Source organism: Rattus norvegicus, chromosome 1 (genome assembly GCF_036323735.1).
Source record: "Rattus norvegicus strain BN/NHsdMcwi chromosome 1, GRCr8, whole genome shotgun sequence".
NCBI classification, from domain to species: domain Eukaryota; kingdom Metazoa; phylum Chordata; class Mammalia; order Rodentia; family Muridae; genus Rattus; species Rattus norvegicus.
The window spans coordinates 88913554-88983896 of record NC_086019.1 but is presented as its reverse complement, the minus strand read 5'-3'; the positions used below and the strand labels follow the sequence as shown (position 1 = coordinate 88983896).

Genomic DNA, 70343 nt, shown 5'->3' with positions numbered 1-70343 from the left:
TATTTTTTGCGACCTGAATGTGTGTACGGACGTACGTCAGAGGTCAACCCCGGGTTCGGGTAAGGGTGGAGCAAGCGAGTTGTGGTTTGGATGTAGAGATTAGAAGATCACGTTGGAGAGATGCTGCCCACCTTCCACCATGTGGATCCTGAGGACCAAACTCAGTCAGGCTTGGTGCTAAACGCCTTTACCCACCACATCCCCTCTGTGGACTTAGAGCTTGCCTGCTTAGGTGTGGCAGGCTGACGCAGAGGCAGGCAAGATAATACGTTGTCTGCCTTCCCAGCACTGGCATTACAGATGTGTGCCACTGGCATGCAGCCCCCAGTCCCCCCCTCCAGCTTTCCTTGAGAGGGAGCGCAGCTCCTCCCACTTGCCTCTTCACCAGCTAAGCCATCCCCTCAGTCCCTAGTATTAGAGTTTTAAAAAAGTTGTTTTCACCAATTCTGTTTTTTCCAAATAACTTTTTTTTTTTACATTATAGACATGGAGATTTCCAAAATGACAGGATCGTGTTTTTAAAAAAAATTGTTAGTACTTTAGCACGCAAATGGAACAGTGGTTCTTTTAGCGTGGTTCTGAGTACGGTTCTGTCAGGTTTTCTGGGTAAGTTTTTGTTAAATGGCAGCTGTGTGCCTTGGGACTGACTGTTCCCTGCAACCATTTAGAAACTCACCATGGGGCTGGAGAGATGGCTCAGCGGTTAAAGGCACTGGCTGCTCTTCCAGAGGTCCTGAGTTCAAATCCCAGCAACCAGATGGTGGCTCACAACCATCTGTAATGGGATCTGATGCCCTCTTCTGGTGTGTCTGAAGACAGTGACAGTGTACTTGGATTAAATAAATAAATAGATAAATCTTAAAAAATAAACAAACAAACAAAAATCAAAACAAAACTTTAGAAACATGAACCAGCAGAGAGAATTTTCTCTCCTGGGGATGTTGCCAAGGCTTAAACTCCACCCAGAATCAAGCCCTGCCCATCTAGCAAAATTTCTGCAGACACACCCCAGAAATCGGCATTCTAAGGAGAACCGGGTGACTCCCACACAGGTCCAGTGTAAATTGTTCATGGAGGTGTCTCATCTGAAGATTCAGGCCTACCAGGTTCGCTGTGCCACCTGACCCAGATAAAATGGAGCAGGGTACCCTGTAATCACAGCATTGTGATTCACACCCCCTCCCATGCTTAATGAATATTGTCAACAGTCACACCTGCTAAAAGTCCCAAGCAACGTGAGGCAGTGCTGTGTGCAGAGCCAAATCAGGATTCACGATGCGTCCCCTGTGGGCTCCAGGGAGGGATTTACTGCCTGCCTTGTGCTAGAGAACTTCCACCAGGAGAGGGACGCCGAGTACCAGTTACAGTGAATTAGCGTTAGATGCTGTTTCCACGTTTACCATCCTCACTGCCAACACTACCGATTACTGAAAGTTTCCTTAGAATTTAAAACCTAGAGAAAATCGCAAAAAATTAGTACAAGGAAATCTCATATGTTGTGGTTGGGCACAGTGTTCCGTGATTACTTCTGAATGGAATTGACATCATACGTGGTATCATTGTCATCCTCTGACCGTAGGCTACAAGGAACACAGACCTGACTATCTGACAAGGACTGGCCGTGTGGTCAGTGGTACCGTTGGGTCGTCTCTCTCTTTCGATTTCTGCCTTTTTCAGCTCTGCATCTCCCGGAAGGAAGGGTAAAAATGAGTGCGCCCATGGTAAGTAGAGCTCACCGTCCTCCCTGTCAGAATGTAATGGTTCTTCTCAAGCTAGAGGATTTTTCTCTTGTTAGGAGACTCAAAGCATTTGCAAGCAGACAAGATGGCTCAGGGGTTAAGGTCTATGCCTCCAGGCCGGATGACCTAAGTTTGATCCCCAAGATCTACATGGTGGAAGGAGAGAACCAGTTTCCACAAGTAGTCATCTGTCTTTCACACAGTACTATCATACACACACACACACACACACACACACACACACACACACACACACAACACACACACACACAATGAGTAAATGTAATTTTAAAACTAGAATGTGTAAAAGTACGTGAGGTCTTTAGGCTCTGCCAGGTGCTTGTTTGTCACTGTAAGTTTAACTGTCCCAGAGCTATTGCGCCTGTAAGCAGGTATTGTTGTTGATCCTTCTCTTAGGGAGACAGAGACAGACATCTGTTTACCCCAAGTAGGGAATCCACAACAGACTCAAGTAACAATATGACCCAAGTCCAAGTTGAGGAATTGGTGAGTTTATTGGGGTTACTCCCGGGAACAGAATGACTCCAAGGTATCTGCATCATGGAAAGGTTTCCCTAGAATTTTATGCACGACTTGCAGACATCTCAATAGGTAGGAGAGGCTGTTCTAGGAAACTCTGTTGACCGGAGTCCCCTCAGCAGTTCCTATTGCTCATATAACTCTATGGCCAGAGGGACCTTGGACATTGGTCAGTTTCAGGGAGTTCCCGTGACTTATGAGTTGTATAATTCCATAATCTCAAGGAACCTCCTTTTAGAACTTCTGAGTCTTTATAAGCTTCCTCCCCCTCGTCCCCAAGACTATTTTAAGTCTGACAGTGTCACTAACAGTAGTTATTTATAAGATTGAGGTCATATGTGCTTGTTGTAGGAGGCAGTAACATTCAAGGATGTGGCTGTGATCTTCACTAAGGAGGAGTTCAGGCTGCTGGACTCCACCCAGAGGAAGCTGTACCAAGATGTGATGGTGGAGAATTTTCGGAACCTGCTCTCAGTGGGTGAGGACAGGTGCCCTCTGGCACATACCTTGGAGTTGGAACATTTCTTGTCTTTTATGAACAGGATATTTCAGGACATTTTGTTTGTTTGTTTATATGTCTGTATAGGAGTATATTGCCTGGTACCTATTGAGGCCAGTGGAAGGTGTTAGATCCCTTGAAACTCAAGTTACAGATGGTTGTGAGCCATCCTAGTACTCAGGAGGCAGGTGAATCTCTGTGAGTGTGAAGCCAGCCTGGACTACAGGGCTACACAGCGAAACCTTGCCTTGAAAAACAAACAAACAAAAAACCCCGCAAAATCATATCTTATTTGGGGTATGTGTGTGTATGTGTGTGTAAACACACACACGTAGGTATGTGTACCCTCTGAGGCTAGAATTAGAGGAATTACAGATGGTCGTGAGCCACAGGATGTGGGTACTAGGGACTGAACTTGGGGTCCTGTGGAAGAGCAGCAAGCACTCTTAACCACTGGCCCATCTCTTTAGCCCCATACTGGTCATTTTTAAAAGATATTTATTTTTATTATTTTTATGCGTGTTGTGTGAGTGAGACACACCTTTGTGTAGGAGCCCTCAGAGGCCAGAGAAGGACATTGGACCCCCTGAAGCTGGGGCTAGGTGGTTGTAGGTGCTGGACACAGAATTCTGTTTGGGAGAGCAGCAAGTGATCTAAACCACTGGGCCGTCTCTCAACGCCTCTGCTGGCAATGTCTCCTGAAACACAATGGAGTGGAAAACACCAGATTCCTTAGAGAAAATAACCATGTTGTAGGAAAAGGAATGAGTGGATGCTGAGCGAGGGAGGATAGATCTGAAGACTGCAGGCGTGAACTCAAAGTGGGTCGCTCAGATTGTTTCTGACACGCGCATGTGTGTGGTAGAAGGGTCGCATCATAAACGGTGTGTCTTCCCTGGGCTACGTGTGTGCAAGCTCGATCACACTGTTTTGGTTGCGTTGGTGATGATCTCCGTGACATCCCCAGTGCATTTTCGCCCTTTGACATTTGTGATTCTTGCCTGTTCATAGAGTATCAACTTTTCAAACAAGAGAAACCACAGCTAGAAAGAGAAGAGAAGCCTAGGGAGCAAGGTTCAGGTGAGTCTTCCGTTATTCGTCCCTAGGACTTGCCATCCACGGTCCCTGTGGCCAGCACTGTGTGGGCCAAACAGCATGCTTTGAGCACTTGCAGCGTGTTATGCTGGACTGCGTGTCAGGCACCGTTCTGGGTAGCTGCGGGAAAGCTGAGCACCATAAAATGTTTCTTCCTGTGGACACCGTCCTGTGGTAGGAAAGATCCATAATTTCAAAAAGAAAAAAAAATCAATCAGTACTCGCTTTTAAGTGGCTTCATTGGTTCTGTCTTTAAATTTTTTCATAATTATTTTATGTGTATGGTGACTGCCTGCGTGTGTTTATGTGCACCACATGTGTGCCTGGGGGTCCACGGAGGCCAGAAGAGGGCGTCGGATTCCCCGGGAGTGGAGTTACAGCTGTGAGATGCTGTGAATGAACCCAGGTCCTCTAGAAGGGCGGCCAGTGCTCTTGACTGCTGAGCCATTTATCCAACCCTTATTGGTTCCTAACAGTCGGGACCTCAGTGGACTTTACAGTGGTTTCCGTTAGCAGTTACACCCGAAAGTTTCATCAATAGTGAAAAGGAATCATCTTGATTTGCATTCAAATCTGGTATTGTGAGCTAAGTGTGAAATCCAAGTGTAAACGCTTTTCACTTGTTCTTACCTCTGTCTCCATAGGAATGAACAACCAGAGTGAGAGAGGAGCTGTCCAAGGTGGAAGGTCACCGGAAGCCCTTTCCTGCTGGCAAATCTGGCAGTGGGTCACGGACGACTTAACCACATGTCGGGACTCTGTGGTAAATGCTCCTCAGTTACAGGACGATTCTCCCTGCTGGGTCAGGCTAAGGTCATCTCCTGACGTTTCTGAAGATGAGAACTATATAAAGAGTCATAAAGTAAACGTTCCCATCCATACGGGAAGGCTCCCGCTTTCCCAGAAAACTTTACTGACTGAGCCGCAGACTCGTAAGGAGCGATACCAGCAAGTCTCCAAGAGAGATGACCAGGGTCAGAGTAAACCGGATATACACTCTACAAGTAGGAGTTCACATCCCCACCCCGATCGTAGAGGACACAAGAGTAAACAGTCGTATAGCCCCGGCGATCGCGGGAGAGACAGTACAGAGGTGGCGCCATTTGACCAGAATGGAGTGAGTCACACTAGACAGAAAAGCTCCCCATACAAAGAAGCTGTTTCCGATCTCTGCAGCTCTGCTCCTCACCAAGTGTTGGACTCGGGAGAGAGGTCTCGTGCGTGTGCTGAATGTGGGAGAGGCTTCCCCTGTGGCACAGACGGCTGCGCTCATGAAGATCGCACAGGAGAAAAGCGTAAGGAGTCCGGTCATAATCTCCCCATCCACCAGGGGGACCAGACAGTAGCGAAACCACACACATGTGGGCAGTGCTGGAAAACCTTCAATTGCAGGTCCGCCCTTAACATCCATCTGAAGGTGCACACCAGGGAGAGACCTTACAACTGTGAGGCATGCGGGAGTGCCTTCAGTCAGGCCTCCCACCTCCAGGACCACCAGAGACTCCACACCGGGGAGAAACCGTTCAAGTGTGATGCCTGCGGCAAGAGTTTCAGTCGCAACTCCCACCTGCGGTCCCACCAGAGGGTCCACACGGGAGAGAAACCATACAAGTGCCAGGAGTGTGGGAAAAGCTTCATTTGTAGCTCAAATCTCTACATTCATCAGAGAGTCCACACGGGAGAGAAACCCTATAAATGCGTGGACTGCGGGAAAGAATTTAGTCGCCCTTCGAGTCTTCAGGCCCATCAGGGCATACACACCGGAGAGAAATCGTACGTGTGTACTGTGTGTGGTAAGGGCTACACTCTGAACTCGAACCTCCAGGTCCATTTGCGAGTCCACACTGGAGAGAAGCCGTACAGTTGCGATGCGTGCGGGAAAGGCTTCAGTCGCTCGTCACAGCTGCAGTCCCACCAGAGAGTCCACACGGGGGAGAAGCCCTACAAGTGTGAAGTTTGTGGTAAGAGCTTCGGTTGGCGGTCAAATCTTATAATTCACCACAGAATCCACAGCAGCGGTAAACCTTACAAGAGCAAGAGAGACAGTAAAAGCACTGGGGAACCCGTTCAGGAAAAATGTTCTATAAAATAGTGCTTGAACTGACTCGTGTCGTGTGAATTCTTTTTTTTTTCCCCTTTCGCTTCATTACATTTTTTTTTTTTTTGGTTCTTTTTTTCGGAGCTGGGGACCGAACCCAGGGCCTTGCGCTTCCTAGGTAAGCACTCTACCACTGAGCTAAATCCCCAGCCCTGCTTCATTACATTTTAAAACACTTTAGTATGGGGGCTGCAGGAGCGGCTTGGCAGTTAAGAGTAGAGAACCTGGGGTTGGGGATTTAGCTCAGTGGTAGAGCGCTTGCCTAGCAAGCGCAAGGCCCTGGGTTTGGTCCCCAGCTCCGAAAAAAAAAAAAAAGAGTAAAGAACCTAATAACCCATAACCTTGCGTTTCAGAAGATCCAGTATATGGCACTCATGCATGAATGTGGGCAAAACATTCACACACAGAACGTAAACGATCTTTTAAGAATATGACTTAGTGTATGTGGAGCACACACGTACTCGTGCAGACATATCATAGCATGTGTGTGGAGATCAGTGGGTACCTTTTGGGAGGCAGTTCCCTCTTTCTACCTTATGAGGAGCCAGGGATCAAACTGAGGCTGTCAGGCTTGGTGGCAGCACCTTTACCCACTGAGCATCTCACCGGCATGCTCCGTGAATTCTTTTAATCATTTTTCAAAAGAAAGATTATCTCGTTAAGGTCAGTGTTTCTGGTCCTCGTATTGCAGTGTTTCCGGGCACCATTAATTTCAAGGAAACTGTAGTTGCAACCGTGACCTTTTTCAAGTGTCACAAGGAGAACTGTGGGAAGGGTGCCTCATCGGGGCTTTTTGGAAGTTCTTTATAAAGGAAAGGCACTGCTGAACTGACATAATCCTAGTACCAAGCACTTAAAAGATAGTATTTGTTACTAAAACGCGGGCATGTACTTTTGAAACTGTTGAGCTGTAAGTTCCTGTTACAGGAACCACAATAGCCTTAGTAAGAACTCAGAAGCAACCGAAATATAAAAACTCACTTTCAACCTGGGGATGTAGCACAGTGTTAGAATAGTTTATCACGCACAGATCCTGGGTCCAGTCCCCAGAATAGACAAAACAGAAAGCCACTCGTTACTGTCATCTGCAGTATCAACATGGTATTGTCTTTTTATGATGAATATCTGTCCTTTGCCCCAACCTTCGTTGTCCACTGGGTCCTATCTTCTTGGGTTTTTGTCTCGTGTTTTGTAGAATCAATTATCCTTTCTGACCATATCGGCTGAAAACGGGTTTTGTAAGTCTGGCAGTAACAAGATAATACTCCACACCATGGATTCTTTGGCATTGTATGGGCTAGATGGGAAATGCCCCCAAGCCCCCGAGATTTGAAGACTTGACCCTCGATCGAGTTACTAAAACTTTGGAAATGGGGCCTCGAGGGACAGACCTTTGCTTTTGGTTCTGTCATGCCTTCTCTGCTTTTTGGACCAGCCACCAGATGTGAAACTGAATTTCTTTACTCCCAAGCCAGAGCCACCAGGCCTTTCCAGCTATGATGTACTGAAATCCCTTTAAAACTGGGCCGAAGAAAACTTTCAGGTTCTTTCTGTCTGGTATTTTCCCCCTAGTAACCCCAAAAGCAATAAAAGGAACTTAACACTCCAGGAATTAACAACCTAAGGACGCACGGACTCATTTTGTGAACTGGATGGAGTGGCCGGAAGAAGAAGGCGCTTCTGGAAGTTGTAGTTCGGAAGCTCACAGACTGCCCCTCCCCCCCCCCCCCCCCCCCCCCCCATCTATGGGTCAGGATTTGGTTCTTCCAGTAGTGAGAATTCTGGGAAGTGTATTCCAAGACTATCCGGAGGGCGGGCGCTCCCGATGGCTTCTGGGAAGTGTAGTTCAGGAGCTAGAGCAAGCTAAGCTGCTCCCGCCCTCTGAAGAACTAAGCTGCCATCCTCTTTCGGATCAGGGAGTTGAGTCCACCCCACATCTGCCTGAGTCCCTTTCAGTCTTTTTATCCTGTCAGACGGTCGCTCCCAGAGACAGGACGTGAGGGCACAGGACCTCTAAGACCGGAGGTTCACAACCCCTAAACTTCAGCTCCGGTTTCCTCAGTCGGAAGTTGGCAGTAGCTGGGATGGTCCTCAGTTAAAAAGCAACGGGTGGGGATTTAGCTCAGTGGTAGAGCGCTTACCTAGGAAGCACAAGGCCCTGGGTTCGGTCCCCAGCTCCGAAAAAAAGAACCAAAAAAAAAAAAAAAAAAAAAAAAAAAAAAAAAGCAACGGGTGATGGTGACAGCATAACTGGACGCCTTCTGCTGTGGGCCGATCCTATTCTCAGGCGTCTTTTTCCTTCCTGGAAGCCAGCCCCGGCTCTAGGAGAATGCTGGGCCCTTTCCCTCACATCCCTCAGGAAACAGTCTGCCCTCATTCTTGCTTTCAGTGTTCCCAAATCAGCAGGAAGGAGGGATGAAGCCCCAGGTACTGCATTCAAAGGTGCTTTCTTGTTGGGGTGTTCCTTCATATCACTGCAGCCCCTTGATCCCGGAAATTAGCCACCAGAAACATGATATCATTTTATCTGCTTTTAAAAAAAATCTTTTTTTTTAGTGTGTGTGTGTGTGTGTGTTTGTTTGTGTGTGTGTGTGAGAGAGAGAGAGAGAGACAGAGACAGAGAGAGAGAGAGAGTGTGTTTAGTGGAATGTTCACGTGTGCAAGAGAGAGGGAAAGGGAGGCAACGTGCACTTGTGTGTGGAGTGCCTGAGGAGGCCAGTTTAAGTCATCAGATCCCCTGGAGCATGGGTTCCAGGAGGTTGAGGGTCATCTGACATGGGTGCTGAGAGCTGAACTAGCTCCTCTGGAAGCTCTGCAAGTGCTCTTAATGGCTTGAGGCATCTCTCCACCTCCTCCTCCTCCCCCTCTTCCCCATCCTCCTCCTCCTCCTCCTTCTCTGCCTTCTCCTTCTCCTCCTCCTCCTTCTCCTCCTCCTCTGCCTTCTCCTTCTCCTCCTCCTCCTTCTCCTCCTCCTCCTTCATTTTTAATGGTACAGGGTCTAATATAGCCCAGGGTGGCCTCAAACTTACTGTGCAAAGATGACTTCTTACTCCCAATCTCTCTGCCTATACCTCCCAAGTGCTAGGATTACAACTGAGGGTCTCCACACCACATTTCACAGTATCTTGTGCCATTAGACTACAGTTGGAATTTTTGAATTTTTTTTATGTGGTCAGTCTGCTTGTTAATATGTATGCATATGGGAATTATTTGAGTTCAAGTACAATGACAGTTCCCAAATCTAATGACTAGGAAAATAACTCCCCTTTCTATATTACATATATCTCTTTTTATATACATGTATGTAAATGTGTGTGTGTGTGTGTGTGTGTGTGTGTGTGTGTGTGTTTAACTTAATGGCTCCTGCTGGGAGATTCCCAGCCTCAAGCAGATTGAAACTAGACAGAGTAGGACTCTAGTGTAGGTTTAAAGACTAAGGGTCTCTGGACATTCTAGCTCTCTAACTATATTGAATGCTGATGATAACATCAAAAAAGTCCTAAAAACTTTCTTGCTAATTTTGAGGGTTAAAAGCCACTGGCTGAGGCGATTAACATCTGTAGCCTAACCGAAAGGGATTAGTAAAGGATTGAGTTCTAGAGCCTTTTCCCCTTTATCCAGATGCCTCTCACTTGTCAGACTAGGGAGAAGTTTGGAGCAATAAATTTCTACTGAACCAGAAGAAGAAAATCACCCTTGCAGATGGAAAAACCTTTACATAAACAAGTATACATAAACTCACATAAATTCACATACAGATTCATGCATGCATGTTTATACATTTCCATTTAAACCAATTGGACTAAGCTTTCATACATTCTCACAATTACACACACACACACACACACACACACACACACAGAATGTTTGAGGGTGGTTGTGGGAAGGTGTTGAATGAACTCTATGAGTCTGTAACACCCGTGTGTCTGGGTCTGCAGTGCTGCCCCTCTTCCAAGGGAGCTGAATTTCTAGAGTGAAGACAGTTGCTGCAAAATAATAATTTATCATCCAGAGTGTCTATAATGCTGTCAGAGAGTTTCACATGAACTGAAAATGGGCAGCTTAACTTCAGTTCTTGGGATTTTGCTAAGACTAGAACCCCAGGCCTTGGGTATGCTAAGCAGGTGTCTACTGTGGAACTATGTTCCAACCCTTCTCTCAAGGATTCTAGGCAGGGGCTCTACCACTGAGCCACACCCCCAGCCCCTCACTGGGGGATTCTAGGCAGGGGCTCTACCACTGAGCCACGCCCCCAGCCCCTCACTGGGGGATTCTAGGAAGGGGCTCAGCCCCTCAGTCGGGGATTCTAGGCAGGGGCACTGAGCCACGTCCCTGAAAGATCCCACGCAGAGAGACCCTTACTCAAGTCTTGGGAAATCTCGGACCCCAGACACAGAGAGACCATTTTGGATGTAATAAGCAAAGGCGAGGTTTATTACAGAGACCTATTACAGAGATCTCCGGGCCGACACATATCCCACGCAGGAGACAGAGGTGTCGACCACGAAACTCAAAAGTCAGAGGGTTATATAGAGAAAGCTAGGGGGTTTTGGCGTGGTTACATACAATTGGCTCATTCAAACATAGCAGTGAGAACAAAGCAGAAAGAGTATGTGCTAGAAGTCAGGGGCTTATCAGGGGCCGGAGGACACCTAGTTGAAATATGGCCCTGAGTGAGCTAGGGGGAGATGTCTTCCTGCCAGACGTCCCATGAATCAGTCCCATTAACTCAGGCTGGTTCCTGCATTCCTTTTCCTTATCTTTATGGCTTGCCAGTCCTGCCTGGACAGTGTTTCCTGTGCTCCTTTATCTTTATGGCCTGCTAGTCCTGGCTGCAGGGCTTAGCCCTGCGTCTGTGGCCTTTTGGGGTTTATTCTTTTAATTTTGTATCTCTAAACCTAGAATTCGTATGATTCTCCTTTCAGTCCCCAGCCCTGTACTTTTGCCTTTCTAATTATGCTTATGACCTACAAATAGGTCAAGAAACAAACTTGATGCTCTGTAGTAATATTTTCTTTTGAGACAGGGTTTCTCTGTGTGGCCCTGACTGACCTGGAACTCTCTCTATAGACCAGGCTGACCCCACACTCACAGAGATCTACCTGCCTCTGCCTCCTGAGTGCTGGGATTAAAGGTGTGTATTCTGCCACTGCCTGGTGTAGTATTTTCTTCACAATAAAATAGATGAGGATGGGATGTGAGAACCCAGCTCAGCCGAGCTTGATGGTGGTTAGCGGAGGTGTGAGAGACAGGGAGAAAACATAGAAACAGCCCTGTCCTGCATGTGCAGCTGTCCCCTTGGCTTCTTCTATCTTACTTGTAGGCTTACATTGTTTCCAAACTTGTTTTTAATAAGGGTTCTTAAATGCTTTAACCTCCCTCTCTAGCCCACCACCCACCACAGGTAGTGGAAAGGAACAAAAGGAGACCGCGGAGCTGTTTAGAAATAGTTCTTTGGAAAGAGTCCAGTCTGCATTGTCTGGACATCAGCAGTTCAGTTCATAAGAATCGGCAAAGCAGCTCGATCCAGAAGAACATTCAAGGCTCTGGCAGTTGGCTCAATTCACCAGAAGTGGCAAGAAGCCACTAGAAATTCTTTGGTGGCTTTTCTCTCCGTGAGGTCACGGCCAATGATGACCGGCAGAGTGGCAAGGCGAACCAATGCCACAGCATCGTCACTGTCTGTTGAGTTATCCTTAGACCCTTTCCATGCATCACGCATTCTCATGCATCTGCTCCAGCAAAGCACCACGTGCCCTTTGCCAGGCGGCTTCCAGAAAAACACCATGTGTCTGATCTCCCCAAAACATCCTCCCAGCCTGCAAAAACATCCGCTCATGAGAGAGTTTCATCAGGCATCTTCCTTTATCATTATCTGTCTGCCTTGTTTCGTTGAAGCACAGTCCCTTCCCGGACATGTGGTTGGTAGCCAGCAAGCCCTAGTGATAAACCTGTTTTTCCCACAGCACTGGAGTGAGACCGTGCCTGGTGTGTTACATAGGTGCAGGGATTCAATCCCTGTCCTCGTGACTGTGTAGCACACACCAGTCACCACCAAGCTGTCCCCCCAGCCCCTTGACTTTTCAGTGCAATTCACGATCAATTCATGCCACAGGTTCTGAGGATTATGTAATTCAGGCAAAAAAAATGTGCTTTATCTTGCGTTTATCTTAAATGCATGTGCCTTGTCTTTTCTTAGGTTGCCTTCCCCTCAAAGCAAATACTGAGTCCTTATTGGAAGCAGAAGAAAGGCTTTGGCTGTAGGAAACAGAGGTCCAGAGAAGTAGGTATCATGGCACAGTCCACTCAGCAGTACATCCATGGTTGCTACTCCTCCCACTGACTTAGCTAAGCTTGAAGCTTTTCTAACTGAAATCCCATTTGCCATAAGTACTGAGGGAAAAAAATGACTATGTTCTTAATTGATGTTATTATGTGTTAGAGCATGGATAGTCATCGAGCCACCAGATCTCATGGTTGCTTTGTTTGGTCCATTGGTTTTGGTTTTTCAAGGCAGGGTTTCTCTGTGTAGCCCTGGAACTTGCTCAGTAGACTATGGTGGCCTTGAACCCAAAGATCCTCCCTCTTATACCTCCTGAGTGCTGGGATTAAAGGTGTGTGTTAGGGGTTGGGGATTTAGCTCAGTGGTAGAGCGCTTACCTAGGAAGCACAAGGCCCTGGGTTCGGTCCCCAGCTCCGAAAAAAGAAAAAAGAAAAAAAAGAAAAGGTGTGTGATACCACTGCCCAGCTGGTTTTTCATTTTTAAATTTAAAAGTGTGTGTGTGTGTGTGTGTGTGTGTGTGTGTGTGTGTGTGTGTGTGTGTGCAGGCCATATGTGTGTGGGCATTCACTGAGTTAAAGACCTGTAGCTGGAGTTAGAGGGAGTTGTAAAACCTTTGCAAGTGTTTTTAACCACTGAGCCATCTCTCCAGGCCCCATAGCACTCCCGGTATCCATTAGATACATGCCTGTACACTTGGGAGTCAGGAACCTGCTGACCTCCACCTCAATGAAAACCTGATAATATGATAAACAATGTAAGGCCTGGTGACCTATATACTGGCTTGATTAGGTCTCACCCCATGTCCTTAGTGTGGAGTTTCCTCATTACCTGTGTTTCATAACACATGGGTACGTGCTGGGTCATGAGGGCAGAGATGGGGAGGGTTGCGGAAAAGGACATAAAAGGGAAAGAGAGAAAGAGACCGGCAAGGAACACGTGGGAACAGGTGGAAACAGCGCGTGTGCAGTGGCGGGCAGTACAGCAGCGATGGCGCCGGGTGATGACGTCAGCTGTTGCTAGGTCCCTGGCAGGACCCTGGTGGAGTCACCTGTACACTCACATTCTACCTCTTTTCTCACTACGGCTCACTACGGGGAACAAATGAGATGGCGACTCGTGGGAGATTTGCACTAAGGTACCTTTCCCAGGAGGAGCTGTCTTGCTGGCAAATCTGGAGACAGTCTGCCTGGGAATAGACCAGGTATCTTCCAAGGAAGGGTTTTCAACTGCTGCAAGATGATTGCATCTGGGTTTCTGAAAATGGGAGCAATGCAAAGAATCACAAAGGAGACAGCTCCAGCCACATCGAACACGAAGACTTTTTAATCTCAGAATTATTGTCAAAATAGGCGCCTGTAAGAGTCACACATCCAGAGCAGAAACAAGCCAGCCGATGAGAAACATGACCTGTGTGCGTTTGTAGGTTCAACGAGGAAAGCATCGTTAAAACTTACAAAGAGCAGAAACCCCACCGGCGTGATGAATGTGACAGGTGCATCAATGGCGCTGTTGGCCAGGGATTGCCTGGAGGACAGAGACTGCAGCTGCACAGCCTGTGGCTCAGGGTTTCCCATTCACCACACCGCCTACCCAGCAGAGGGCTGCTTTAGTCAGCTTTCACATCCAGGGGAGGAACTGGAGAAGTGAGACCAATCCAGTGACCACTTCAACAAGAGTCCCTTTGACTATCAGACCAGTGACACAGAGGGCAAGTCCTACAGCCGTGACAGTTGTGGGAAGAGCCATTGCCTGTGACAACAGGACTCACACCAGAGAGAAACTTTATAGATAGATGTGAAGAGTGTGGCAAACGCTTTAGTCAGAGCTCAAATTTCCAGTGCTACCAGAGGGCGCGTACACTGGGTCCATCCGAGGGTCCACAGGAGTAAAGTCCTCCATAAATGTGAAGAATGTGGTAAGGGCTTCAGTCAGGCCACGCATGTTCACATACCTCAGAGGATCCACACTGGGGAGAAACCCCACAAGTGTGATGTGTGTGGCAAGGGCTTCAGCCATAATTCACCATGAACATGCCACCCAAGAGTCCCCACTGGAGAGAGACCATATACATGTGAGGTATGCAGGAAAGGCTTTTCCAAAGTACAGATGTTCACACGGGGGAGAATCCCTATACATGTGAAGAATACGGGACAGGTTGCAGTCAAGCTTCCAACCTTCAAGTACTTCTGAGTGTCCATACTGGAGAGAAGCGATTCATGTGTGAAATGTGGGAAGGGCTACAGTCACTCCTCACATCTTCAAGCCCAACGGAGAGTCCATACTGGAGAGAGACCATACAAATGTGATGTGTGGGAAGGGCTTCAGTTTGGGGTCAGATCTTCATGCTCATCAGAGTCCTCTCAGGAGAGAAACCTACAAGTGTGAAGGGAGTGACAAGAGCGCTAGTCAGCCCATTGACTATCGGGTGTGTCAGCAAGTTCACACTGGAGAAAAGCCATACGAGTGTGATGCGTGTGGGAAAGGCTTCTCACCCAGGCCTCTGACTGCCATTCCCATCAAGAGTCCATGCTGGGGAGAAACCATACATGTGTGGGGGAAGAGCTTTATGTACTGTTCTCAGTTTGTCATCAGAGAGGCCACACTGGAGAGAAACTTTACAGATATTCGGAATCTTTGGCAGGGGCCTAGACCTTCCCTACCATCAGAGGGTCCACATGGGAGAGAGACCTCACAAGGGTGAGGAGTGTGGAAAGTCCTTCAGTCTCCCCTTTAACCTGAGTGTATCTGAATATTCACAGCAGAGTGAAACTCTTCAAGTGTGAGGAGTGTGGGAAGGGTTTCAGTCAGAACTCACGTCTTCAAGCTCACCAGAGTTCATACTGGAGAAAAACCATATGTGATGTGTGTCGTGAGGGCTTTAGTCACCATTCCCATCTTCCACACCTCATGAAAATCCATACCCAAAATAACACCAGAGTGGGTATGGTGGCATTTGTCTGTAATCCCAGCATTCGGAAGGCTGAAGTTGGAAGATCATAGGTTTATGGTCAGCCTTGGCTCCAAAGCACGATACTCTCTCTTGTGAAGATGTCCGCCTTCAAGTTTTCAAAGAGTTCATCCTGGTGCTAAACCCTATAAAACCACTACAAGTGGTACCAGACTTCTTCAGACTCAAGATCTAGTGCACCCTTTAAAATCACAATATACTGGGGTTGGGGATTTAGCTCAGTGGTAGAGCGCTTGCCTAGCAAGCGCAAGGCCCTGGGTTCGGTCCCCAGCTCTGAAAAAAAGAACCAAAAAAAAAATCACAATATACTGGGGTTGGGGATTTAGCTCAGTGGTAGAGCGCTTGCCTAGCAAGCACAAGGTCCTGGATTCGGTCCCCAGCTCCGAAAAAAAGAAAAAAAAATCACAATATACCAGAGTGGCAGAGCTAGAATGTTTTTAAGGAAGCAGTACAGGCTGTGGTCCTCTTGGCAAGATAGTATCTGCAGTCATGGACTATAATGGCGGAAAGTGACAGGTGAACAGGTGCTGACCATCTGAAAACTAGTTGTATGTGCTTATCTTTCTCTTTATACGTAACAGTGGCCACTATTCTTAGTAAAGCCCAAAGCTATGGAAAATAGAAGTGCTGACTAAAATGTTCTGGTAACCAAGGACCGATACTGTGCTTCTTTAGTGTCTTGGAGGGTTGCAGTGAAAGGTTGTACCCACAATGCATCTCTGACTGTCAAAGGTAAGTTTGGGTCAGCTGTAACTGTGTAAAAGGCTGTCCACTGCACCTTTGTTTATAGTTGGTTGGTTCACCAAGGAGCTCTCTGCTCTGCAGCCCAATGTCTCTGCAAGCATCCGGTGAGAAGCGGTGGCATTAGCTCCAGTGACTGAGAGATGCGCAGAGTACATTAACCTGGAAAGCCACACAATGTAAAAGTTAGATGCATTGTTAAGAGAGATAAACGGGGCTGGAGAAGATGGCTCAGTGGGTGAGAGCACCTAACAAGGGAATCTGAGTTTGAATCCCTAATAGCCATGTAAAAAGCTGGGTGTGACCAGATCTATAATCCTACTGCTGGGGTTGGGGATTTAGCCCAGTGGTAGAGCGCTTGCCTAGCAAGCGCAAGGCCCTGGGTTCGGTCCCCAGCTCCGGAAAAAAAAAAAAAAAAGAAAGAAAGAAAGAAAAAAAAATCCTACTGCTGTGGCTGCAGAGAGAGTCCAATCCTTGGGACTTGCTGACAGCCTATGTTTCCAGACAACAGGGGAGTGTGACAGAGCAAAACCCTTAAATCATCCTTTGGTCTCCAAACACATGCACATGGCATACATACCTGACCATGTATGCAAAAACTGTAGCATACACAATATACACAAAATACTGTTGTGGGGGTGGAAAGACTGCTCAGGAGTTAAAGAGTGTGTGCTCTTCTAGGGAACCTGAGTTTTGTTAACCTGTACCCACATCTGATGGCTCACAATCTGATGGCTGTGAAAGGGCCATCAGAATTGTTTTCAACATTCCTTCACCGTTTTTTACAGTCCGTCATCTCTAAGGGAGAGTGTCCCTCTGTTCTTCTGTTCATGTGCCTTTCACAGGTTAACATTGCCTCACTTGGGCATATTGTGGGATTTCGAACACATTTTGTGCTCTCTCTCTTCCTCTCCGTTTCTCCCTCAGAAGAGAGCCATGGTGTGGCATGGGTATGCTGGGTTGTCTGTCTGTGGGTGACTGCTGAGGTATTGTGGTTGTCTGTCTGTCTGTGGATGACTGCTGAGGTATTGTGGTTGTCTGTCTGTCTGTGGGTGACTGCTGAGGTATTGTGGTTGTCTATCTATCTGTGGGTGACTGCTGAGGGACCTCGGTTGTCTGTCTGTCTGTGGGTGACTGCTGATGTGTGTGCTCTCCAGAAAGCCTCTGGGCAGACAGGACATTCTCAGACTGCAGCTGGGAAGAATTGAATCTGGCTCCAGGGCTACTCATGGCTCCACCCTTGCCTTAGCCTCCACATACTGGGACTATAGGTGGATTCCATCACACCTGTCTTTCCCTACCGATTCATTTGCCTGTCTGTGCTGGGGCAGGGGTAAGCTTGTGGAGATCAGAGCACCGGTTTGCAACATGGACTCCTGGGATTGAGCTCAGGCCAGCAGGTTTGCAGAGCAAGTACCTCGCCTGCCCGAGCCCTTCATTGGCCTCTCAGTCCTCTCTCATGGCTTTCACTCTTGTTATGTTCTTCCAGACAGGGTTTCTCGGTATAGTCCTGGCTGTCATGGAACTCAGTGGGTTTCTCTCTGTAGGGTGTCACAGAACTTGATCTGTAGAGCAGGCTGGCCTTGAACTCACAGAGATCTGCCTGCTTCTGCCTCTTAAGTGCTGGGGTTAAAGGAGTGCACCGCCTCTGGTGTGGTAACAATGTTTCAGTCTAAACTTTAGATTTAGTGATTTCTATCACACTGTTTGGTAGTTCATCTGTTTTTCTCTTCCATTGCCAATACATTGTTGAGCACACTTAGTGTTTAACTTTTTTCAGTTATTGTAATGTTTAGCTCTAGAATTTCCATCAAAAGATACTGACCTCCCACCCACAGCTACAGAGAGTCATTCTGTTTCTAAAACTCAGACTTTAACTTACAACCTCCCTAAGGCCAGTAGAAACCAAGGGAGATTTTTATTTTTTTTCTCTTTTTCCTTTTTCTTTTTTTCGGAGCTGGGGACTGAACCGAGGGCCTTGCGCTTGCTAGGCAACTGCTCTACCACTGAGCTAAATCCCCAACCCCGAGATTTTTATTTTTAAAGATGTACTTTCATGCAGTACCTTCACAGGCCAGAAGGGGGAGAGGATCCTGGAACTGGACATAGGGGTGGTTGTGAGCCACTCATTGTGGGCCCCTTGGAACCCAACCTGGGTCCTCTGTGAGAGCAGCAAGAACTCTTAACCACTAAGCCTTCTCTCGAGTCCTAGAACTTTCTTTTTGAGATGATGTTGGCTTTGAACCCAGAGCCTTTCAGATGTTAGACACGCCCCCAGCCATCCCTGGTGGACTCTAAGTAAGGACCCTATCATTGAGCCCTGTGCCCTGTTCAAGGGTGTGTTCCTAAACATGTGAGATCCATCCATGAAATAAAAATAAACCCTGTGGACCAGCCATGGTGATGCACGCCTTGATCCCGGAATTCAGGAGGTGGAGTTAGGTACATCTGTGATTTTAGGTCAGGTTGTCTACACAGCAAGGTCCAGGACAGAAGGCTGCACAGTGAGACCTGACTGTACCAAACAGAACAGAAGCACCCTCAGGGAGGTCAGGGATAGATAAACCTCATCCAGAAATCAGTCCTGCAGTGAAGTGAACTCTCGTAGCACTGGTGTGGCGTTAACAGCTGAAACCGGGAGGGGCTTTGAAAATACATTGGCAAGATAATAAATAAGAAACTAGGATGTATTCACAAAAGAGCCTGTGAAGAGATCTGTAAGCCACAGGCTTTTCCACCCACGCCCCAGTTCCTGAATGATGGCTCGGAGACTTAGGTCTGAATAAATGCCTAGGCCAGACGCTGTGACTTGTCCCCCATCTGGCTTCTACACCTAAACAACACATTCTTCAATTCTGAGTCTGCCACAAGTCTGGTTCCCTCTCCTCCACTTTAAACGTCTGACTTCCTCAGAGTCCAGGGAGAAACTCCCACCTCTGACTCCTTCCCAGAGTCCCAATCTCTCTACAGGAGCCTCCCATATTCCATGTCCTGCGCTTTGCTAATAGGCCATCGGTTTTGTTTTGTTTTTTTAATTTGACAGGTGATGCTTTCACACAGTATACAGGAGATTATCCTGTGTCTCCTCCTTTTAGTCCAGTGAAAGGCTCTTTTTCTTACAACAATAAACTATATACAATAAGATCATTTTCTGGAACAATTATGGGAACGACATAATTCCTTCCTAGGCAAGCGCTCTACCACTGAGCCAAATCCCCAACCCCCAGAACCTGTGTCACAGTGTCCAGTCCGTTTGCATTTGGCAACATTGGGGAAAGCGCTCCACCACGGATCCCATCTTGGTGAGTTCAGAGTCTGCACTTAAATCACTTTTTATCACAGCTTGCATTTATCAACCAAAAAAAAAAAAAACCTGCTTAGACCTAAAGACATTTTTTGAATCCTAAACACACTAAGCTCAGGTGTGAGACTATAACTATCTAGTCTTCAACTCCATCAGAGATCCGTGAAGCAATAAATGTCGCCAGAGCATGCAGGAACTGCTGAGCAGGCAGCTTCCCAAACTGTAGGAATGGTGGAGACAGCCGGCTGCCTGGTCATTTCCTCAGCAGTGCTGGAAGACCTTCTGGCCCAGTCTGTCTGACATGCTTTCCTGTGAAGCAGGAATTATGAAGGGCTGCTTACCTTGTCTTGGCAAAGCTCGGCAGTTGACGTCCCTACATCCCACCCTACATCCCATTTATCCAGCTTGGACAGAGTTTTTTCTGCCTGCCGTTGACCAAAGGGCAGTTTACTGTGCAGAGCCTTCTTGGCCACATAAGAAGCAAACTCCATGTGGAAGCTCTTCCATACCCATCACCTCTGAAGTAGAGTGAGGGGTTCTGCCACTGACTGTATCAAAAAGACCCTTTTATTGGCAAACCATCTTTAAATGTCATATGTTGTACAATTATAAAAAAAATGGCTGTCTTTTACCCCCACTAGGTCAGGCATCACAGTGCCCCAAGATATCTGATAGATATCTTAATTTCAGTCAGCAAAGCCTCCTACCTGCTTTGCTCCATCCCATATCACACTGCCGATGGCCTCTCTCTGAGCTTGGCAACAATCTCTCTATCCATCCAGTTCCCACCATGCCAGAAATATACATCTCAATTCCGTGGCGACTTGGTGTCCCAGCTGCCACATACTCTCTTAAACTTAATTCACCACAAGAAAGAACACACAACACAATAACCTCTAATTGCCCACCTAAACATAGAAAGCCCTGTACACATCCGTCCCTTAAGAACATTCACGGGGGGGGGGGGGCTGGGGATTTATCTCAGTGGTAGAGCGCTTGCCTAGGAAGCGCAAGGCCCTGGGTTCGGTCCCCAGCTCTGAAAAAAAGAAAAAAAGTAAAAGAACATTCATAACAGCCTGTAAAGGGGCAGAGTGGAATCTTAACATCAGCCTCCATGTTCTCTCAGCGGCTTCTTCTTCCCGTCTCCTTCTGTTCCAGTCTCCTCCTCTTCCCTCAAACTTTTCTCCCACCCATCCTTCCTTCCTGTCCAATGACAGGTCTCGTTTTATCTTGTACCTGTCTTCACTTGTATGACATCCTACAGTCATTTTCTGTAGATCTCTGAAGTTTTTGAAGACAATTTATCCATTGTCTGGGGTCACCCGGCCGGCTTATGCCTTTCTTTCCTGAGCTGGGTGTTTTCCCACTTCAAGAGCCCTTGTTTCCAAGTAACATACATGGGGGTTACCACCAGCCAAGAATACTGGAGACTTCCTGGTAGCTTGCTTCTACACAAGAATGAGTTTCACTCTATTGTTAGTTAGAAACTTCAGGAAATTGAAACTTATTTTAGGTAAGAAGTTTATGGGAAATCAAAACTTATGCCATTGGTTTCTGATGTGATGTATGTTTATCGTTACCCTGACAAACAGTTTGTGTTGTGTGATTTTTCTGCTTATAAGCAAGTGCTTTTTGCTTGATTAAACGAGACTTGATCAGAATACTGTCTTGTCTCCATTTCTCACGCCTCTTGTCCTATCCATCCCACTCCCCTCTCCAGGGTCTCCGTTCGTGTTCCTGCGGGCTGGGAGAATCCACAGTATATCTGAATTGCTTTTTTCTAGCTACTTACTATCTGTTTAACCTAGGAAGAATTCCTGTAATTAACAAAACTAGTATCTAACATGACCATATGTTTGACTGTCTCACTACTAATGCACACTTCTAAATTATCCTGAACAGTTTGTAATAGCAGCTTTCAAGGAGTAGAAATTCACATTGCGTTTTTTAAAATGAACTGCATAGGAACAATACCTTAAGTTGAAACATATATACACAGCATGTTGGAACCTTAAACTTGCATCAGTGTACAAAGATCTATACCAATGTAGGATTTTTGGCTAGTAGTAGCACTATAGTTTAAGAATAGATTTAATAGGGGTTGGGGATTTAGCTCAGTGGTAGAGCGCTTGCCTAGATTGTAAGTTGTAATTGAAACGTTTTCTATACCGTAATATCTGAAACATGGTTGTATTTAATGTATACAGATGGTGAAACATCCTCAGTGTAAATCCATAAAGGCATTTGTCAGCCATCACCTTTAAATAATGTTTAATCTGGGAATCGCTCTTTTCAGAATTCAAAGCAAAAACACCTTGGAATTCTGAATGTGAATCTGTGGTATTGTGCATGTTAAAAAAAAATCCAAACTTTGCAAAATGAAACACATAAGTATGACACTGCTCTAAGGCGACACTGAACAGAACCTGTGTTTTTCTTTTCTTTTCTTTTCTTTTTTTTTTTTTTTTTTCGGGGCTGGGGATTGAACCCAGGACCTTGCGCTTCCTAGGCAAGCGCTCTACCACTGAGCCAAATCCCCAACCCCCAGAACCTGTGTTTTTGATTCAGCAAATAGACTTTCACCTAGTAATCGATCATTGACAATATGTGGTACCCGTCTATCCGATGTGGTTTACAGCTGAGGCTTTCTTACCCAGCATCTCTACAGGCTGCCGTTCTGTTCTCCCTAAGCCTCTCTGAGCTTCTCTCACCTGAAGCTGCCTTGTTTGCTGTCACTGTAGGTTCCAGACTGGCATTTTCTGAAGGTTCTTTATTCTAATTTAATGAGTCCTCTACTCTCCATTATATGGCCTTTAATTCAGAAATCTATTCTTCAGTCCTTTCTTTACCTAAGTCTGTTTTATTCTGATCTTTCTTTTCTTTTCTTTCTTTCTTTTTTTTTTTTTTTTTGGAGCTGGGGACCGAACCCAGGGCCTTGTGCTTCCTAGGCAAGCGCTCTACCACTGAGCTAAATCCCCAACCCCTATTCTGATCTTTCTTAAAGAGGATATATAGAGCTATAGGCATTGCTGTTCAATAAGATTATTTTGTGTGTTGACAGTCAAAATAAAATATGGGGTTCAAATGCCCTCTTTTACAGTATCTACCATTTTAAACATGGAAAGTATTTTCTTTTTAAAATCTCTCTAACTCTGCTTCCCATGGAGACTTTACTATTTAAACTCTGTAATTTTTTTCCTATGTTCAGTTTGTTTACTTTCTCTAGCATCTATCTACCTCTGAAAACATTTTATGTACTATTTATTTTCTCTCCTTTTTTAAACTTTTTCTTTCTCTTTCTTTTCCCGGGAGACTTAAATTGCCTATGTACATTTGTTTATCCCTCTTTTACCGCCTTTTAAATTTTAATATCTTTTTCTGTATTTAATTTTCTCTAAGTTCTTTCCATCTTCACATGGCTTCTTCCTTTTGGTTTTACTTTCCACTCTCTTTGTTGACTTTTATTATTTTCAAATTACTTAATTTTCGTCTGTAATGTTTTTGTTTTTGGGGGGGTTGTTTTTTTTTTTAAAGATTTATTCATTTATTATATATGAGTACACTGTAGCAGTTTTCAGACACACCAGAAGAGGGCATCGGATCTCTTTTCAGATGGTTGTGAGCCACCATGTGGTTGCTGGGAATTGAACTCAGGACCTCTGGAAGAGCAGTCAGTGCTCTTAACCGCTGAGTCATCTCTCCAGCCCGTCTGTAATTTTTAGACTTAGCTTCTTTCCCTCTTTAGCGTTAAAGCATAATTTTAAACACATTTTACCTGGCCAGAAGTTCTAGTAAGCTCAGATTTCTTCTGTGTCTGTTTTCCTCTGTAGTTTAACTCGGACATCTCCCTGTGGCTGGCTCCACCCCCAACCCCCACCCCACCCCAACCTCCACCCGCCAGTTCTTCTCTGACCTGGAAGAGGCAGAAATGGTGGTGGTCACTGAAAAGAAAATTATACGAATTCTAGGTTTAGAAATATAAAAATTAAAAGAATAAACCCCAAAAGGCCACAGACCCAGGGCTAAGCCCTGCAGCCAGGACTAGCAGGCCATAAAGATAAAGGAGCACAGGAAACACTGTCCAGGCAGGACTGGCAAGCCATAAAGAAAAGGAATGCAGGAACCAGCTCAGGCTATCGAGGACTGACCCATAAACCATCCAAAGACGTCCCCCCAGCTTACTCAGAGTCATACTTTAACCAGATGTCCTCCAGACCCTGATAAGCCCCTACTTGTGCTTTTCAGCCATTGTGTCCTGCAGAGAGCACTCCAAGAAACCGGGCAGCCCAAGCCTAACCAGAGGTGTTTCAAATACCAATGCTCCATCAATTTTGACAAACGTTTAAAAATAATGAGGACCTGAAGACCCTACCCTTCTCCTGATTTAGTAGCTCTGTTCCAGGAACCAGGGGGCCATAAAACCTTCTGGCGCCCCCTTATCTCAGAGCCATAAAACAATCCTGTAACTTGTGGTGCCTTCCCCTTTGACATCCCCCATCCCCTGGTGCTCACAGCCTCTGCCTTTAAATACTCTTTTTCCCAGCCTCTCGGGGCCCACACCTCTGTCTCCTGCGCGGGATACGTGTCGGCCCGGAGATCTCTGTAATAGGTCTCTGTAATAAACCTCACCTTTGCTTATTACATCCAAAATGGTCTCTCTGTGTCTGGGGTCTGCGATTTCCCAAGACTTGAGTAAGGGTCTCTCTGCGTGGGATTTTTCAGTCACCAGTCTGCAGTTCTGGGCCCACATGCTATGCCACACCGGGCTGGCCCTGTCCTCTGACGTCTGTCCACTCTGGTTAGGTGGCTCTGGGCTGCCGTTAACAGAGTAGTGTTACACACAAGCCTCATTGTTCCATGAAAGCTCTTAACCTCCCTGCCCTGGGCAGCTGCAGGCTTTTAACACGTGGACTGCGGTGCAGTTTCCCCTCTGCCTGCCTAGCTACTTCTAGTCCCTGTCGTCCCCTCTCTGGAGCTTGCCACGCTTGGGAGAAGCCACTGCTACTGTGCCCTTAGGCACTGGTAGAAGAGCTGGCTTTTCTACTCAGCAGGGGACAGTTCCCTTCCACACTGCCGCCCTGGGGTTTCCCCGGTAAAAGCTGTCTTCCACCTGGGCGTTCTCAGGCTCTAAACCTGGATTCTGAGAGCCCTTATGTTGGACGCCACATGTAACTACACTTTTTTTTCCTCCCACACCCCAGTCCCTAGCTTATTTAGTTATTAATTGATGCTGAGGCCAAAAAAAAAAGCTTTGGCTTGTTCCCTGACCAGCTCAAATAAGCAAATAACCCATTTATTCTAGTCTATCTCTGCCACAAGGTTAGTTACCGCTCCTCAGTTCCATGCCTCTGTCCAGGGGGAATCTTCCCACATCTAACTCTTCCAGTCTCTCTCTCTCTCTCTCTCTCTCTCTCTCTCTCTCTCTCTCCCTCCCTCCCCCCCTCCCTCCCTCTCTGCAGGATGCCCTACCTTCTATTCTACCCCTGCCTATAGGTCATGGGCCTTTTATTGACAGGTGATGGATGAACATAGCACACAGAGATTATCCCTACACCATGGGTGAGCCTCTGCAAACTCAGACCTTCTCTGAGGTGTCTGAAGATGCTCATGAATTCCGATGAAATGCTGAGAATAATCCAGAAAATGAAGCTCCCGCTCTTCGAGACCATTGCCCGAGGAATCCGAGGCAGGCAAGTCTGCTGTGCAGGCCATGGATTTGGACCTAACTCTTTCCCAGGGGTGAGGGGGTGGGATAGGGAGCTGGGGGGGGGTGCTACGGGTGAGGGAGCAGAGCAAAGCCTAAACTGGGCTGTTCTGAGATTTCCTTTCCCAGTACAATTAAGTGAAATTTCTTCATCTTAGCTTCCGGTAGACTCTTCAGACAAGGGCAACCAGGAGCCACATTCTTCACCAAAATATCACAACAGTGTCTAGTGCACACACTGAAATCCTCTGAAACCTCTGGAGCCCCCACAGTTCAAATCACCCTCAGCATCACTGTCTTTCATGCTTCTACTGGTGTAGGCCATTGAGTCCCACGTAGAGCATTCAGCTGCTTTCCAAAATCCCCATGTCCACATTCCTCCAAATGCATGGTCAGGCCTATCACAATAACACCAGTGTGTGGTACCAACTTCTTAGTGTGGCTTTTATTGCTCTGAAGAGGCACCATGACCAAGGCAACTCTCATAAAGGTAAATATTTGATTTGGGGTGGCTTACAGTTTCAGAGGTTCAGTCCATTGTCATCTGCCACACCCACTCCAGTGGCGTCTGTGTGACACGGAGCTCTTGTGCTTCGTTTCTATCCAGAACAGAGGCCTGTGCCTGGAATGGCTCGGCCTCCTGGAGGGCCCTGGCCGTCTCCCTACAAATAGATGATGACTGGGGTCTATGCTTGCGGTGGAGGTGCCTTCTGTGTTCTAGCCTTGGTGATCTTAGCAACTTTAAGCCTGTCAACAATATCTGATTTTAAGAACATAGCAGTGTGGGAAGATGGTCATGGACCTTTAGATGTCTCAGAAACTGAAAGTTCAGAGACGGAAACGTCTCACACCATCATGATCCTGATAAACTCAATGGCTGCGATGAATTCAATTGCTGCACCCATTCATATCCAGCAAATAGGAGAGAAATTAATTGCAGTTACTAACAACATGACTGTTCCAGAATAGCCTTTCCCCCCCTTTGGGAAAGTTTTGTTTAGCATGATTCAAAACAGTAATGATTCTTTTAAAAACATCATAGACAAGTTCCAATAAGTTGAACAAACTTATCAAGAGTTAACTATGGTTACAAAAGTTTCCTTACTAATATGAGGGGCCATAAATATAGAGTTTAAACTTTATTATGACAAAGATAGATGATGAATGCATACCTGGTGCCCACAAATCTGGCAGTATAACTGCAGTTTTTTAAACTATTGTTAGCAGTTGAGAACTGTTTCCTAGACTGTATGTTCAGCTTTTCTCTTTGCAAGGGACATTGGTGGGGTAATGAATAAGAGCTGGATGACTGCCAATTATGATGGACCTGTTCTAACTGCTTAAATCTACGCCAAGAAGTAAAGCTTTTTGCAGCAACACACACCTCGACTTTGTGTCTGTTTGTCGTGCCGAATCTGTTCTCTACCTGAAATCCAAGCCTTAGTTCCTCTGCTGACACACTCCCCTGGGTAGTCTGCGGCGGTCATCATGGCAGGAAGCACGGCAGCATGCAGGCAGACATGGCGCTGGAGAAGGAGCTGAGAGTTCTACATCTTGACCCAAAGGTAGCTGAAGGGCACTGTCATTGGCAAGCAACCAGGAGGCTCTCATCTACACTGGGAAAAGTCTGAGCATAGGAGGACACTTCAAAGACCCCCCTCCCCCAGCGACACCCCTCCTCCTAGAGGCCACGCCTCCTTATGCCATTCCCCAAAGGCCAAGCATTCAAACACACGAGTCTATGGGGGCCAAACCTATTCAAACCACCACAATAAGCAAAGTGTAATAAATTCTCATCCATGTCATATGGACGGACGGCACGACGAGTCCTGAGGATTTAGTAGCCAACAAGGTTGGTAAGTTATGCATTGCTCAAGATCAGGCAGGAGACATTTCTAGGTCTCAGTCACCCTCAGAGCCGTTCCCTTGCAGAGGGATCAGCAGTTATGTGTTACCTGTTACTGATCCTTTTGACTTTTCTTTCTGTCTGCCACCAAGATCTACAGGGGATGTTCCCCTGTCGAATCTGATTTTTATAAATTTCAATGGAATCCACCACTCTTTTTTCTCCTGTTGAATCAAACACAAAACCTCTTCCCAGTGAAACACATTTCCTGTCTTTCATTCTCAAGCAGGCTAATTTAATTCAGCACTTTTCTTTCTACAATCCATCCTCTCTCAACTGCTCTTGGTTTTTGATCATTAGCGTTTAAAGAATTTAGAGTTAATAAAGCACTACGTAATCTATCTCTGGGAGTCTTTGCTACCCATTTCTGTTCAGCGTCTCTTTTAAAAGCACAATTAGATCCCTCTACAACTGCTTTGTCATATAGTATTGTATGGTTTTCCTGTAATACACTTCATGTTAGGATATACAAAAACAATTACTTCATTTCACTAGAGACATATGCTGGAGTACTGTCAGTTTTAATCTACCCAGGTATTTTCATAATTGCCATAACTTCAAATAAATGTGCAATTACAGAATCAAGTTTTTGGAACTTAAAGCAGTTGCCCATTGAAATCCTGAATATGGTATATTATGCATATTTTAATTTTTCAAATTCTGCAAGACACATACATTTGCCAAATTTAATTTCTTTTGGTACCTTCTGGGTTACTCCCTGCAGGTAACAGAGTTTGGTTATATAAAGTACAAATAGGACATTTTCTCATAATTTCCTTGGCTTTTGCCAAGTGATAGAAAAATCCCCCTTTAGACCTTTACTCTTTTTTTTTTTTAATTTTCTTTTTTCTTTTTTTCGGAGCTGGGGACCAAACCCAGGCCCTTGCGCTTGCTAGGCAAGCGCTCTACCACTGAGCTAAATCCCCAACCCTAGACCTTTACTCTTAATACGGTGTTTCTTACGAAAATTGGAAGCTTCCAGCACAGTTCCTACCATTAGGTGAACAATTTCACTATTGCCTTGCGCTAGAGGGCCTGAACAGAATCTGACATGTGCGATATACAATGGATGGTTTCTCCATGATTACATTTTGTAGTTGAATAGACAGTTAATTTTGGTCATACTGAGTAAGCTGAGCATTTTCTATATACAAGAAAATCTAAAAGTACCACAGGATGTCACAGAGCTCTGAACTTTGAACCGAAGCACATGGGCTTTGAGTGACTGTGATTATCTTTTTCTGACTTATAACCAGCCATCCCAGCTCATCTGCACTGGTATAAAATGTGAGGACTTCAGGAATTGGTGTTCTTTCCCTAACCTGGGGGCGAATCCAGTTACTTTGTATAAACTGAAATCACTTGCTCTTAGGATACTTGTTGCTAATTTCTCCCAAAGCATTGCTACAAGCTCCTTGCCAATCTTTTGATTACCCATAATGATATGACCTCAGCATTAGTGCGATGCGCTACAATTCCTGTTGGGTCCCTTCCTCACAATTGACAATTCCTCCTTTTATAATCAAATCAGAACGCTTTTCTATATACGTTTTTTGATTCTTTTCTTTATTCGTACGCTAAGAAGATCCTTTCTAAAACACTATCTTCCCTTTGCATAATGAGTACAGTAGGATAATAAGTTGGGGGCAAAATAGCCCAAATGAAGCCCCTATGGAGTCTCCTGAAGTCTGTGTGGGGGCTTTTAACCATCAGCAGCATAGAGTCCACCTGACGGCAGAAACTAAAGATTCCCTGCACTGTGGACCCTATGGTGGAAGACAAGATGTGACTGAAGCTCTTACAGCAGATGCTGCAGCTTTAGGGTCTCTGTCCGGTGTGGACCCTCTGGTGCGTGTGGAAATGTGAGGCCTGACTGAAGCGCTTCCCACACTGCTGACACATGTAGGGTTTCTCTCCCGTGTGGACCCTCTGGTGCGTGTGGAAATAGGAGGCCTGACTGAAGCCCTTCCCACACTGCTGACACGTGTAGGGTTTCTCTCCCGTGTGGACCCTCTGGTGAGCAGTAAGCCCCGCACTCCAGCTGAATCCCTTCCCACACTCCTCACACTTGAACGGCTTCTCCCCAGTGTGAATTCTCTGATGAACTTGGAGACTGGACCTCTGGCTGAAGGCCTTCCCACACGTGTCGCATTTGTAGGGCTTCTCCCCTGTGTGCACTCTCTGGTGGGCCTGGAGGTTGGAGGCCTTGCTGAACTGCTTCTGGCAAACATTGCATTTGAACGGCTTCTCGCCGGTGTGGACACTCTGATGAGCCTGCAGACTCGAGGCATGACTGAAGCCTTTCCCACACTCCTCACATTTATACGGTTTCTCTCCTGTGTGGACTCTCTGGTGACTGTGTAGGCTCAAGCTCCAGGGGAAGCGCTTCCCACACACATCACACCTGTATGGTTTCTCCCCAGTGTGAATTCTTTGGTGATCTAGAAAATGTGAGCTCCGACTGAAGGTCTTCCCACACACACTGCAGTGAAACGGCTTCTCTCCTGTATGGACCCTCTGGTGGCCTCGGAAGCTTGAGGCTGAACTGAAACCCTTCCCGCACTCTTCACATTTATACGGTTTCTCTCCCGTGTGGACCCGCTGATGGATGTCTAGGTTGCCACTTAAGCTGAAGCGCTTCCCACACTCGTCACACTTGTACGGTTTCTCCTCAGTGTGGACTCTCTGGTGGGTGTGAAGGTTCGAGCTACAGCTGAAGCGTTTGCCACAGTCTCCACACTTGTATGGCTTCTCTCCTGTGTGAATTCTCTCGTGGGCCTGGAGGTGTGCCCACTGCGTGAAGCCCTTCCCACACACCTCACACTTGTAAGGTCTCTCCCCGGTGTGCACGCGGCGGTGGATGTTGAGATCCGAGCTGCGGCTGAAGGCCTTCCCGCAGCTGTCGCAGCAGTAGGGCTTCTCTCCCGTGTGCACTCTCTGGTGAGTCTGTAGAGTTGAGCTGTGACTGAAACCTTTGCCACACTCTTGACACCAGTAGCGTTTTTCCCCTGGATGAATGCTTTGTTGAATGGGGACACTGGAGCTACGCCTGCTGTCCTTGTGAGTACTAAGGACAGAAGATTTCTTTCCTAAGGGGGTCTGTTGATGGAGTTCCAGACTAGGGCTGTCATTGAAGGCTTCTTGGCCCTGGCTGCACTGGTAGGCCTTCCGTTCTGTGTAATCACAATCCTGGGTGAGGTGTGACATGGGACAGATGACTTCGTCACAGTCACTGCTGCTGTGGACTTTGTCTCTTTCATGCAGTGTATCGTTATCTTGATGGGAAATGAAACTCAGAATGTCAACACCCAGAGCCAACGGCTGTGGCTTGGTTTTCACCGGAGTCTGAGGACAGTGTTTCCCACGGTCACGTCTCTCACTGAGATGTGTTTCACTCAAAGAACTCTGAGCTCTCCCAGACAGAAATTCCTGATTTTCACTAATGCTGGAATGGTTGCTTGCGAGACTCTTAACAGAGTCATCATCCTCAGGGACCTGAGAAGGCTCTTCTGCTCCCCCACGGCAGGGCGAGTGGATTCGCTCCAGGAAGTGAGAACCCTGTTCTTGAGTGTTTATTACATCTTCTGGAGCTCTGGCCAGGTTGTTGGCATCATGGCCTGTCATGTGCCAACATGGAAGCTTCCCCAGTGAAAGGCACCTTACTCCTGGCGTGTCGACTGTCTTCATTGTACTTGGACTCTGGCCTCCTGAAAGAACTCAGAATAGAAGGTGATATCAGCAAGGATGGGGACATCAGAGGTCTGAGTCCTCATTTCTGTCTGGAAATACTGACTAGAGATCAGTGTCAAAAGTGAGTCTGAGAGTGCTGAGGAACACATGTCTAAAGGGAAGACCAGTCTACACTTGGCCACAGCGGGAAACTCGGGGTGAGCCCAGGAGTGAGGGCTCAAGGTCACCTCAGCCTGTGCTGAGCACCTGACTCGCAGGGCCTGCGTGTAGATGTGCAGACGGAAAATGGGAAGGAAGCACTAACTCTGTGGTACCAGGTCTGGAGATGCTCAGACACCACTGGAGGCAAATGCAGAACGGGAGAGCGAGGGGGAGACACACATACAGCAGGGCCTGTGAGGACTCCCAAGCAGATGAATGAAGAGAGAGAGAGGCGGAGAGAGGGAGGGGGGATGGGAGAGACAGACAGACAGACAGACAGACAGACAGAAACACACATACATACATACACACACAGAGAGACAGAGACAGAGAGAGGGAGGGAGAGAAAGAGAGGGACAGACACAGAGAGAGAGAGAGAGAGAGAGAGAGCAGACAGACAGAAACACACATACATACATACACACAGAGAGACAGAGAGAGAGAGGGAGGGAGAGAAAGAGAGGGACAGACACAGAGAGAGAGACAGAGAGAGACAGAGAGAGAGACAGAGAGAGAGAGACAGCAGACAGACAGAAACACACATACATATATACATACACACACAGAGAGACAGAGAGAGGGAGGGAGAGAAAGAGAGGGACAGACAGAGAGAGAGAGAGAGAGAGAGAGAGAGAGAGAGCAGACAGACAGAAACACACATACATACATACATACACACACAGAGAGACAGAGAGAGGGACAGATACACAGAGAGAGACAGAGACACACAGACAGAAACACACATACACATACAGAGAGAGAGAGAGAGAGAGAGAGAGAGAGAGAGAGAGAGAGAGAGAGAGACGCACACAGACACACACGCAGACAGAGGCAGAGAGACAGAGACAGGAGTTCCAGCAGGGAAGAGCACTGTGGCCAGGGAGATGCAAAGGACAGCACCTGAGACACTAAGTAGAAGCAGGAAAAGAAGTGGAGATCAGAGGGCTGGAGTGTGAGGCCCTAGGAGCATGCGGTTGTCAGGCACAGTGGACAAAGCCTGACACTCTCATGGTTGGGAGGCTGAGGCAGGAGAATTACAAATTTCTGGCAACCCTAGGCTACATAGCAAGACCTTGCCACAAAACAAAAAATAGAGTGGAGGCTGGAGAGATGGCTCAGCCATACAGAGCACTGGGTGTTTTTCCAGAGGACCCAGGCTGGGCTCACAGCACCCGCAGGTTGGCTCACAACCATCTGTAACTCCAGATCCAGGGGATCAGTGCCCTCTTCTGGCCTCTATGAGCATCACGAGTGAGTGTGGCACAGACACACATGCAAACACTCAAATAGACATAAAATACAAACTAAGTAAACCTGAAAGGAAAGCAGTGGAGTGCAACACACACACGGGATGTGAACTTCTGACATCACCAAGGACACAGGGCCCCATCCTCACCCACTGCCAGGAGGTTCCTGAGGTTCTCCACCATCACATCGTGGTACAGCTTCCTCTGGGCAGCGTCCAGCAACCCCATCTCCTCCTTACTGAAGACCACGGCCACATCCCTGAACGTCACTGCCTCCTGTGACAGCAAACACATGACACCACAGTTTCATATCCAATGCCACTAGGACCTAAGCATGTGTTCACACAGCATCTATTGTCTTAGTTAGGGTTTCTGTTGCTGGGACAAATCACCATGAAGAAAAAGGCAAGTTGGGGAGAAAAGGGTTTATTAGGCTTATACTTCCATATTCCTGTTTATTATTAAAGGAAATCAGGACAGGAACTCCAACAGGGTTGGATCCTGGAGGCAGGAACTGATGCACATGTCTTGGAGGGATGGTGCTTACTGGCTTGCTTAGCCTGCTTTCTTATAGAACTCAGGACCATCAGCCTAGGGATGGCACCACCCACAGTGGGCTGGGCCCTGCAACAATGGTGATTAATTAAGAAAATGCCTTACAGCTGGACCTTATGGACACATTTCCTCAACTGTGGTTCCTTCCTCTCTCAATGTCCCTGAAGGGATCAAATGAGACCACAGAAAGGACCTAGAACACTGTATGATGTGCACATATGCATTAAGTAGCCAATACATGTCCAACAACACTATCATCATTGTCTGAATTATGATGCTCATGGTCACATAGTGTTCTGTAAAGGTTGCAATATATATATAATGTATCTATATTGAATATAATGTATGGTCTATATACAAACAATAAGTTTGAAACAAAAATTTAATTAAGTGAATGTTTCAGACAAACTGCTATTTTGAACCACTTACCAAAGTACTAAAGATTTTTTAAAATACTGAAGATTTCTTTAAAGTACCCAGTTTAGGCTAGACTATAGATAAATCAGGATACTTACTGTCTATCAACTAACAGAGAATATAGCCACCGACATTAGCAAAACAATCATCTACTCCCTGGAGCTGGTGGTCCTGGGCGGCTGGAGACTTGGCTGAACACCATGTAAACACACCCTTTGCCTTAGCAGTCATGTTTCAGTTTCACGAATCAGGACTCCTGGTGCTCAGTGGTGTCTAATAAATGTGCTGAGTTCCCAGGCTGCTGGTGTGTCTCCATCAGAGCACACAGCTCACTCGATCCCAGCTTGTCTGTGCACGTGTCTGTGAGTCTGTCCCTTCTTCATTCCTTCATCACCAGACTTGTGTCAACCACGGAAGCTGTGTAGTTGGTGGCAGCCAGATGCTCCCTGATGGCTCAGGAAATGACTGCTCAGGATGCCCACTGCAGGAAATGAAGGTGACCAGTGATCTGTGCATGTGTGTACACATGTGTGCATGCATGTATGTGTATGTATGGAACTGAGGGTGCACATGCATGTAGAGGTTAGAGGACATCCTTTGGTCTCCTTCCTCAGGTCCTGGCCACCTTTTTGTTTTGTTTTTGAGTCAGTGTCTTTCCCTGGCCTGGCACTTGCCAAATATGGTAGGATGGTTGCCACTGTGCACTAGGGATCTGCCTGTCTCCAGGGAATCCCAGAAATAGGAGAACATGCTGGAGCAAGGCGGAAGAAGGAAGTCAGGCTCCCCAAAGCTGTCCTTTGAGACACACATGATTTTGCTTGTTTATAACCAACCCTCTCACACAATAGTAATACAAAATTTTAAAATGATAAAAATTCATAAACTATACAAGTATGGGGAATTCATACTGATCTGAAAAATAAAATTTGGCGAACCATGGAAAATGATGTCACTTTTAAAATGTTGGTGAACGTAAGAGGTTTTTTTATGTATGTGCATACCCTGTGTCTTTCTGTGTGTACATGTGTGTGCAGGTGCCCTGGGAGGCCAGAAGGGGGCGCTGAGTCCCCTGGAGTTGGAGTTACAGGCAGTTGTGAGCTATCAGGTGTGCGTCTGGGAATCAAACCCAGCCAGTGCCCTTAACTACTGAGCGGTCTCTCCAGTCACTTCTCTAATTCTTTTTATTCTTCCTTTTAACACTTTCCTGTGCACAGTGCACTTTGAGCACATGTCCCCACTGTCCTCTCTCATCCCTCCTCCTCCAGACCTCTCTTCTCACCAATTCCCCTCTTACTCCATGCAGTTCAGAGAGGCTCGGCTGCAGAGCACTGGCCCAACATGCAGGGGTCCTGTTCCCAATCCTAGCCGTGTGGGGAACAGGGAAGCAGCCCGACCTACCTGTAACTTGGTCATCGTTCTCTTCTCTTTGAGACAAGGCAGGGCTCTGGGAAGCAAGCTGGGGGAGGAAGGGCTTCGTGAGCACATTGCTAGGACAGTCGGTCCACATGGCTTCCTCAGCTTCTCCATCAGCCCCAAGTGCTGTGCGGCTGAGCAGGCTTTCCTACCTACTTCCTGCTGATCGCTAGTGTAAGGCTCCGGGGTACCGGACCATGGGTGCCTCACCTCACTCACAGCAAAGGGTTAGGAAAGCCACATTCTCTATTTCCAGGAGCTTCAGGGGTGCTGGGTGCTCCTACCTTCACAAGGCTGCCTGTGGTGATGGGTTTCCCAGAAAAACAAATGTTTAAGAAGCCCCGAACTCTGATGATTGCTGTGTCATGACTCTGAGAAGGGTCTGTCAATGTGACGGCTATCTTACATATTATCGTTTCCATACATGGGAGTGATATTGTCCTCTTCTGTGTCTTTCTCTAATAGACTTAATTACTAGCAAATGTTGTTCATTTGCAAGAGTCTTCACAAGGTCTCTTTTCCCACAGGCATGAAGAAAATGATCAATTTAAAAAAAAAAAAAAAAACCTAAACCCTCACTAAGGAAAGGGGAGTTTGGGCCTATGAGATGGCTCAGCGGTAAAGGAAACTGCCAGTGAGTCTAAAATGCTGAGTTTGAGTCTCTGGGCACCACTGGGAGGAACGAGAGACCTGACTCCAACAAGTTGTCTTTTGACCTCTTCCTTTATTTATTTATTCATTTGCAATTATTAAACAAAGTTATTTAATAAATTTAAGAAAATAAAAATATTACTTGTTTATTTTAATAAACAAATGGAGAAAATCACATAAAAAGTAGAATTGCATACCACTTAACGATTCAGGACACTGACCATCTCTCATCACAGCTCCTTCTCAAGGCTCCCCAGAGAAACTAGACTCTCCTGGGACCTCTGCAAGCTGCTGAGGTGGGTCAGTGTAGGGCAGCCTCGCCTCAGGCAGAGCCCAGCTAGAGAGGACTTGAATGCCTCACTTCTCCTCGGGCTGCAGACGCGGTCACTGAGAGGATACATCAGGAGCACAGGCGCACAGGAAGAGCCAGAAGACTCTCCAGGTTTTCACCTCACAGGAAGCACTCACATGTCGCTTCGCACCCCGGGAGCGGAAACGATTGTGACCGCCGCTGGCGTCAAAACTACAATTCCCAGAATTCCTCAGCGGCTGCACCATCCAAGGACTACATTTCCCAGAATGGCAAAGCCTCGGTGAACCTTTTTAAGGCTCACCTTTGGGAACTTGGTTTTTTCATTTCTGAAATTCCATGAAAGACAACTATGGATACTTCTTTGTTTTTTTTTGTTTTTTTTTATTGTTTTGTTTTTCTGAGACAGGGTTTCTCTGTGTAGCCCTGGCTGTCCTGGAACTCCTTCTGTAGTCCAGGCTGGCCTCAAACTGACAGATGAGCTTGCCTCTGCCTCCCCCGAGGTGGGATTCAAGCCGAGGCCCATCAGGACTGGCTGTGGATATTTAACAAAACAAAACAAAAACCCATTGAAGACCCAATGTAAAATTGTAATGAATTTTACATTGCATTATAAAAGCTAACAAGTAAACTGCACAGCTGCACTTACCTAATACAGGAGCCAAGTCAGAGTCCCGGCCTAGAATCCCCCTGTGATGGGTGGGGAACTGGCTCAATTGTAGAGCACCTGCCCAGAATCCCTTAGGAGCTGGGGGTGTGACCTGGTGGTAGAAAATAGGCTATCTGAGTCACTGTTCTATTGTTGTGAAGAGACACTATGACCAAGACAAATCTTATAAAAGGAAACGTTTAATTAGGGGTTTGCTTACAGTTTCAGAAGTTTAGTACATCATCATGGCGGGAGCAGGCATTGTAGCTGAGAGTTACATCCATCCATACTTGAGAGACAAAGAAAGAGACACGGGGCCTGGCATGTGCACTTAAAATCTCAAAGCCAGCCCCAGTGACATACTTTCCCCAACAAGGCCATATCTCCTTATCCTTCAAATTCTTTCAAAGAGTTCTACTCCTGGTGACTAAGCATGTTAACATATGAGCCTATGGGGGTGTTCTCACTCAAACCACAACCTGCCCAGAATCCTCCAGTGGGGGCTTAACCTTTGCTTGACCTTCAGAGCCCTGAGCTGTAAGAAATAACTCTGTTCTTCATCTGAGACACAGCCTTGGAGAATCTGTGGGAGCAGCACAAATCAGTCTGAACTGCAATGCAGAGTCTCAGATCGATCTTAGTCCTGGAGGACAGTCTGACCTAAAACTAGAAGGAAAAAAGGAGAAGGAAGACCTTGACAACCCAAGTTTAGTAAAAACCTTTCATCAACACCAAATACTTTGTAAAAACATTTGGAATATTGGTTACAGTAAAAACAAACACACACAATAAAAACAAAAACAACAAAACCCTGTTGGCTGTGGAATTCTGGGCCCATAATTCCAATTGCACACATTTCAGTTCACCTTACTAGGCCGATAAATACGGGACGCTGACTGAAGATCGCTTACAGGAATACTGAGGAATCACAAATCAATATGAACGCAGGATGGAGACGGGTGAGCATTTTCACAAGAGTCTTATTTACAGGGCCCTTCTCCAGTTGCACCAGGAATGACTGGGCCCTGAGCCACATGCAGCTCTGCCCAGCAAATACAGAGGGCGCTTCCTATGAGGAAAGGATGCTTCAGCCAATGCTCGTTCTGCCAATCACCAGCTTTAGTTAGATTCCTTCCTGCAGCCTTTCTGTGTAGACCTGGATGGATGCTGAGATTTCCCTGCCCTGTCATATACATGGCAACCACACATTTAGAGAACAATTTTCCATTCATCTGTTATTTCTGACATTTGTAAAGAATCTCCCAGCCACAAGCCTTTAATCCCAGCACCCGGGACGAAGAGGCAGGTAGATTTCTGAGTTCAAGGCCAGCCTGGCGTATAGAGCACATTCCGGGACAGCCAGATCTACACAGAGAATCTCTGTCTTGAGAAAATAAAATAAAGAAAAAGAAAATAATTGCTCTCCCAAAGAGAAGCTCCTCTATAGGACGAAACTTAAAACTGTCGGGGTTTTTTCCCTAACCCTGCTACCTCCCAAAACAATTGAGACAGAGCCCTATAGGTTTATTCAAGCTTGAAGCACAACAACCGAGTGCATATTCCTACCCTCTACGCTCTTAGCTGCTTCCCAGCCACCCCCACAAGTTACTTGTGTTTAGTCTCCCTTTAGTTTCCTCTTCTGTAGCTGTCCATCCTCAAGGAGCCCCCCTTGGCAGATCTGCCCCATGCCTGACGCTTTGGTGATTCTGTTGTTCTTCTTCCCCTCACCTGTGGTCCTCTTCTCCCTCCTCCTCTCGCAGGCCCCTGGCCTGGATTGGAAGTTCAGCCTCCCTGTGTCCTCTGCCCAATCACTGGCTGTTCTGCATTTCCTTAGCCAAGCAGAGATAGCTGGGGGAGCATTCCTTATACCACATTGATACAGGAGATCTTTCTCATTATTTATTAAAATCCCTGTGTCCACACTGTAACCAGTTCTGAGGCACAGAAATCAGCATCTGAACATAGTGCACAAGGCCCTCCTCCACCATCTCCCCTTGCAGTCTAATGAGAGGCTTTTCCTTATAACAAGAAACTATGGACAGAAAGAACAATTATGCGACAATTATGAGAACCATCCGGTGAGAATTACACTCACTTTGGCAACTTTGGAGAAAGCATTGTACTATCGATCCCATCTTGTTGAGCTCCGAGTTCTGTTCTTAAGTCACTTTCCACCATAACTTGAATGTATCAACCTTAAAAATATCTACTTACACATAAAAACATCTTTTCAAAATGTTTTCTTAATTTTTTAAAAAAAAATCTCATTTATTTTACATATATGAGTACACTGTAGCTGTCTCAGACACACCAGAAGAGGGCATCAGATCCCATTACAGATGGTCGTGAGCCACCATGTGGTCGCTGGGAATTGAACTCATGACCTCTGGAAGAGCAGTCGGTGCTCTTAGCCACTGAGCCATCTCTTCAGCCCCTGTCTTTTTTTTTTTTTTTTAAAGATTTATTTATTTATTATATATAAGTACACTGTAGCTGTCTTCAGATACACCAGAAGAGGGCATCAGATCTCTTTACAGATGGTTGTGAGCCACCATGTGGTTGCTGGGAATTGAACTCATGACCTCTGGAAGAGCAGTCGGGTGCTCTTAACCGCTGAGCCATCTCTCCAGCCCCAGCCCCTGTCTTCTTAATTCTTAGACAACTTAAGCTTAATCGTAAGATGATAAAGGGCAGACGCCATGCAGGAAGAGCTGCAGTGCACCAGCGAGCTTCCTGAAGACTGCACACAATTCTTCTGTGATGGGTGAATCCTGGAGAAGCTCGGTCCCACAGGCTTTGCCCCAGGATTGCTTCTTGCTACTGATGTGCCTTCTCGTGTTTCTCCTTGCTACCTCCCTCATATGTCTGGCCTGGTGCGATTGGGTACGAAGAGACCCTCATTGCTTCTAGCCTGGTGTGATTACTTCTTGGGGGACAGCCCATTCTGTTGGGCACGCTTCCTGTAGATCAACATGAAGATGAACTTTCATGAGAGAGTGCTGTTTGGAAGAATTCATGATTTGATGGGATTCCTGACGTAAGTAGTTTTAGGGAGTTAATTTGAATTACTTTGGAAAGTTATGGGTAGTTGACAGAAAGTCTAATGTTAGAATCAAGAATAGAATGTCCCCATTTCCTTAAGGAATGGGAAGAGCTGCATAGGTTAGAGAGACTACAGGGGTCTTTCATGTGTTATGACCACTTAATTGCAGGAGAAAGAAAAACAGGCTTAGGGTTGGTAGGGCTGGGGATTTAGCTCAGTGGTAGAGCGCTTGCCTAGCAAGCGCAAGGCCCTGAGTCCGGTCCCCAGCTCCGAAAAAAAAAAAAAAAAAAAAAAAAAAAAGAAAGAAAAGAAAAAGAAAAAAAAAAGAAAAAGAAAAACAACCATCTGTAATGAGATCTGATGCCCTCTTCTGGTGTGTCTGAAGACAGCGACAGTGTACTTTTTTTTTTTTTAATAAAAAAAATTGTATTTACTTAGAAGCATTCAGAATGTCAACAAAACAGCCGCCATTTTTTTTGCAATTACAGAGTGGTATTCAGTTAACAGAACAACAATTACCTTCGTATAAGCTGCATCAGAGACAACTGAAGATGGAAAAAAAAAAAACCAAAAGGAAAAAAAAACAAAAACAAAAAAAAAGAAACCAAAAACCAAACTACTGTCCCCATATATAACTAATTTGTGCTGTGCACCAACAAGAACCTGCTTTAATTTCCATGCCAATTTACAACCCCCAGACTGTACCAGGCAAGGTTAGTGGCTATTGAAAATACCACCAGGACAGGGCTAGCTAAAGACACACTCGGTAGTGTGTTAACTATACAAAAAAAGACACTGTACAGTTTAAAAACAAATCTTACACAGCCTTACATTTCAATTTTTTTCTTTAAAAGGAGTGAGTTGTGTACAGGGGGGTTAAATGCTTTATAGACAAGAAAAAAAACTGCGCTAGAACCAACTTATTCATCATCATCTTCTTCTTCTTCATCTTCGTCTTCCTTTTCTTCCTCCTCTTCCTCATCCTCTTCATCCTCCTCGTCGTCTTCCTCTTCCTTCTTTTTCTTGCTCTTCTCAGCCTTGACCACCCCCTTTTTCGCTGCATCAGGTTTTCCTTTAGCTCTGTAGGCAGCAATATCCTTCTCATACTTCTCCTTCAGCTTGGCGGCCATCTTCCCATAGGGCTGCTTGTCATCCGCGGCAGTGTTGGTCCACATCTCTCCTAGTTTCTTCGCAACATCACCAATGGATAAGCCAGGATGCTCGCCTTTGATTTTTGGGCGGTACTCAGAACAGAACAAGAAGAAGGCCGAAGGAGGCCTCTTGGGGGCATTGGGGTCCTTGAACTTCTTTTTGGTCTCCCCTTTGTGGGGGATGTAGGTTTTCATTTCTCTTTCATAACGAGCCTTGTCAGCCTTTGCCATATCTTCACATTTCCCCTTTTCTTTAGCAGACATGGTCTTCCACCTCTCTGAGCACTTCTTGGAGAACTCTGAGAAGTTGACAGAAGCATCCGGGTGCTTCTTCTTGTGCTCCTCCCGGCAGGTTTGCACAAAGAATGCATATGAGGACATTTTGCCTCTCGGCTTCTTAGGATCTCCTTTGCCCATGTTTAGTTGATTTTCCTTCGCGAGGCACAGAGTCGCCCAGTGCCCGTCCGGCTCTCGCTTGCCCCGGCGCTGTCTCTATGGAGCTCAATGTACTGCAATGGCTCGACAGTGTACTTATATATAATAAATAAATATTATTTTAAAAAAAAGTCATTCTAGGTTGGATTGGAGTTCCTTGATCTTCTTCTTTTTTTTTTTTAATCTTTTTTTTTTTTTAAGACTTTATTACAGATGGTTGTGAGCCACCATGTGGTTGCTGGGATTTGAACTCAGGACCTCTGGAAGAGCAGTCAGTGCTCTTAACCACTGAGCCATCTCTCCAGCCCTTTTCTTTTTTTAAATCTTTTTTTTTTTTTTTGTTCCTTGATCTTCTGATCTAGGCATGTGGTCATAGGTTTCAGTGTGCACCATGGAAAGGAAGGTCACCACAATTTCGTAGTGAATGTATGAACACAGAACGGATAATTAGCCAGTTTTACTGATGAAGACTTCAAAAATGAGACAAACATGAAATACAAATAAAACAGACCTAGATGATCTGTTTCATGGTAAATACAAATTGCTAGCTATGAAAAAACTTGCTTTCCTAGAGTGGCTCGCTTAAACTTTGTTAATCTGCGACAGAAGAATTACTGCTTTGGGATTACAGCAAACTTGTGGAGAGAAAGATAGATGGGAAATGTTTAGTTCATTATCAGTTTTGAAAGAAAAATACAGTCAATAACCCTTTTGTGGGGGTTGGGTACTTAGCTCAGTGGTAGAGCACTTGCCTAGTAAGCGCAAGGCCCTGGGTTCAGTCCCCAGCTCAAAAAAAAAAAAAAAATCCTTTTGTGATTTCCTTTCTGTAATGATTTTAATCTGTTTCTGAAGAATATGTTTTTGTGGTGATTATTTTTAGAGAATATATAACTTGTGGCTATGAAGTAATTTTATTCTTTTTTTTTCTTTTCTTTTTTTTTTTCGGAGCTGGGGACCGAACCCAGGGCCTTGTGCTTGCTAGGCTCTACCACTGAGCTAAATCCCCAACCCCAGTAATTTTATTCTTACATAAAAACTTTGTCTTAGTGGGTATAAAAGGGATAAGGGAGAAAACGAAGTTGTTGGAGCTTTGCTCCATTCATCCAATACGTTTGTCTGTCTGTGCATATGTACGTATGTCTATATTTATGTATGTATATGTATGTATGTGTGAAGGTTTTGAACCTTGTTGGAACTTGCTTCATCTACCAGGTGGGGCGTGTGTGTGTGTGTGTGTGTGTGTGTGTGTGTGTGTGTGTGTGTATCTCCTTTACGCTGGACCTAGAGAATTAAGTTTTGCTTCCTCAGAATAAGTCTGCTGAGTGACTAATGGCTGACTGCACACTCTGCCCTCCTGTGGTATTAAAGCTGGCCATTGAATTTAAATTATGTAGCCTTGATAAGGAATAACTATTAACTGAATATGCAGGAAGTGTAGAGCAAGCAGCTTCCAAAACTGTAGAAATCATCCAGACAGCTGGCTTCCTGGACAGCTACCCAAAATTTGTCTAGAACTTCAGACTGCCCTGTTGTGGTTTGCCCTGGAGTTATCTGTATTTCAATGCTAATCCCGCTGCCCCAAGGACAGCTGCCTAGTCAGGTACTCAGGAATCAGGTGACTTCACCAGAACCTTCTCCCCATTGAATTTGTAAAGTACAGGTGAGGGGCAGGTACAGGATAGAAGGACACCTGTCATTGGAGGAGGAGGAAGGATGGGCGGGAGAGAAGTTTGAAGGAAGAGGAGGAGACCAGAACAAAAAGGAGGAGACAGGACGGAGGAGAGGGTGAGAAGCCATGGCAGGTGATGTTAAGATTCTGCTCTGTGTATTTACAGGTTGTTATCAATGTTCCTAAGGGATGGATGGTACCGGGCTTTGTATGTTTAAGTGGGCAATTATATCTTATCAATTGGATCTAAGATTATTGTGTTGTGTGTTCTTTTACGTGACGGTTTGAGTGTAGGAAAAGGAGCGCGGGGCTGTTCTGGGCTGCCACGTAATTGGGATGTGTTTCCGCCAATATATCTAGCAGATTTCTTGGGGCACTGCGGCGTGACCAAGCGGGGTAAAAGACAACAATTACTTTTTTAATTTTTATATTTTTACAACAACACTGCCCATCTTAAGCCTTCTGGCCCAGGATATGACAGACTTTTTTTTTTGAAGCAGGAATTATGGAGGGCTTGCCTATCTTGTCCTATCAAAGCTTGGCAGTCAACTCCTCTGAGTCTAGTTTGTCCTGTTGGTCAGCATTTTGTCTCCAGTTGAAGTATAAACAACCTTCTTGCCCAGTAGTGAGCTTGCCACTTTTGAGGCAAACTCTATATGGAGGCTCTTCAATGTTCACCATCTTCTTCGAATTAGAATGGGGGTGCTGCCAGGAGCAGACAGGTCTCACTGCCAGAAAAGCCATTTTTATATATAAAACATCATTAAACACTGTAGAGCCATGAGGTGTTTGAAGACCAACTATCTATCTATGGCATATCTAAAAATGTGAGCATGGCCTGTATCACCTCCTTAGGTAACTTCATCTTTCTGTAATTAACAGGACTGGTATCTAACACGACCATGAATTTCACTGACGATTTACTTGCGTTTCTTAATTATCCTAGACAGTCTGTAATGGCAGCTTCCAACAGATAGAACTTCATGTTGTATTTTTCAATGAATTGCATTGCTTCAATATTTCAAGAGTTGAAACACACATACATAGTATGTTTTAAACAATTATAACCTTAATTTTCTGTCAGTATACAAAGATCTATACCAGTGTAAAATTGTTGGCAAGAAGCAGCCCTATAGATTAAGAGCAGACCCAATAATCTACCCTTATTTCTATTACATGATTCCTATATCCTCCCCCTTTTCCTTTTCAACCAGTCTTCTCATAACATTAGATACGAAAGAAAGAAGGATGGAGAAGAGAAAAAGAGTTAGATTCCTTAATATAATCTTCTAGACCTGGTTTCCTCCCTGATCAAGACCATAAACAACTTGTAACAAATCCCCCTTTAACAATGATCATCACTCAATGAATGACCAAGAGCCATTAAACCCATGTTTTAGGAAATGGGGTGCTGTTCTCTTAATACTGCTTCCTGGTGTCTGGGGCATCTTTTTACTTTTTTTTTTTTTGGGGTGCTCAAAACAATTGAGATATTGGCCGATCTTTAAAAATCTATCTGTAACATTTGCTGTCTGGTCTGTATGTGTTGTGAAATGCAGGCTCAAACAAGGTCCTGAGCCAGTGATACCATGGTAAAGCTAACAGAAACTATGGCTCTGGAATCATGTCTACGAGAATATCGGGATAATGATAAAATGTGGGCATCTTTGTTCAAAGAAGAAAGTCCAAGTGGGCTTAAATGTGGGTTTGACTACTGGGCTTCAGTACATGATCCATGGAAAACTCAAGAAAAAAAAAATCATGACTATTCTATGGTTACACCATTTACTAATTATAGGCATATTTAACCCAAGAGCAATTGCTTTCTCATGGATATAAGCCTGAAATATTTTCAACCAAGCCTAATAATAGATGGTTCACTCCAGGATGGGGGGAACCTATTTATGTTAGTCACTCTCCCTCAGGTAAAGTTTCTAATGTTTTTCCAGGATTATTTAGACTTTTTGCTGGAACTAGTGTGGCTTATTATAAAAATCCTCAAGAATCTAAGAGCATTCTTTTTTTTTTTTTTTTTTTTTTTTTTTTGGTTCTTTTTTTCGGAGCTGGGGACCGAACCCAGGGCCTTGCGCTTCCTAGGCAAGCGCTCTACCATCTAAGAGCATTCCTTTGGCAATTAGATCTTGCCTAGGCTCTCTCCTTCTGGCATACTCGCTGGACGGTCTTCAGATTTAGTTCTTTTTTTTTTTTTTTTTTTTTTTTTTTTTCGGAGCTGGGGACCGAACCCAGGGCCTTGCGCTTCCTAGGTAAGCACTCTACCACTGAGCTAAATCCCCAGCCCCTGGTCTTCAGATTTAAAAATCATTAAACTAGAACAATCTTATCAGGCTAGCTGTTCCAGATGTATTTCAACTAATTGTGTAGATCCTAGTTTAACTAAATCCTATTCAGTTATTCTGATATTACAAAGACCTTCCTTTGTCATGCTTCCTGTAGACTTAAAAGACGATGTTCGGTTTGATAATGAAGCCTTACAAATGCTTAAAGGGGATAATGCACCGATCAGACCAAAGCGTTTGGTTGTGGCTTTAATTTTAGGTATTAGTGCTTTCCTAGCCATCCTTACCTCACTCACGGCCTCAACAGTCGCTCGAGTCTCAGAGATGAAGACTGCACATTTCATTAATGATGTAAATAAAAATGTCTCTAGCACGTGCAAGGCAACAAATTGTAGATAAAAATCTTAAAAGTAAAGCATGATGCTTCAGAGGACGCAGTGTTACAATTAGGACAAGAGGTGGAAAATATTAAAGTTCAGCTTTCTACCAGGTGCCATGACAGCTTTCCATACATGTGCGTAACGCCATTATCTTACCATGGGAATCATAATTGCAATCTTACTAAAAATCACTTGTTGGGGATTTGGGAAGACAATGATTTTACTCACGATATGGCTCAATTACAAGCTCAGATCTCTGCTCTGAGCAAAGCGCATGATCAATTCACTGGTTTAGGGGATTTGGCTCAGACTATTAGCTCTGGTTTACGGTCATCAAGCCCTGTAAGTTGGCTACAGAGGATTATTGATGTCGCCGTGGCTACAGGAATAATTCTCCTTCTTATTTTTCCAGTCATCTTCCAACTAGTCTTTTCCTCTATCTCTACTGCCAAAAGAGATATTATGAGCTTCAATTAAAAAATTAAAAAGGGAGATACGCGACACCGACCCCAGTAGATTCTGCATGACAAGTTCCACAGACTGAGGTGAAAACTTCAAAGGAAGGAGGCCTCCTGGAACCGGTTATGGAACTCTTGGCTCTAGAAAAACATTGAGCCGTGGTTCTCATGGCAATTCGTCTGTTCTATCTTTTTCTATTTCTCTTTCTTATTCGCGAGATGTTCCTGATAGCCTAGACTGGGATTTTATGACCTTATCTCCAGGGAAGTAGGTGTTTTACTTCACAAATAATTTTTTAAAAATCACATAATAGTGGTAAGACAGAAAAAAAATCTTTTCCAACAATAAATGATCTTGTATGGCTATTTGTGTGTTGTTGGAGGTGGGCTTTGGCATATCAGTAAAGAAAGCATCACTTTAAGAGAAGGATTAAAAATAGTTTTTTGTTTTTTTGTTTTTTTTTTTTTTGGTTCTTTTTTTCGGAGCTGAGGACTGAACCCAGGGCCTTGCGCTTCCTAGGCAAGCGCTCTACCACTGAGCTAAATCCCCAACCCCTAAAAATAGTTTTAAATTATACTTTGAAGATTTATAAATGCAGGAACTAGATGTTAGATAATGCTTGCACATAAAAATTTATTAACTTGTTTAGGAATTACACATTACTAATTAAGTGCCCGTAAAGATCTTATGGACCTACTCTTGGAAGTATGCCATCCATGTCAAATGATTTTTGTGCTTTTTTAAATATCTTTTTTTTTTTTGTTTCTTTTTTTCCGGAGCTGGGGACCGAACCCAGGTTAAATATCTTTTTTTAAAAAGATTTATTCATTTATTATATATAAGTACACTGTAGCTGTCTTCAGATACACCAGCAGAGGGCATCGGATCCCATTACAGATGGTTGTGAGCCACCATGTGGTTGCTGGGAATTGAACTCAGGACCTCTGGAAGAGCAGTCAGTGTTCCTAACCGCTGAGCCATCTCTCCAGCCCATTTTGTGCTTTTTTATAACAAGTGATAATGGTGTTACTTGTTCCATCCGCGACTGCTTCATTGGACATTCTTTTCAGAAGTTGTAATACTTGAATAATTTTGTATTTTCTTGTACCAAATGATTATGATAATTGTTCTATTTGACTGCTTCACTGAACACACTTTTTAGAGCTGTAATAACTGTTTCTCTATGCATAAAAACCCTTGCTTGAGAGCTGCAAAATACACTGAGATTCAAACTGCTTCTGTGTTTGTTTCTGAATGTCACCGCCAAATCCTTACCCACCTAGTCTTCAAGGATCCTTGTTCCAAGGAGTTTGTGACTCTGCCAGTGAAACCCATCCACTTGCCAAGTGTCATTTCTGTGGGTACGTTTGTGGTTACTTCCTACAGGCAATCGAGTTTGATTATATAAAGAACACATTAGACAATTTCTTATAATTTCCTTACTTTTCTTGCCAGGTGGCAGAAAACACCTTTTAAACCCTTGTAGTTAACATGGTATTTCTCACAGAACTCTGAAGCTTCTAGCACATATTTTTTTTTTCTTTTCTTTTTTTTTCGGAGCTGGGGACCGAACCCAGGGCCTTGCACTTGCTAGGCAAGCGCTCTACCACTGAGCTAAATCCCCAACCCCTCTAGCACATATCTTATCAACAGCTGATCAATTTCGTCATTACCATGTACTAGGTACATGGTATACACATTTGGGATCTGCTACACTGGGTGATTTCTAGTTCTGATCAACTGTTGTAGCTCCATAAAACAGGGAAGTTAACTTTGAACCATCCTGAATCAGTTCATCGGTTTCTGTATGCAAAACAACTCTTCCTGCATACTGACAGTAACTGTAGTCAGAGATTCCGGAAAAATCTAACAATACCCTGAGAACAGTACTCAGCTCTGAGGTCTGAACTGAAGTCTATGTGGCTTTGCTTACTTCTTTTTCTGACTTATAACCAGCCAATCCCATCTCACTTGCATCGGTAGAAGATGTAAACATTTCAGGATTATCAGTGTTCTTTTTATTATATGGGGGGAGCATCGAATTAAACCTTGGTATAAACCGAAGTCACTTGCTCTTAGAATGTTTATTGATAATTTCTCCCATACAGTTGCTACAAGCTCTTTGCCAATGGGTTACCCATAATTGAACAATCTCAGCGTTAGTGTGAGTCACGATGGCTTTCTGTTGGTTTTATTCCTGACAATTGACAATTCTTCCTCTTATAATTAAGTCAGAACCCTTTTCTATATAAGTCTCTAGTCTTGTCTGTGACCCAAGAAGGTCCACTCTAAAATACTATTTCCTTTTTCATAGTGAGCTTGGTAAAAGAATGAGTTGAGGGCAAAATACCAAGATAATGCCTCTCCTGAAGCCTCTGGGTTTGGTGGCACTTTTTAACAACCAGCAGCATGGAGCCCACCTGAGTGCAGAACAAACTAGGGGTTCCTTGCATTGTGGACCCTCTATTAGATGTGATCTCTGATGTGGATTCTCATCTGTGTGTGGAAGTGTGAGGCCTGACTGAAGTCCTCCCGCTTCCCACACTGCTGACCGGGTAGGGTTCCTCTCCTGTGTGGACCCTCAGGTGAGAGCGAAGCCCTGAGCTCCACCTGAATTCTTTCCCACACTCCGCACACTTATACGGCATCTCCCCAGTGTGAATTCTCCGATGGACTTGGAGACCGGATCTCTGGCTGAAGGCCTTCCCACACGTGTCGCATTTGTAGGGCTTCTCCCCCGTGTGCACCCTCTCGTGGTCCTGGAGGATTGAGGCCTGATTGAACCTCTTCTGGCACACATTGCATTTGAACGGTTTCTCGCCGGTGTGGAGACTCTGATGAACCTGCAGACTCCAGGCATGACTGAAGCCTTTGCCGCACTCCTCACATTTATACGGTTTCTCTCCCGTGTGGACTCTCTGGTGACTGTGAAGGCTCCAGGTGGAATGCTTCCCACACACATCACACCTGTACGGTTTCTCCCTGGTGTGAACTCTCTGGTGGGCTTGAAAATTCGAACTCTGACTGAAGCTCTTTCCACACACATTACAGACAAACGGCTTCTCTCCTGTATGGACCCTCTGGTGTCTTTGGAAGCTTGAGGCTGAACTGAAACCCTTCCCGCACTCTTCACATTTATACGGCTTCTCTCCCGTGTGGATCCGCTGATGGCTGTGGAGGTTGAAGCTCAAGCTGAAGCGCTTCCCACACTCGTCACACTTGTACGGTTTCTCCTCCGTGTGGACCCTCTGGTGGGTGTGAAGGTTCCAGCTACAGCTGAAGCGTTTGCCACAGTCTCCACACTTATACGGCTTCTCTCCCGTGTGAATTCTCTGGTGTATCTGGAGGTGGTCCCACTTTGTGAAGCCCTTCCCACACACCTCACACTTGTGAAGGTTCTCCCCGGTGTGCACGCGGCGGTGGATGTTGAGGTCTGAGTTGCGGCTGAAGCCCCTCCCACAGCTGTCGCACTGATAGGGCTTCTCCCCCGTGTGCACTCTCCGGTGAGTCTGGAGAGCTGAGCTCTGACTGAAACCTTTGCCACACTCTTGACACCAGTAGCGTTTTTCCCCTGGATGAATGCTTTGTTGAATGGGGACACTGGAGCTACGCCTGGTGTCCTCGTGTGCAGTATGTCCAGAGGACTTCATTTCTAAGAGGACCTGCTGATGGAGTTCCAGAAACGAGCTGTCAATGAAGGCGTTCTGGCCCTGGCTGCACTGGTAGGCCTTCCGTTCTGTGTAATCGCAATCCTGGGTGAGTTGTGACAGGGGACAGATGACTTCGTCACAGTCACCGCTGCTGTGGACTTTGTCTCTTTCATGCAGTATATCGTTATCTTGATGGGAAATGAAACTCAGAATGTCAACACCCAGAGCCAACGGCTGTGGCTTGGTTTTCACCGGAGTCTGAGGACAGTGTTTCCCACTGTCACGTCTCTCACTGAGATGTGTTTCACTCAAAGAACTCTGAGCTCTCCCAGACAGAAATTCCTGATTTTCACTAATGCTGGAATGGTTGCTTGTGAGACTCTCAGCAGAGTCATCATCCGCAGAGACCTGAGAAGGCTCTTCTGCGCCCCTGTGGCATCGCTCCAGGAAGTGAGAACCCTGTTCTTGAGTGTTTATTACGTCTTCTGGAGCTCTGGCCAGTTTGTTGGCATCATGGCCTGTGATTTGCCAGCATGAAAGCTTCCCCAGTGAAAGGCACCTTACTCCTGTTTTGTGAAGTGTCTCTATCTTGCTTGGACTCTGGCCTCCTGAAAAAAGAGAGAATAAAAGGTGGTATCAGTAAGGAATATGGACATTGAGGCCTTAGTTCTCCTGTCTCTGTAGAAACATTAACTAGAGAACAGAGTCAAAGGTGAATGTCTGAGAGCTCTGAGGAACAATGAGCTACAACTGGGAGTATGTGCCCTTGAACAAGCCTCATTTGAGCATCCTGGAGAATCTGGGGTGAGCCCAGGAGGGAAGGCTCAAGGGCATCTTCAGCCTCTGCTGAACACCTTCCTGAACACACACACACACACACACACACACACACACACACACACACACACAGCCCGTGGGTAGCTGTGGAAACAGAATGGGAAGAGTGCACTAAATCCATGCTAAGAGGTCTGGTGGTGCTCAGAGAGCCTGTAGCTGGCGTCCTGCTCACACAAATCCCTGTCTTTGAGAGCACACATACGTCGGCACACAAGTTCTCTTGGAAACTACGAGAAGAGAGCTGAGGCATTAAGATGGCGAGACTCAAACCACTCAAAACACGGTTGCTGATGAGGGAAAGGCTTGGGAGGTGCAGAATACAAGGGCATGGGTGAGTGGGTTTCTGTCAAATACCTGCTCTCCCATCTAAGATCATCAGGCTCACAAAGGAGCAGGGGAAAGGGCTCAAAAGGGGAGGTAGATCTCAGCTGCCAACTGAAGGCCTCAGACGCCTAGAGGAATAACAAAATCACAACAGTATCTGACAAGTCCCCCAAGGAAATCAGAAAATGACCTGAGGGGGGAAAATTATCAGGATGGGAAATGACCAAGAGGGGCTGGACAACTTCTGAAACAAGACAAGTAGAAGGTCCGTGTTCCTGGGTGCAGCTCGGAGGCGTGCATGACACATGGGAAACAGTTAGTGTCAGAGGGAGAAAGAAGCAGGGATGGGGTTACAGGTTGGGAGAGGGATGCTATGTGAGGGACACAGAAGGCTTTATGGGGATGGATGTGGCCGCAGCTGTAGGAGGGGTAACTGGAGCTTCATGGAGCCCTCACTCACAGTGCGCAAACACTGGGGATTTTGGACTGTGTCGCTACAACTAAATCAATGGGAACATGTCTGATGGTGCTCAGACAGCAGCAGAAGCAAGTGCAGAATGTGGAGAGTGGGCAGGAGACAAGGACTGCTGAGCACAGGAAAACACACACACGCACACGCACACGCACACGCACACACGGGTTGGGGTGGGGTGAGGATCACGACTCAGCAGGGAAGAGCATTCCAGGCGGAGAGAAGGAAACCGCTGGGACACAGAGAAAGGAGCAGGAAGACCTAGGTTGATGTCTATATGCAGGTGGGGGCTGGCACAAGTTACGCCGAGGCCTGTAATTGGACAGTAGGAAAGTGGGGTGGGCACAGAGTTTCAGTAGGGGAGATAGAAAAGGAGAAGAACCAAGATTGAGGCAGAAGAGGTCGACCCAAACCCATGTGGCCTTAAATGGCCCAGGCAGTTATGAATATTTCTTAAGGGGTGGATTTTTATACATCAATTTATCTTATCTAGTTGGGCGGTTTATATCATTATCAATTGGTTGTGAGTAAATTGTGCAGATACTTTTGGGGGTTGAGTTTACTGTTATAAATCCGATAGCTATACCTTGCCAGAAAACAACGTGATTTTACTGAGCGAAATGGGAGGCCACAAATGGAACTCTTTGGTTGTAGGGGGGCAGGACGCACCCTACACAGGAGCAGAAGCAGTACTGCGGCACTTGGAGGCTGTCCTTACCTGACTTGTTCAAGGACACAAGCTTGTGGAAACTCCCTGCAGCTAAGGAAAGCCATGGAGGCCATGGAAAGACAGCTTAGTGATTCAGACCACTGGCTGCTCTTCCAAAGGACCCAGACTGGGTTTGCTAGGTCCAGGGTATCTAGTGCCCTCTTCTTTCCTCTGCGAACACCACAGACGAAGGTGATGCACAGACATAAAGACAGACTCAGATACATATCATAAAAACAAAAGAAAGAGACCTAGAATGAAAGCAGTGGAGCGTAACTAGGACACAGGATGTGACACAGGGGACGTCCTCACCCACTGCCAGGAGGTTCCTGAGGTTCTCCAGCATCACATCGTGGTACAGCTTCCTCTGGGCAGCGTCCAGCAGCCCCATCTCCTCCTTACTGAAGACCACAGCCACGTCCCTGAACGTCACTGCCTCCTGTGACAGCAAACGCATGATACCTCAGTTCCATTCTCGATGTCACTAGGGCCGGAGTGACTGTTTACACAGAGCCCATGGTCTTAGTTAGGGTTTCTATTGCTAGGACAAATCACCATGAATAAAAAGGCAGGTAGGGGACAAAGAGTTTATTAGACTTGCACTTCCATATTCCGTTCACTACTGAAGGAAGTCAGGACAGGAACTCCAACAGTGCTGGATCCTGGAGGCAGAAACTAATGCACATTTCGTGGAGGGGTGGTGCTCACTGGCTTGGTAATTAAGGCCTTTGCATCAGCTCCTGCCTCCAGGTCCCTTCTCCGAGTTTCTGTCCTGACTTGCTTCAGTGATGTATGGCAATATGGAAGTGTGAGGCTAATGAACTCCTTCCTCCCCAACTTGCTTTCTGGCCGTGGTGTTTTGTTGCGTCAACAGAAATTCTAAGGCAAGCAGTGGTAGCACATGGCTTCAGCCCCAGCACTCTAAGGCAGGGAGCCACAATAAGCTCTGAGTTCGAGGCCAGCCTGGTCTACAGAGTGAATGGCAGGACAGATAGGGCTACACCGAGAAAGTCTGTCTCAAGGGTGGAGGAAAAGAAAGAAGTAAGAAACCCTAACTAAGACACAGGCCTTGGGGAACCTTCTAGAACAGACAAGCAGCTCATTCTGTGTTCTCAGGAACACACTTCTGTCGATGGTAGTCTTGTTTCAGGTCATGGATGAGAGCACTGGCTCTGGAAACCTTAGGGACCTCAGTTCACACTTCGAGGCTCTGTGCTGATGAGCTTAGGCCATTCTCAGTGCCTCAGTTTTCCCATCTGTATAACAGCACCTCCATCCCAATATCCCTGGAGGGATTAATTTAAAATGTACCATCCATATTCATACAATAAATATAAAACAAAACTTAATTAAGTGAAAGTTTCAGACAAGCTGCTTTTTTTTTTTAGTATATGTGCTGCCGAAGCGAGCACCTGATTTTTTTTTTTAAAGATGTCCTTATTTATTCTACATAAGCACACTGCCACTGTCTTCAGACATACCAGAAGAAGGCATCAGATCCCATCACAGATGGTTGTGAGCCACCATGTGGTTGCTGGGAATTGAACTCAGGACCTCTGGAAGAGCAGCCAGTGCTCTTAACTACTGAGCCATCTCCCCAGCCCCAAGCTGCTATTTTTAATCACTGAAGTACCCAAGATTTTTAAAGTGTCCAGTTTAGGGATTCTGTATTCTACTGCCTACAAGTTAACAGAGAATATAGCCACCATTGTCAGCAAAACAAGCATCTACTCCCTGGAGCTGCTGGTCCTGGGCGGCTGGAGACTTGGCTGAACACCATGTAAAACACACCCTTTGCCTTAGCAGTCATGTTTCAGCTCCCGAATCAGGACTCCTGGTGCTCAGTGGTGTCTAATACATGCACTGAGTTCCCAGGCTGCTGGTGCCGTCTCCATCAGAGCACCCGGATCATTCGATCCTAGCTTGTCTGTACACATGTATGTGAGTCTGTCCTTCCTTCATTCCTTCATCACCAGAGTTGTGTCAACCACGGAAGCTGTGCAGTTGGTGGCAGCCAGACGCTCCCTGGTGGCTCAGGAAATGACTGCTCAGGATGCCCAATGCAGGAAATGAGGGTGACCAGTGATCTGTGTGCATGTGTGCACACATGTATGCACGCATGCACGTGAATGTACTTATGTACATAAACATGCATACATATGAACAGGCTACAGTACAACCTCTGGTGTCCTTCCTCAGGTGCTGTCCAGGGTATTTTGTTTGTTTTGGGGACAGGGTCCTTCAGTGGCCTGGAATTTGCCAATTAGGCTGGGGTGGCTGTTACTGAGCACCAGAGATCTGCCTGTCTCCACAGAGTCCCCAAACCAGGAGACGCTACTTCAACAAGATTGGAGAAGAGAGACTCCTGAAAGCTGTCCTCTGATGCCTACATGCTTACAAGCCTCACACATGATAAGAATGCAAAACTCATAAACATGAATATGGAGAACTCACACTTAATTGTAAAATAAAATTAGGCAAACTGTGGAAAATGATGTCGCTTTTAAAACGTAAGTGAACTTAATTTTTTCTTTTTTGATATATGTGCATGCCCTGTGTCTTTCTGTGTGTACATGTGTGTGCAGGTGCCCTGGGAGGCCAGAAGGGGGCGCTGGGTGCCCTGGAGTTGGAGTTACAGGCAGTTGTGAGCTATCAGATGTGCGTCTGGGAATCAAACCAAGCCAGTGCCCTTAACTACTGAGCGGTCTCTCCAGTCACTTCTCTAATTCTTTTTATTCTTCCTTTTAACACTTTCCCGTGTACAGTGCACTTTGAGCACATGTCCCCACTGTCCTCTGTCATCCCTTCTCCTCCAGACCTCTCTTCTCAGCAACTTCCCCCTTACTCCATGCAGTTCAGAGAGGCTCGGCTGCAGAGCACTGGCCCAGCATGCAGGGGTCCTGTTTCCAATCCTAGCCCCGTGGGGAACGGGGAAGCAGCCCGACCTACCTGTAACTTGGTCATCGTTCTCTTCTCTTTGAGACAAGGCAGGGCTCTGGGAAGCAAGCTGGGGGAGGAAGGGCTTCGTGAGCACATTGCTAGGACAGTCGGTCCACATGGCTTCCTCAGCTTCTCCATCAGCCCCGAGTGCTGTGCAGCTGAGCAGGCTTTCCTACCTACTTCCTGCTGATCGCTAGTGTAAGGCTCCAGGGTACCGGACCATGGGTGCCTCACCTCACTCACGGCAAAGGGTTAGGAAAGCCACATTCTCTGTTTCCGGGAGCTTCCGGGGTGCTGGGCGCCCCTACCTTCACAATGCTGCCTGTGGTGATAGGTTTTCCAGAAAAACAAATGTTTAAGAAGCCCCAAACTCTGATGATTGCTGTCATGACTGACTACCACTCTCAGAAGGATCTGTCAATTGTGACAGCTATCTTACATATTATTGTTTCCATACATGGGAGTGAAATTTCCCCTCTGTGTCTTGCCCTAAAAGGTTTTTAATTATTAGCAAACTTATTGATCTGCAAGAGTCTTCACAAAGTCTCTTTTCCCACAGGCATGAAGATAATGACCAATAAAACCTAAGCCCTGGTGGCGGGATCACGGGCGCCGGGAGGCCTAGCTGTCCTGGTGCCCACCGCGGCGCTCGGGTCAGCGGTTCTCTTGGGTCTCGCGACAGGTGAGCAGCCTGATGAAGGCCAGGGTCCTCATGCGGCAGCCCGGACGGGTGCAGGAAATCGTGGGCGCCCTTCGCAGGGGCGGAGGAGACCGCCTGCAGGTGATTTCTGATTTTGACATGACCTTGAACAGATTTGCTTACAATGGACAGCGATGCCCCTCTTCCAACAATATTCTGGATAACAGCAAAATTATCAGTGAGGATTGTCGCAAAGAGGGTTCCTCTGTGTAGCCCTAGCTGTCCTGGAACTCACTCTATAGACCGGGCTGGCCTCGGACTTGCAGAGATTCACCTGCTGGGATTAAAGGCATGCAGTGCCCCCTCCCGGCCCTTCCAAGACTCTTAACCTGATTGCTTGTGAAGATGGGCAGGGACGAGAGGCTGCACTCTACCAAGTGAGCTGCACCCCTGACCAACACTGAGGCTCTTAAGACATGTCAAGAATACCATGCTTAAGGCCGTGTAACCCCTACATTGACTTCTCTTTTTGGACAGATGGACAGGGACTCCATATGAGCTCCTAATAGTCCCAAGACTACATGCGTCCATTAAAATTCTTTACTCTGTCAAAAACAAAACAAAACAAAACAAAAAACCTAAGCCCTTTCTAAGGAAAGAGGAGTTTGGCCCTGCAAGATGGCTTAGCCGGTAGAGGTGACTTCAGCTGAGCCTGATGACGGATTGAGTTCGAGTCTCTGGGCACCACATGGTGCAAGGAAAGACCCAACTCCCATAAGTTTTCTTCTGACCCCAATACATAAGCTGTGACACGCCCCTTCCCTCTTAAATAAATAAATGTTTAAAAAAACCAAAAAAGAAAAGAAAAGTCAGAGTTACCACTTAAGGCTTTCTGATACTGGCCATCGCAGCTCCTCTGCCAGACTCACGTGGGAACCTGGACTCTCCCTCTCCTGGGGCTCCACAAACAGCTGAGATGGGTCCAGGAATCCCGGGTGGTGCGGCTTTAGGCAAAGCCCAGTTAGAGAGGTCGAGCCGCCGCCACCGCTGCCCGCTTTTCCCTGGAATGCAGACTCGTCCCTAAGAGGACACGCCGGGGAACCAGAGGACAGAAGGCTGCGGGATGCCCCAAACTCTCACCTCACTGGAAGCACTGCCAGGTAGCCTAGACTTCCGGAGCTAAAGCAAACTCGTCTGCGGATGGCTCCAGAACTACAATTCCCAGAATGCCTCAGCGGGTGCTCAGCAATAAGCTCTGGTGCTTTTCTGGGACTACATTTCCCAGAATGAGAAAGTTCCAAGCTAATTTAACTAGAGTGAGGTCAGTGGAAATTGCTTTTTGGAAGATGTTTAAATGCCACCCTTAGTAAGGAGGTCGTGGGTCCAGACAAAGTCAACAGTCTTTAGTTATATTTGGCCTTGTTTCGTTGAGAAATTTAAAGATAGCCTGTATGGTGTCTACCAGCTAAGTGTCAGGAAGCAAAGGTGGTTTAGAAATCTCAAAGGGTAGATCTCAGCACTAGAGGGCGTTATCCTGGATCCAGTTTTCAACACTTTAGCCAGGTGACTTAATGGGGTCTCAGGCCAGCTTCCCGGTCAGATCAGCATAGGTAAACTCTGGATACCCAAGTGAGTCCCACTTCCCAGTCTGCATAAGGGGGGAAGGGTTTCCCAGGATTTGACTATAATGACCGTGGCGGGGAGGGGCGGGGGGGCGAGGGGGAGGGGCGGAGGGACGAGGGGGAGGGGCGGGGGGCGAGGCGGCGGGGGGCGTGGGGGGCGTGGGGGGCGTGGGAACTCTTACAGTGTGGGTTGCAGGTAAGCTCTATTTTAATGTAGGGGTCCCTATCTATCTGTCTTCCATCCTGTTCCCTCAGTTTTATATCCTCAGTGCTGGCAAGAAATTCAGCGGGCCAGGCACTATTTTTTCCTTAATGTCCTGGGGCCAACATCCTGTACCAGAGAGTTTGATCATTGTTTTGGGCGGGTGATTAGTACAGAGGGTTTTGAATAGTCAGACTGAGAGAAGTCAATAATTACCCTGCCTGACTGGGTATCTGATAACCTTCATAACCAAGTCTTGGCCTATATGTCCCTGGTTTGGGTCTTCTGGGTGTTGCCTGGTAAGCCGTTGATGTTCTGGGTCCTGATGCTTTCAAAGGGCAAATTTCAGATGAGAATGGTGGATCCAAGCTCAGATCCCATTCACCATCATAGCCGCTGAGGTGGTTAGGATCACTAAGTGTGGTCCCAAACTCTCAATCAGGATTAGGTCTCCAGGCTGGAATCAATGAAGGATGACAGGGTGGGGTGGGGGGTGGGGGCTTAGATTGGTTGTGGTCCAGGAAGGTATTAGTCAAGGATCTCTAGAGTCACAGAACTTATGGATGCTTCTATATATTAAGGGAATTTCTTGTAATGACTTACATACAGTCTGTAGTCCAACTAACCCAACAATGGGCAGTTGTGAATGGGAAGTCCAAGAATCTAGTAGTAGCTTAGTCCCACAAGGCTAGCTGTTTCCGCTGGCCTTCTGTAGAAGTAGGTTCCAACAGAGGTGCTGGCTGTAAGTGCAAGAAGTTGAAGAAGAATGAGCCTTCCTTCTTAAAAGGTCCTTATGTAGGCCTCCAGGAGAAGGTGTGGCTCAGATTAAAGGTGTTTACAACCATACCTGGATCTGTGACTTGCTTTGTCCCAGGCTGATCTTGAACTCAGAAATCCCCTTGCCTTAGTCTCCTGGGATTAAAGTTGTGTACTACCTTGCCTGGGCCTAAGCTTTTCACTCCCCAGGGAGTGGCACTATTAGAAGGTGTGGCCTTGTTGGAGGAAGTGTGTCAATGTGGGGATGGGCTTGGAGACCCTCCTCTTAGCTGTCTGAGGATGCTCAGTCTGTTCCTGGCTTCCTTCAGGTGAAGCTCCTTCTGCACTATGCCTGCCTGGATGCTGCCATGCTCCCACCTTGATGATAATAGACTGAACCTCTGAACCCATAAGCCCATGAATATTGTCCCTTATAAGACTTGTATTGATCACGGTGTCTGTTCACAGCAGTAACACCCTAACTAAGACAGAAGTTGGTACCAGGGACTGGGGTATTGCTGTGATAGGCCTGACCATACTTTTGTATGGAAGAATGTGGATTTGGGGACTTTGGATTTGGAAAGCAGTGGAATGTTTTAAATGGGGCTTAATCAGCTATCTTAGTAGGAATGTGGAAGGAAGTCTTCGTTACTGAGAGTAAATTGAGTTGTGCAGGCCTGGCCCAAGAGGTTTCAGAGAAGAATTTCGGTATGTGCTGTAAAGACTGCCTTTGTGGTATTTTGGTGAAGAGTGGGGCTGCTGTTTGTCCTTGTCTGAAGAGTCTAAGGTAAAAAGACTCAGATTAATTGTGTTGACAGAGGAAGTCTCAGAAACACCTATCATAGATTTCATTCTCTGGTTAGGTCTCATGAAGGGCATTTTAATGGGAAAAAAAGAAGTTGAGAAAGGAAAAATACAAATATATGGTTCGAGTATTAAAGGGAAACACGGAAGCGAAATGGAGCTGAATCCTGTGTTCAGTTAAGGGAGTAATGGCCTCGGGGCAAGATACCAGCCAGCTAAATTAGCTCCAGGCAATTTTGTACAAACCTTTAATCCCAGGAGACAGGCATACAGATCTCTAAATTCAAGGTCAATCTACAGAGCAAGACCCAGGACAGCCAATCTTGGGCAGTGAAAGAGTTAGAAAAGAGGAAGCTAGTGATAATATAATAGAATAAGGGGGCCATGTTCCAGCTCCTGCCAGCAGCAGAACTCAGCAGCTTCAGCCATGTGTCTCTGGCTTTGTATTCAAGAGGAGAAGGAGACTACTGAGACAATTGATGCTGGTTCCCTGGAGCTAAGAAAGAGACCAGTGTCACTGAGGTGGAATCTTCTGGGAAGTGTTTTCTGAGAGCACAAAGAAGCTGTGTTCCAGAGACAGCCAAGGTTGTACCTCATGCTGCAGCTGTACTTGTGAGAGATAGAATTTTAAATTAGCTCAAAACACAGCAACAAGATCTGACTCAGGAAGACAGATGGTTAAAATTGCAGAAGAATTGACACTGACACACTGACACTTGTGTATCACTGGTGTGAGTAGCTGTTCTGCCCCGTGATGTTTGTTTAAGCCCCCACTGTGCCTTGCAGAGAGAATTCCAGGAAACCTTCGGGCTGAAGCCTAACCAGATGTGTTTCAGATGCAGATGGTTCATCAACTCTGGCAAACATTTACTCTGACAGAGGACAAGAGATAAGATCTGCTCTCGGAATAATGAGGACCTGAGGACCCGACCCTTCTCCTGATTTAGTACCTATGTTCCAGGAACCAGGGGACCATAAAACCTTTTGGCATCCCCTCATCTCCTGGGGCCATAAAACCTTTTGGCGTAAAACAATCGGACAGTCCTGTAACTCGTGGTATCTTTGGCATTCCCCTTTGACATCCCCTGATCCCCTGGGGCTCACAGCCTCTCCCTTTAAAAAGCCCCTCTCCCAGCCACTCCGGGTCGACAACTCTGTCTCCTGCTTGAGATACATGTCGGTCCGGAATTCTCTGTAATAAACCTCACCTTTTGCGTATTACATTCAAGATCGGTCTCTCGTGTGTCTGGGGTCCGAGACTTCTCGATACTTGAGGGAGGGTCTCCCTACAGAGATCTTTCACTTGGTAATGTGTAAGAGTTGCCCAGGTGATACTGGTTTTGAAGACATGAAGGGGTCATGAAGAGAAGTTGAGGCTTAGCACCGTGAAGAGAGCCTATGAGAGGATACTGGTGAAGCCGAGATCCAGCAGAAGACCCAGTGTATTGGAGATGCCAGTACCATGGGTTGATCACCAAGAACAGCAGCAGCAGTGGAGTGGATCAACCTGAGTGTTACAGAGGGCAGAGCTGGAGAAGTGAAGCCAGTACTTTGGAGGATCATGTGTGGATCCCAGACATTGAAACAAGCTGTAACATTGAAGCTGCCTTGGAGACCCAAAGATGATAAAGCCGCCAGAGCTGCCAGCTATCTGCTGAGGAAATCTGCTAACAGGGAGTGGAACCAGCTCAGGAGAAAGAAGTTTGTTGCAGACAACAAAGATGAAAATGGAGTTGAAGATCTGAAGACCGCGTGACATCAGACATGGAGATGGCGGAGTTTGAAGTTTGCCCAGCTGGTTGCCTGCCTTAATTCGGGGATTACAGTTAAGTGATTGGGTGGATCTCGAAAAGACTTCGAATGTTGGACTTTTAACATTGTTGATATTGCTATTGACTTTGAACGTTGGACTAAATGTACTTTTTATTATACTATGTTTAGGTATGGCCTTCACAGACTCATGTGTTTAAACAAGCCTATGGAGGCCAGGGAGTAGAATGTGATGGTTTGCATATGCTTGGCCCAGGGATTGGCACTATTGGAAAGTGTGGACTTGTTGGAGGAAGTGTGTCACTGTGGGGATGGGCTTGGAGACCCTCCTCCTAGCTGCCTGGGGATACTCAGTCTGTTCCTGGCTTCCTTCGGGTGAAGATGTAGAGCTCAGCTCCTCCTGCACCATGCCCGCCTGGACGCTGTGGTGCTGCTGAAGAAATAGTTTCATAGATGTGGAAAACAAAGCTGTAAGCACAAGGTTCTGAGAAATACATCTGACGTCAGGATGCCTCGTGATATGACAAACTTGTGACCTTTCTTCTTAAGTCTAAACAAGTTTTCTAATTTTCCTACCCCTCCCCACCCTTTAAAATTTTTTCATTGTCCCTATTCAACAGTCAGAAGTTGTGAAGAGTCATCATCCCTCAGGTTTGGGTGTCTGGTTATGGTTATTTTTATAAATTATCGATAGGCTGTCATTTTAAGGGATAATTTGGAAATGGTCATAATTTTGAACAGGGAGGGAGTAGATGGGATGATGTCGGACCTCCTGGGTCCCATTAGTGTTTGACCCCTGCTGATCCTTGCTGATGCATGCAGAAGCCTTTTGTTCCTAACAAAGGAACATCCTGACCTTTCTGTTTATCCTGGGTGGTAACACTGTTAAGTCGGTTCCTGCTTTTTGTACCTTTTTTTTGTCCCTGAGGACACAAGTCTGTTTTTCCACTGTGCTTCCTGGAATTTTCCACCTGTGAACTTGGGGTATATATTTGGTGAATCAAATAAAAGATTTGGCATTCTTGTAACACAAATGACCCGAGTATGTGTTTTTGTTTTTTTTTTTTCTTAAACCTCGAAGGCCTACACCCAGCTTTTGGTACCATGTCAGTGTGGGCGCAGACAAATGGAGGTCCCACCAAGATCGGGAAAGTGAAGAATTTTTCTGACGAGGTCATCCCATGGCACCATGAAGCGGGAGACAGTGAAGGACACTGCGGGAATTGAAAGCATGTGCAAAGAAAAATAAAGATGGGTTAGTGGTGAGTAAAACTTGTAAAAAAAAAAAAAGGACAAGGTAATGGTAAAATGTTTTTGTGTATGTGTTCTTTTAGAGTTATGCTAAAATCTAGAGAAGCAAAGTGAATCCTCATCGATACTTTTAGTCTTTGGACCCTGACTAGAGATAGTTTCCACCCTAGACATGAGAGAGAATGGGTTTGAGAAATACAGTCCCCCTGGACTCTCCAAGGATGCTTTGGCAAAAGAGAAGGAAAATGAGCTTAAGCTTTTTTGGAGTTCTCCTAGGGACAGAAAAAAGGCGGGAGACATCCTGCCTCCTTGCTGGCTCCTATTAGAGAAATGCTTATTTCTAGTTCTGGGATCCTTTAGGTAGGATATCTGGGTCCCTTTGGTGGGACACAATCTAGTTCTTTCCCTCCATGTCTATTGTCTGTCCTTGATGCACCAAGCTGTCCATGTCTGTCAGTTTATGTTTTTTGTTTCGTTGCTTGAATGTTGTTCTGTGTTTCATGTTCAAAAGAAAAAATGGTAAAAGCCTTAAATGCTGGTTGTTCACCCCTTGATTTTAGTTTTGACTTGTTTCAAAAAAGGAACAAATAAATAAAAAGCAGTTTCAACTGTCCTTTGGACCCCTGCACCTGTAGCGAGGAGTCTCTTAGAAAAATCCCTGACTCTGATTATTGGATTTAGCTGGTGACAAGGTGCTTCTCTTAAAATTAGAGCTAGAAAATGTATAAATTGTGTTTGGTCTAGATATTAAAGATATCTGTAGCCACTTCATTGCTTTTTCATTTCTGATTGGTTTTAAATGTATTAAAACACTCTATAGATTATTGGCTTTTAAGTTATTGAGTATGGTTAAAAGGTTGTAACATTGGTAACAGAAAGTTGGTTTAAAACTGATAATCCGGATGGAGTCGTTCTAGACAACACGTGGCATGAGCCAACCCAGGGAAACAGGTCTAAATTGGGATAATATTTTTATGGAATTCTTATTCTAGAAACCAGACTTATAAAAGAATTTGAGGTAATGTCTCTTTGTTGAGGTATCAGAGCCTGCACTATCGCACGTTCGTGCGCAGGAATTGGCAGCCAAACTTTATAACATGAGAGATGGACTCGGTGTTTTGGAGAGACTGGATTTTGGAGACTGGATGGTTTGTTGGAGTTTGAGTTTTGCTTTCCAAAGTTGTGGTCGTGCTTTGGTGTTACAAGGAAAACTTGAAGATTGTAGTTAAAGATTGCCAGTGTTACATTGGCTACGGTTTGCAGTTCGATCACAGACAGGCTCAGGATGCTAACTCATGCCTATTTGTAATTAAGAAAAAAATCAAACAGGTAGAGATTGTTACAGGATTTGCGAAGGGTTGGTGAGGCTATGGAACTTGTGAGAGCATTACAGCCTGTTTGCTTACTCCAACTGCCATTTCGAGAAATACATTTAAATCATTATGGATTTAGAGGATTTTTTCTATGCTGTTGCTTTACATCCTGGTGATTGTGAAATGTTTTAATTTAGTGAGCTTGCTTATAACTTTGGAGAGCCCATGAAGTGACATCGTTGGAAAGTTTTTCCTCAGTTACTTATGGCCCTTTTGTCACTGCTTCAGTACAAGAAGTTAGGACTTTGACTCTTCCAGTATATATTATTCATTATACAGGCATTTTATTAGCTGATCCCTCTGAAGGAATTTTACTACAAGCCTTTGCTCTTACAACATGTTTTAAATTTTGGGGAAGTAGCTGTCGCTCCAGAAAAGATTCAATATTCCTTTTCAATATCTGAGACATTGATTATATCCTAAAAAAAAAATTGTGGCACAGAAAATTCAAGATAGTTTACTTTAAATTATTTTTTAAAGGCTTCTAAAGATATGTAAATTGGCTAAGACCTCACCTTAAGCTTACCACGGAGGACTTAAGCCTTTGATATCCACAAGGCAGATGCAGATCCTAATTCCTCTAGACAATTAACTGATGAGGAAGGAATAGCTTTGCAGAAAACAGAGAAAGCTATGTGTCATCAACAGATACATTAATTATACAGACTATGATCAATTGTTGTTATTTATACCCACAGTAGTCCTTTGACAAAAGAGACCGTTAATATGGACTTATTTTTCCTCTCCAAGTAAAAGTTTTAACACTCTATTATGAAGCTGTTACTGTGTTAATACAGAATTGTAGGATTGAGTCGTAGAAGTATTTTGAAAAAGAACCTGATGAAACATACCTTATTCCAAACAGCAATTAAATTGGTTATTACAGAATACCAATATTTGGCCTATTACATATACAAACTTTTCAGACAAAATTGATAGTTTTCCTCTATGTGTGCTTTTGTATTTCCTGTAAATTTGTGCATGCAGCTCATAGAAAATGTGCTTACTGTATGTATAGAAGGTTCATCTAATGAGAAGGCAACATCTGTAATTGGATCACATGTTTATTCTCTTGCGTTTCCCCCTGCTTCAGCACAGATTATTGAATTATGTGCTGTAGCCACTGTTTTTGAAATGTTGAAAAAAATCAAGCTTTCAATTCATATACTGATAGCCAATATGTAGTTTATGGTTTGCAATTGATTAAATTTTTTCCTTTTTTAGATACTGCTAACCCTCAAATTTTACAATTACTTATGCTATACAACTGATTTAAGAGAATGTACTGTTCCTTTATAGGCCATTTAAGAACTCAGACTGGATTGCCTGGACTCCTTAGCAAGGGAGGGAATGCCACAATAGATTTATGTACAGGCAGATTATAGGCCTTACATAGGAACAATTAGCCAAACAATCTTATTCTTTATATCATCAGAACAGTAATAGCTAGAGACACTGATTTGGTACACAAACCAAATTGTAAATACAAGTCCTCAGTGTCCTCAGCTTCTTCCTGTATCACACAATGGTGTTAATCCTTGAGGACGTATACCTTATAAGTTATGGCAAATAGATGTTACCCATATTACTGAGATTCCTTATAATTCTCAAGGACTAGACATTATAAAACAGGTGTTTTAAAACTTTAAAACAATAAAAAAGGGGGAGTTATATCCCTGTATGCCATACAATTATTTAAATAATGCTCTTTTTATTTTAAATTTTAAAATTTGGATGCCAACGAACTCTTGAGTGTTTACGGCACCCTACAACTGGGCATACTTCTGCCTAGGTGAAATGGAAGGATCCACATACTGGCTTATGGCATGATCCTGTTCAGCTATTTAATATGGGGAAGAGGGCATGTTTGTGTTTTTTCTGCAGGATGCTGCAGGTGTATGCTAGCTGCCAGAGTGTCTAGTGAGACATGTTGATCCTGGGACAAAGAATGATGCTGACCATGAGCTTGCTGAGTGACTGGAAAGCTGTTTTTGACATATGCTCCTGACCCATCTTTACTTTCCTATATCCCAGATTGGACAACCTGACTTGCTTTAAGCTTTTAGACCTTGTGGGACAGAGAACATGGAGACTATAGGAAATGCCTTCAGAAAATCAAAGAGAAGTTATGACTCTTCTCTTTCCTTTAACATGAAAAGTTATTCTGACTCAACCATAGGCTGGTCAATCCAATATTGGAAATAACAGTTTTCATTTGGAAGATTGGTTCTGGACATTTTTAGAGACATTTCAAAGTTCACAATTGTCTTGTATGAAGTCACATTGGCAGTGAAAAAAGACTGGTACAGGAGCTGGACTTTAAACAAATGTTAGCACATGTGCTAAAACTGCTAATCTTTTATTTATTGGTCATGTTAAAGTTACTTTTGTTTCTTCTACAATATTTAATGTAAGTTACATTGATTGTACACTGTCTAATTTTGTTACTATTGAAGCCTGGCATATACCAGCTTTTGTTTCATTGCTTGTGAGTATTATAGGACCTTGATATTCTGAAAGGCTTACAAATATTGGAAGAAGTGAGTCAGGCTTTAAACAGAAGCAATAGGATAGTGGGTTTGATTATTGCTGGTATAGTGGTATAGCTATTTAATTAATAACACTATTGCTTAGACCCAAGAAGTTATGTTACTTTTGTTATTCATTTAACAAAAATGTTAATGTTAATATTTTGAGTATTCAAGAGGATTTATACGTTTGGAACAATGGATTGATGATCTTGGTTTTACCCCAATGCTGGAGATTCTTCGCTGGAGCCATCTTCGTGAGGCTGCTGGGGACCAGGGAATTCTGCCCTGGTTATGTGGATCTCGGGCATGGTTCCATTGCCTCTTGGTCATTCTGGAGAGAAAATCAGCTGATCCTGAACCTTCATGGGAAAGACTTTGGAATCTTTGCTGCTATTGTAGCAGCCACTGTGGCTGCAGTGTCTGGGATTGCCCTCCCCCACGATGATGTTAAGGCAAGCACAGTATATAAACTTTCAGGAGAAGTTGCTGACAATTGGGAATTCTAAATTTAAATCAACAGTCAATGCTCTTACAGGAACAGCTTGACAATGGCCCTCAGTATTATGGCCCTCTGGCGATGCAGTAGTCAGCCTTGTTCTTCTTATCACATGTGTAGACAGCACTCCTAGTCCCAGGCAGCGACTAAGTGGGTGTTGCTCTCCTTGGCAGGAGACAATCCCTCTGCCCAAATCTGGCTCAGTCTTTATGAGAAGCAGTTAGCCAATGACGGGCAACTCTTTGGGGCCAATCCTCACCTAAGACAGGGGCTCTACGACTGGCAGAGAGTCCCAGAGATGGGCAAGAGGTTTTCACCGCAAAGTGTCCTAAGACAGGCACTGCTTAATAAAAAAATGAAAAGGGGGGATTTGTTGGACCCTCCTGGGCCCCTGTCAGTGTTTGACCCCTGCTGAAGCCTCACTGATGCTTGTGGAAACTTTTTGTTCCTAACAAAGGAACACCCTGGCCCTGAACGGCATGCCTAGGTAGCACACCTGGGCAATAACACTGCTAATCGGTTCCTGTCTTTTGTTCCTCTTTCTTGTCCCTGAGGGTGTAAGCTGGTTTTTCCATTGTGCTTCCTGGAATTTTCCATCCGGTGAACTTTGGGTATATATTTGGTGAATCAAGTAAAATATTTGGCATTCTCGTAACATAAATGACCCGAGTTTGTGTTTTTTTCTTAAACCTCACAGGCCTATGCCCGGCTCTCGGTACCGTGTCAGTGCCTGCACCGACAATGAAGGACTTTGTTTCCCTAATTTCTTTTCCAGCCTGTTTATTTTTTTGTATAAAGGAGGGTTACTGAGATTTGTTTTGTTTGAGTTAATTTTGTATCAAGCCACTTTGCTGAACGTGTTTATCAACTGATGGCATTCTATGGTAGGATTTCTGGGATTGCTTATGTATAACTATCATAGTATCCACAAATAGTGATGCTTTGACTTCTTTCCAATTTGTATCCTCTTGATCTTCTTTTGCTGTCTTATGGCTCTAGCTAGAATTTCAATTACTATATTGGGTAGAGAGCAAGAATAAAGGGCAGCCTTGCCTTGTCCCTGACTTTACTGGAATTACTTTTAGTTTATTTCCATTTCATTTGATGCTGGCTCCTGGCTTGTTGTATATTGGTAGTAGAATGGATAAAGAAATTTGGTACATCTATACAATGAAATACTATTCAGCTATTAAAACGAACTCTGCGGCCAAATGGATGGAACTTGAGAATATCATCCTGAGTTAGGTAACCCCGAGCCAGAAAGACACATGTGGTATGTACTAACTTCTAAGTGGACGTTAGCCAGGTGCAGAACAAGCATGTTCCAATCCAGAGACACTGGGTAATAAGGAGGTCCCATGGGAGGATGTGTGACTCTCGCTCAGAAGGGGAAACTAGTCATCAGAGGTAGCTGGTGAGAGGGAACTGAGAGGAGAGGAGGTAAGGAGGGGAACAGGGATGATATCCAGTGTGGGGATGACCAAGCCAGCTCAGTCAGTCAACAGGTTCTACACAGCAGGGGTGAGGATTGAAAAGAAAAAAGACAGTTAGACAACATTTGACATGACTGCAGCCAGTTCTGAGGCTGAAACAGATGTTTTATTTTCCAATTTGCTTTTATACTACTTTAATTACATGTAGAATAATAAGAACAAGCAAGGCTTCTGTAAATACCTTTCTAGGGGTTAGTCAGGATGACCTAGACAAAAGGACTGCCACACATGCTTCTGCTGAGCCTGCTCTGAGCTTTACATTAGCTCAAATGCAAAGGATCTTAATTAGGGCCATTTCCTGAGCCCAAGCCTAAAGCCAGACTCGTGCCCTAGGCTTATTCCTTTGTCCTGATAAGGTCAGATTCCTGCCAAGTGTCTAGAGGTGAAGCAAGAGGCCCCAAAAGGCTCTCTGCATGGGGAGAAGATGGGAATGGAAAGGACTAGAAGCAAGAATGGAAATTGGTAGGGGAATTTGGTGACTGACTGGAAGCCTGGGGTCGGCAACAATATGGAGAGTCTAGGGGTGACCCTACCTGAGAGAGTGGGATTAGAGACTGAATCAGACACCTCCTGTAGACAGGCAGGACTTCCAGAGGAGAGAGGCAGACGTCCACCCACCCACAAAACCTTCAACCCAAAATTTGTTTTGCCTACAAGACGTGCAGGGACAAAAATGGAGCAGAGACTGGGGGAACAGATAGCCAGTGGCTGCCCCAGCCTGAGACCCATCTGTCTTAGCTAGGGTCTTACTGCTGTGAACAGACACCATGATCAATGTAGTTTTATAAAGAACAACATTTAATTGGAGCTGGCTTACAGGTTCAGAGGTTCAGTCCATTATCATCATAGCAGGGAGCATGGCATCAACACGGCATCCAGGCAGGCCTGGTGCAGGAGTGTTGTCGTAAAAATATAAAAATAAAAAAAAGTACGGTTGTCTTTTACCCCACTAGGTCCAGCACCGCAGTGCCCCAAGATATCTGCTAGATATCTTGGCAGAAACACATCCCAACCCCGCGGCAGCCCAGTGTCTCCTGCCACCACACACTTTCCTACACTCAAACTGTCACATAAAAGAACACACAACACAATAACCTTTGACTGAAATGGTAAGATATAATTGCCCACTTAAACATACAAAGCCCGGTACCGTCCATCTCTTAGGAACATTAATAACAACCTGTAAATACACAGAGCAGAATCTTAACGTCACCTGCCATGGCTTCTCACCCTCTCCCCGTCTCTCCCTTTCTGTTCCAGTCTCCTCCTCTTCCTTCAAGCTTCTCTCCCGCCCATCCTTCCTTCTCATCCAATGACAGGCCTCCTTCTATCTTGTGCCTGCCTCACCTATGACATCATCCTACACAGGAGGAGCTGAGTTCTACATCTTCACCTGAAGGAAGTCAGGAACAGAATGAGCATCCCTAGGAGGAGGATCTCCAAGCCCACCCCCACAGTGACACACTTCCTCCAACAGAGCCACACCTTCTAATAGTGCCACTCCTGGACCAAGCATATGCAAACCATCACACCATCCTATGTCAGAGAGCCAACCCCTGATACTGTTAATGATGCTCTGCTATGCTTACAGACAGGAACCTAGCATAACTGTCTCCTGAGAGGCTTCATCCAGCAGAGGAAGGAGGAAGATGCAGAGACCCATAGGTAAACATTAGGCAAAAAGCCCTGGGGGTCTTATGGAAGAGTTGGGGACAGATGTTAGCAAGCTCTGGGGTCAGCGACACCACAAGAAAACCCACAGAGTCAATTTACCTGGGTCCATGGGGACTCACAGAGCCTGGGCCACCAACCAGGGAGCATGCAGGAGTTGGATCTAGACCCCTACACATTTGTAGTCAATGTGCAGTTTGGTCTTCATGTGGGTCTTGTAACAGGGCTGTCTCTGACTCTGCTCCCTGACATTGGATTACCTTCCCTCTACCTGGACTGTCTGGTTGGGTTGCACTGGGAGAGGATGTGCCTAGTTCTGCCAGGATTAGACATCTCAGAGTGGGGTAGTACAAAAGGGGGCAGTGGGGAGAGGCATTGGTAAGGGTAGGACCAGACAAGGGAGGGTGCTGTGATTGGGATGTAAAGTGAATAAAAAAAATAACAAATTATTGAAAGGGTATGGAGAGCTTTTGGGGCCACTTCTAGTAATTTGGCAGGAATTTGATATCAGGCTGGGACAATGAAGCAGGTGCAAAGCAAATACAACTGAGGAATGTATTGTATCCCTTGTGTCTGGAGCATCCTGAGAAACCCCTAGACATGGTGACCACGGACTTTGTTTATTGCCTTGATTTTTGCCCTGCTTGTTCCTTGACTACTTTGTTTGTGCTTTGCTTGTTCCTTGCCCACTTTGTTTGTGCATTAAGGACTGACCATATTCTTTGCCTGTACCCAGAGTGATATAAAAGTGGACTGGAAAAAATTAAACTTGCCTCAGCCTCAGAACCGGCTGGGGTCATGCTACAGTGCCATCTAATTGTCTTTTTTCTTTTTAATCCTTGCTCTTGCTGGGGAGAACCTGTTGACTGAGCTGGCTTGGTCAAGAGCCGGGGGTGGGGGTAGGGGGGCGGGGGTAGAGGATGGGGGAGGGTTGGCGGGGAGGGGGGTTAGGGAAGGCAAAGGAGGGAGGGGTAAATAGGGAGGGAGGCAGAGAGAGATGCCTAGGTGGTGACTCTTTACAGCAACAGAATGTTGACTCAGTCTGTTTGACTAGGTCACTCCTCCAGGCAGGGGCTCTTACCACTAAGCCACACCCCCAGCCCCTCACTAGGGGATTCTAGGCAGGGCTCTTACCACTAAGCCACACCCCCACCCCTCACAGAAGGATTTTATGCAGGGGCTCTGACTGCTGTGGAATTGAGCGCCTATAGTTGTGAGGTAAGTTTTAGCTTTTATAGTACAATAGAATATGGGACTTCAATGTTTTTAAAAAATATCCACAGCCTGTTGTGGTGGCCCACTCCTTCAATTCCAGCACTTGGGAGGCAGAGGCAGACAGATCTATGAGTTGAGGGTAG

At 45.6% G+C, this 70343-nt stretch overlaps 3 protein-coding genes, 1 long non-coding RNA gene and 1 pseudogene across 10 annotated transcripts in view; 2 read left to right on the top strand and 3 right to left on the bottom strand.

Annotated features, from left to right (window-relative positions):
* Window positions 1–5977, top strand: part of Zfp61 (zinc finger protein 61) — a 7892-nt gene extending 1915 nt beyond the window's left edge. Inside the window, exons 3-7 of one of the 2 annotated variants that reach the window (XM_008758962.4) lie at window positions 1580–1721; window positions 2157–2246; window positions 2631–2757; window positions 3790–3858; window positions 4518–5977. In XM_008758962.4, the coding sequence (XP_008757184.1) occupies window positions 1707–1721; window positions 2157–2246; window positions 2631–2757; window positions 3790–3858; window positions 4518–5965 (1749 nt within the window). In that variant the 5' untranslated portion in view covers window positions 1580–1706 and the 3' untranslated portion in view covers window positions 5966–5977. The remainder of the gene's footprint in view (window positions 1–1579; window positions 1722–2156; window positions 2247–2630; window positions 2758–3789; window positions 3859–4517) is intronic. The other variant, NM_001017512.2, reaches the window with a different exon arrangement.
* Window positions 5978–27502: 21525 nt separating this feature from the next.
* Window positions 27503–35532, bottom strand: Zfp108 (zinc finger protein 108). 3 transcript variants are annotated; one of them, XM_017590009.3, is made up of 4 exons: window positions 35249–35532; window positions 34386–34443; window positions 32165–32291; window positions 27503–30593 (listed from the first exon to the last, which is right to left on the bottom strand). In XM_017590009.3, the coding sequence occupies exons 2-4, from the start codon at window positions 34398–34400 to the stop codon at window positions 28696–28698; spliced, it is 2040 nt and encodes a 679-aa protein (XP_017445498.2). In that variant the 5' UTR covers window positions 34401–34443; window positions 35249–35532; the 3' UTR covers window positions 27503–28695. The 3 variants fall into 3 exon arrangements, with proteins under 3 accessions (XP_017445498.2, XP_038949357.1, XP_063133672.1); XM_039093429.2 differs by having other exon boundaries at window positions 27503–30584; XM_063277602.1 differs by lacking the exon at window positions 34386–34443 and having other exon boundaries at window positions 27503–30584; window positions 35273–35532.
* Window positions 35533–39452: 3920 nt separating this feature from the next.
* Window positions 39453–40923, bottom strand: Hmgb1l1 (high mobility group box 1 like 1). The gene has a single exon (XM_039093444.2). The coding sequence runs from the start codon at window positions 40619–40621 to the stop codon at window positions 39974–39976; it is 648 nt and encodes a 215-aa protein (XP_038949372.1). The 5' UTR covers window positions 40622–40923; the 3' UTR covers window positions 39453–39973.
* Window positions 40924–47509: 6586 nt separating this feature from the next.
* On the bottom strand, window positions 47510–56228 carry Znf235-ps1 (zinc finger protein 235, pseudogene 1; annotated as a pseudogene). Its single transcript, XR_005493746.2, has 4 exons — window positions 56157–56228; window positions 54386–54443; window positions 51749–51875; window positions 47510–49702 (listed from the first exon to the last, which is right to left on the bottom strand). The product of XR_005493746.2 is annotated as a zinc finger protein 235, pseudogene 1 (transcript).
* An 84-nt stretch (window positions 56229–56312) lies between these two features.
* LOC108348999 (uncharacterized) lies at window positions 56313–69795 on the top strand. 3 transcript variants are annotated; one of them, XR_010059606.1, is made up of 3 exons: window positions 56313–56645; window positions 61252–61432; window positions 68575–69795. It is a non-coding gene; the product is annotated as an uncharacterized LOC108348999 (long non-coding RNA). The 3 variants fall into 3 exon arrangements; XR_001835690.3 differs by having other exon boundaries at window positions 64829–69795; XR_005493758.2 differs by having other exon boundaries at window positions 61252–69795.
* Window positions 69796–70343: the final 548 nt, after the last annotated feature.

Coding starts and splice junctions, on each gene's coding strand:
- Hmgb1l1 (XM_039093444.2), bottom strand. CDS start 40,621: ATGGGCAAAGGAGATCCTAAGAAGCCGAGAGGCAAAATGTCCTCATAT.
- Zfp108 (XM_017590009.3), bottom strand. Junction 30,594..32,164: donor CAGGAACCTCCTGGCAGTGG/GTGAGGATGGGG, acceptor TTCTATTCTGAG/TTCTTTCAGGAGGCCAGAGT.